The 50876-nt window shown below is 37.2% G+C and overlaps 3 protein-coding genes across 4 annotated transcripts; 2 read left to right on the top strand and 1 right to left on the bottom strand.

Moving 5' to 3' along the window:
• Nucleotides 1-12414: 12414 nt before the first annotated feature.
• LOC136239768 (kynureninase-like) lies at nt 12415-28516 on the bottom strand. The gene is made up of 13 exons (XM_066030507.1): nt 28258-28516; nt 27560-27668; nt 27207-27289; nt 26751-26890; nt 26164-26238; nt 25794-25875; nt 25676-25740; nt 24484-24659; nt 23357-23409; nt 13513-13598; nt 13199-13343; nt 12990-13105; nt 12415-12677 (listed from the first exon to the last, which is right to left on the bottom strand). The coding sequence occupies exons 1-13, from the start codon at nt 28442-28444 to the stop codon at nt 12564-12566; spliced, it is 1431 nt and encodes a 476-aa protein (XP_065886579.1). The 5' UTR covers nt 28445-28516; the 3' UTR covers nt 12415-12563.
• Nucleotides 28500-50518, top strand: LOC136239742 (kynureninase-like). 2 transcript variants are annotated; one of them, XM_066030478.1, is made up of 13 exons: nt 28500-28853; nt 33634-33742; nt 34358-34440; nt 34558-34697; nt 39022-39096; nt 39700-39781; nt 39826-39890; nt 40332-40507; nt 41367-41419; nt 42559-42644; nt 48639-48735; nt 48909-49018; nt 50208-50518. In XM_066030478.1, exons 1-13 carry the CDS (start codon nt 28544-28546, stop codon nt 50319-50321), a joined length of 1500 nt encoding a protein of 499 aa, XP_065886550.1. In that variant the 5' UTR covers nt 28500-28543; the 3' UTR covers nt 50322-50518. The 2 variants fall into 2 exon arrangements, with proteins under 2 accessions (XP_065886550.1, XP_065886544.1); XM_066030472.1 differs by having other exon boundaries at nt 48639-48774.
• On the top strand, nt 36774-37960 carry LOC136239834 (uncharacterized). The gene is made up of 2 exons (XM_066030587.1): nt 36774-37283; nt 37342-37960. Exons 1-2 carry the CDS (start codon nt 37211-37213, stop codon nt 37797-37799), a joined length of 531 nt encoding a protein of 176 aa, XP_065886659.1. The 5' UTR covers nt 36774-37210; the 3' UTR covers nt 37800-37960.
• Nucleotides 50519-50876: the final 358 nt, after the last annotated feature.

Below are 50876 nucleotides of genomic sequence, written 5' to 3'. Positions count from 1 at the left end.
TTTTAGAGAGTTCAGCAGTTTAGCTGCAAACAAATCGCCCTGTAGAGAATTCAGCTACAAACAAATCACCCTGTAGAAAGATCAGCTAGAAGAAATTACCTTGTAGAGAGTTCAGCTACAAACAAATCACCCTGTAGAGAGTTCAGCTACAAACAAGTCATCCAGTAGAGAGATCAGCTAGAAGGATCACCTTGCAGAGAGGTCAGCTACAAAGAAATCACCCCGCTTCATCTTTTCTTCTTCCTGTAGTAAAGAAAAAATGACAGGTTAAAAAGCCCTAAAGCCGGCCATAGGCCGGTTTTGGGGTATACATATACAAAAAGAAGTGAAATCTAATCCAAAACAGCCAAGCTGTAAATAAAGAGTGCGGCCCTGAGAAAGGCTATGGTGAAAAAAGATGTGAAATCCAAGGTGGCGGCCAAGAAATGGCTGTGATGGTAGGTTAATGGTAAAAATTTTAATAACAACAATTCAGGTGAATTTGGTGCCGCTTGGTCTTGGCACAAAATTCACCTGAATTGTCGTTAATAAAATTTGTACCATTAACCTACCATCACAGCCATTTCTTGGCCGCCACCTTGGATTTCACATCTTTTTTCACCATAGCCTTTCTCAGGGCCGCACTCTTTTTTTACAGCTTGGCTGTTTTGGATTAGATTTTATTGAAAGCAATATCAGTAATTAGAAGTAACAAAAAAATAGTCAATTTAGTCCAATCTTCTGCTAGCTACTGTATCTTCAGCCTGAGTCCTATCCTCTATTCACTGGCTATAGACAGACTGAATTCCTGTTAAAAAGGTCCTTTTATCCTATCTTTTGACCTGTCATATGACATCACTTTTGTAGATTCTAGGTCATTTTATAAGGTTTCATCTACACATGTTGATGACTCAGTTTCTGTAAACAATTTAATGTTACCCTTTTCTTCAAGCAGTTTTCAGGTAACTAACACTTGCTAAATTAGCTGTGATGCTAGCATTGCTAATGTAAATGTCAGTCATCTGTTAAATGCTGAGTTTCTCCTTACTTTGCTGCAGGTTATTGTACATATATAGGCCTAAGTCAAATATGCTCAAAATTTGGCCCAAATGCTTTCAGGAATTTCCCATAAGTTTCACCTATTGTGCTCTTTAGTGTTCCTATTATGCTTGCATTATGCTCCTGGGTTAGCAACATTTCTTACAATTACCTTGGAACATTCTAATCAGTGGATGCTCTATTAGAGTATTTCACTACAACGTGACTGTTCTATTAGAGAGTATTGATCTATGTACAATCTATTGAGTTTCCACTGACTACTCTATTAGGGAGTATCGATCTATTTTCATGGAATTAAGCTCCATAGTTTTAATATCCACCTAATAGATTATAATATGCTAGCATTATGCTGGCACAGCACTCCAGGCTATTATGCTTTTTATTATGCTGACATATTTGACGCAGGCCTAATTGTACACCATGCTATGCGTGGCATAACACTCAAAATTAAAACTTCCTACTGATAACAACTTATGCATGAGAGATGCAACACAAGATTACTTATTGGCAGTATACACAATTATGATCATATTTTAGACAATTGTATGCATAAAATCCTTTGATCTTTGGGAGATAATGAAGTCTTTAAAATCCACATCCACCAAGAGATCCCTAATTACTGATCATGCTATACTTCTCTCAAGAGGCATTGTGCAGTTACTTTCTTTATAGATAACGAAGTGGAAATTACAGTGGTAACCACTTAAGATGATGGCAATGTCATTGACACAATCATACTTACGAAAGGCACAAGTGACTCTTACCACATGATTCTGGATCCACTAGCATTGCAAGCATGAATCTAAATGAAGAGCATCTAAAGTACATCTTGAATGGTAGATGATGAAACAATCGAATCTCCCACTGTTGAACAGTTTTTAGTTAAAATACATGATCGATAATTATTGCTGTAACTATTGATTTTTGTAACTTACTCTGGGCTGGTCCCCTGGATGTATCAGTGATTCTGTCTGTCCAGTAATAATAATAATAATAATAAAAAAATTTAAAAAATGATGATCATAACATAGTCTATTAAATATATAATGCATCACCCACTTAAAGAGCTCATCTTCCTACATACAATATTTGTGACCGGATGTACCTTTTCCACAAATTTACATACCAGCAAACAATATGATGTAACATTTGACTCCTTACACTGCTTAACTTGCTCTTAGTATCAAAATGCAGCCAGATACTGTAGCTACACTCATGGAAAATTTCAGGCAATTATATGAATTGACCAAAAGGTTATGAAGCTTTAAAATTCAAAAAATGGGTCAAATTTTGTGTGTGAAAAAGGTACCTTTTCGCAAATCCGGTCACATATGATGGGCATCCCACCTCAACCGCAGATCAGACTAAACTCCAAACACTTGTGACAATTAAAACATTTATGGGAGGTAATGTATACCGTTAGTGAAACTCTGGATTTTGGTTCATGTAAGTAATTGAATAAAACCATTTTGAAGCCATTATTATCAAATACTATCTTGGTAGGGACTTATGAGAAGGATATAGGAGGCAGCCAGAATCTCAGTATTGTATTTTAATGAAATGATGGTGACGTGGACCCAAATCTAGGCAAGTACCTACAGCCAGGATTTAAAATTTTGTAATAAGTATTAGTCTCCTGAAATTAAATTTGGTAACAATGTTGACTGAGTCTGTATAAATGTTTTATTTGAGTACATGACTGCTCTGATAGACTAGCTGACTGCTCTATTAGAGTATCTCGACTAAAGAAAATGGGCACTCTAAAATTAAAGTGAAGGAACTTTATAGCCTCCATATTACATTGTGGTGAACTGAAATAAAAGTGCTAGCATGATTCAACCATACAGTAGTGTTTATCTTAATAGATTAAGATACTCTTTAATAGAACAGTCATGGTATAGGCTAGAATACTGATACATTAATCATTGATGAGACACTATCAGAGAGTGTTGTTTATCAGTGAGATAAGGATAAAAATCATTTTGAACAATGAACACATCAAATCCTAGGATTCGATGCGCTCCTGATATAGCAGAGATGGTGGATTGGGGTGTGTGCATCCCATCTCAAAAAGTTTTACTAAGTGCTAGCTAGGAAGCTACAGGTGTACTTGCATGTTAAGCATAGACAATGAACAAGGGAAAGGGTTAGTATCAATGAGAGATAATCAAAGTTATATTCAAGAGTAAGAATCTAATAGAACAGTCAACCACTCTAATAGATCATCCAAAACTTTTATTATAGGGAAAAAGTATGCTACAAACCCCTTCTTCTTGACATGCAGTGCACAGCATTTTCCCAAACGTTCTGCTATACCAATTGCAATATTAATGCTGTAAAGAGAACTCAATATAAACCTCCAAAGTGCATAATTAAACCTTGATCATCACTGCCTGTATATACTATAAACAGTGGCATATCTAGAGGTGGGCCTATTATATAGGAGCATCTTGACCTTAGTGAAAACTCTGGTGTCTGACCAGAAAAATTTGTATGCAAGACTGAGTTACTCTAATAGTGCAGCCAAATACTCCAATAGAACATTCCATCATTAAGGACTGGTATGTTAACTCAGCACTTGTTGACAGTTGTGGAGTTGCAACCAACTCTGACTCCTGTTAATATTATTATTATTATTGTACCAAGTTTCCTCATTGTTAGCCAGGTCCTGGTTCAACCAGTGAAGATTGTAGCCAAGATGTCAGTTGATATTAATGCAGTTATTATTATTTTTGAGTGACAACTTGTGGTATTCTTAGCATCAATCTTTCTTTACTAGGTAGATAACTCTTCATGATCAGTAACTACACATTCATATCGTATTGTATCAAAAGCACTGTGCCAGTAAATGTAGTTAGAAAACTAGTTATGTACATTAAAATAGGTATCTTACAATTGGAAATGTCCCAGACAATATTTGATTGAGATAGCAGGCAGTAGCCCTGTGCCCTATAGACCAAAAAATCCACTGACCATAATAAAAAGTTATTCCCCATTTATTTGAGTCCTGAATCGAAATACCATCAATGAAATCCTATGAGTGTTGCAGTGACAGTTTTCTTTTAGTGATACAATTGACCTGTTGTTTGTTGTGATGTGGACAATTTTGTGTAAAAATTGTTTATTGTAAGCAGTTGTACAAGTGCTAATGTGGACTTCAGCCATAGGTGGATCTAGGAGGGAGAGCTGGGGAGGAGGCAAGAAGTTTTAGAATAAAACACAGCGTTTATTCCACTAAGAAGAGGAGAATGGAACTCTAGTACACATGTTATATTCATTTGCATAACTTTGTTTGGTGTATATAGTTGGATAAATTAGACCTCTGAGTCCTAGATTTGAATTTGGAAGCATTTTTGATAGCTATTTAACTAATTATACTATGTTCAGCATATAAAAATTAGTAAGCTTGGCTATCTGACATAAAGCCTGTTTGATGGTAAATCCAAATAAGGTAGTATTGTCAATTGATGACATTAAAATTGTGACTGTTCTATTAGAATAGTGACTGCTCTATTAGACCATCTCAATCTTACCACGAAAATTCAAACTTATTTGCCTCAGTTTCTTCACAGCGTACAATCTATAACTGTAAAATGCATTTACAATTGTTGTTTCCTATTTGCCCACTGACTTTTTGCACTTCTAGAATCCTGTTTCTGGTGTCAATAAGGGAAAATGAAGGGTGGGGGGAAGCCCCCCTATGACTTCAGCACAAATAATCAACACATGTACACCAGTAAAATGTAAATTGTTGAGTTGCTGTAATAGACCAGAAATCATAATTTTGGGATCACATATGTAGTAAGATGTCTCCTGTCCAGAGGGACAGCATTGAAGGCTTGAGGTTTACTATACAGATATCGACAAAAGCTGCTACCTTTTTCCCACTATAGTAGCACTGTACTATTAAGACCTATTAGTCAGTCACTGCAAACTGAGATGGGTTGCCTGATTGCTAAAACAGCCTTTTGTTTGTACTGTACATAATATGAACCTTTACAAACAGATGAATAACAGAAATATAATGGGTCTTTGATAGTTTCTTCATGGTTTGTTAGCAGCAGTATTTTAACCAGTTTGTCTCTGTTTTCTAGATGATGATATTCACATGCTATTTCATAATTATGGCGATGATTGTTGATCATTGCTAATAGTGCCTTGTGTAGCTCCCTCAAAAGCCACACATCTGGTGATACACTTTGATGATGTGACAACTGTCACATGCTATGTAACTCCACTTGCCATTACAAGTCTTCTATTAGTGTGGGAGATGTTGCACATGCACTATATAAATAAGCAGGTTTGTTCAGTCAACATCACTTTTAACATTGTAGCAGTCAGTGTTGTGTACTGTTCACTATTGATGATAATGTTGGTAGTATATTTCATCACAACACTGATCCTCACTAAGGAACTGGTGATGGCTGATGATGACCAATGTACAGATTTTCAGTTCAAGTCTCCATTCCTTCCTGGGGAGTCCTGTGAGGGAATATACAACAAGAATCCAGAGAGCCACACTAAATCAGGATATTACTGGATCCTGAGTAGAGAATATTGTGGAATGACTTATACTGGATCATCTTGTGAGGACATCTACAACAATAATCCTGAAACTGGTGACAAGTCAGGATATTATCATACTAATGACAAATGGACGTACTGCAACATGAAAGATATCACAGTTTCTCCAACACTGACCACTACTACCTTACTCCCTGAAATTTCTCCTACAACTCCTGCTGCTGATGTTATCCCCACATGTGCTGGTGTGGGTGGAGGATGGAGAAGAGTTACTAAAATTGACATCAGTGCAGGAGATGACTGTCCCAGTGGATGGCGTAAAGAGACTTACTCTGGTGTTAGCTTCTGTCGTGTGGTCAGTGATGATTGGCGTACTTGCTCTTCTGCCAACTTTTCCACTAATGGAATACATTACCAGAGGGTGTGTGGTAGAGCAAGAGGATATCAGAAGGGAGAAACAGATGGCTTTAATGCATATCATAATCAAGGTCAAACAATTGATGGCTACTATGCTGATGGACTATTAATAACCTATGGAAATCCTCGTCAGCACATCTGGACTTATGTCTGTGGTGTGTTTGATGATAATGGAGCACCTTGTTGTAACTGTCCATGTTCTGTTGGTGGAGGACTGGCCCCTCCCTCCTTTGTGGGCACTAACTATTACTGCGAATCAGGAGCTATTACCACTTACAATATTTCAACCTATTACTTCAATGACCCATTGTGGGACGGATCTGATTGCTACAGCAGTACTAACTGTTGCACCAACCCTACTCAACCATGGTTCTACCGAGAATTGAGTGAGAGCACTACCAGTGATATAGAAGCTAGAATATGTAGACAGAGTGCTTTTGCAAATGGATCTCCTTTGATTGATCAACTGGAGCTCTACATTCAGTAAATTACTACATTTGCTAGTGTAATCATTGACATGTTATTTCTGTACTTAACATGCACTTGTATGTTTTCTTACAATCATATAACCCTAGCTTGTAGTTGAAACCTGTAGTAGACCAGTATGTATGTACCATGTAGAATTGTATTGATGATGTACACATGCTCAGAAGCTGATAAAACATGGACTAGTTGATCATGTGATCAATCGATGATTTGAGTTTGATGCATGTATCCATGTATACATACTGCAAATTCATATTCTGTGTAGCCAGCTATATAATATGTATTATGATAATAATGTTCATTTGCTCATCGGCAATCCTACCGGTTTACACGTTTGTAGGCCTTGTAGTTTTTGTGTATGTGGTTAACTGTTACTGTAACACTTGATAATATAAACAGACACATATTACCAATTATGATAATATTACAGCAGCACATGATAAAGTGGGCTAGCATCCTTTGCACCTTGTGGAGGTATGAGGAAAATGATTATAAACAATTGCATAACTGGACAATATGAATACAGTTAATGGGTACAAACCGAAGAAGGTGAATAAGGAGCATGATAAGCTAAACTAGTGGTTCCAACTATTATTCAATTACTTCAAACCTCAAGGGTTTTCAAAAGGAAGCCATAACAAGCCAAAGTATTTGCGTGCTATTTGTAAATTTTGAACAACTCATACACTATTGCACACTAACCATCACAATAATTAGGGACTCTCTCAGTAATGTAGTAATTGTTTACTTGGATCATAGTAAAAGTGTCTAAGGAAACCAGAGGCATTACAGTGCAGATGTACCTTAGTACTTTGTAGCTACAGTATATACAGTATTTCTAATACACTTATAACTGAGGCACATTGTATGTGGCCATTCCATTCATAACAAGTTGGGGCGAGCCCCAAAGGCTATTAACATGTAGACCAAACATTACAACCAATAACCCACCTGGTTATTAATTTCTTTAATATGCATCACAACCACTAAGCCATCAAAGTGCTAGCCATACAAACAATGTAAATCAACCATTAAGCCACTACTGCACTATTATATAGACAAGACCTATGCACAGTGCCTTCACTTATGTCTTATATATCACATAGTAATTTCAGTTGTGCCTAACCCTCAAATCAAAGAAGCATAATACTGATATATTGGCTTCCTGTTATGATTGCAAACTATTTGCAGTTGAGAATATGTCAGTATGTTGTAGAATGTGAAAAAGTCATCCGAGTCACTCATTCTTGCAAGCAAACATGCAACAAGACTAGATTCCTATAGAGTAGACTGGACATATGTTGTTGAGTTTATTATGTAAGGTACAATAGTACTTTGGTTCATTATGGCTTCTTTTCATATTAGCAGCTGGTGATGATGCACTGAGCAGCAGTGAAAAATAGGATGACGGCTATACACAGACTTGAGATTTAAAGTAATTGGACAATAGTTGAATCCTTATCATGCTCCTTCCTCACCTTCAGTGCTGTATACAAATGTTACCAGTCAGTATTTCAGGATCAAGACAAGCCAGAGTTATAGAGTATATAGCTAGTGACAAAGCCATGCAGTGTTTTGTCATTGACTCTTGAATAGTTGGGAAGCTAAAACATGAAATTGCAAGCCAAATCAAATAGCTAGCAACTGCCCTTTTTGAATATTTTATTGGCACCCAAAGAGTCTACACACATTTGTAACCCCAAAACAGGCTTAGTAGATTAGTAATGTAGAGAAGGTCAAACCAGCTTTCCCTAACAATAGAGATAAGAAACTGTAGCCCATGATATACAGTTTCACTATTTGTATTTTAGTGTTTCACCTTAACTTTTCCTATATGTCTAGATCACAGTATAGCCAGCTGTAATGCTATTACCAAATTTTCATCATTTGGAAGCCTTTGAAAATCTGCACAGATGTAAACTCATATCATCATAATAATTGTCTACCCACTAGTTGATCTAATTCACATAGTCTTTGATTTCTTTACTACAAACAAGTGAATATCATTATCATATGAGATCAGTGTACCCTGTACCTGAGCAAGGAGACTGATGGGGATGGAGGTCACACAGTTCACACATAGAGCTATGAGAATATCTGTGATGGATTAGTATTGCTTGCTGTGCACATATAAGAAAATAGGGATGAAGGCTACTAAAGTGTACACCAAATATTATAAGCCAACTAAGCACTAATCAAGCAACATTACTTCATTATCATATACCATTTAGCTGACCACGAAGTACTACAAGTCTTACACCTTTTATATCTGGCCATGGCATAAGCCAGCCTGTCAAACATATCATACAGTACTGTATATTAGGGATCATGGAGGTTTGGGTTTTCTGGCCAAAAACTATCACCCAAAATGCAGCTTCGCAATACCATCTTGGAACGTTGACAGTATTAAACCAAGCACAAAAGTGCTTTCAGTACATCCCTAAAATTATTCGTTCAATGAAATTTTCTACTGACTATCTGCTTGCCTTATGCCTTCAGACAAACATAACTCGATGATGGCTAAGGCTATGGGCTTGATTTTTACCCTGTTCAGCGTTTCTTCAACCTGACAGGTGCCTTTTGGTATACTGCAGCGCATGCATCATGGATTTGCCTTTGTCTTCCTTTGTATCCCATTTCTTTTTGCTGACACCAAGGTGTCAATTCATGGTAGTGCAATGGTTTCCGTGTGTTTGTAAACAGGAATTGTCTGTGTTTTCTGTAGTGCTTGCATGGTAGATGCTTCTCCTACTGTTTTTCATTTATAATACTGTGAAACAAGCTGAACATAGCTGATAGAGAAACACAATGGTCACTTTTGAGTGAGTGATTGATAATTGGGGTGTGTGTTCAGTCGAAAACATTACCTCTGATGTCATCCTTTCAGTTGATGCAGTATGCACAGGTTCACCAATCATGATAATGTTACAAAAAAGTGAACAAACAGGTATACGGAACTTTAAGTTTGATGAGGGATCATAGGGAAACAAGGGAGGTCACCTATACAGACATTTCGGTCTACCTATACCATGACTAAATTAGGAATTAAAAGTCCACTAGTCAGTATATCTGCACCTCCCTTGTTTCCCTACTTTTTTTCTATGATCCCTAATCGAACTTAAAATTCTTTACACATGTAATATTACAATGCATAACATTATATATAACATGTGTACAGCTATAAATGATGCTGCTATTATGCCAAGTTTGTCACTATTATAACCAGATGTTTATCAAGTGAATGCATAGCATTGTAGGGTGTTTAGATAGCTATTAAAATTACTTTTTAAAAAAAATTACAATTAGTCTACTTGCTATCAGTAATCATGCAGAGAACATCTACAGGTGTGTGGGATTTGGTGTCACACATTGTGGGACTGAAGGGAGTTAGGACAGATGGTTGACAAGACACTGTGTCCTTCCACTGTAGTAATGCACTGTTACTTTAAACACAGAGCACTTAATTATACAGTACAACATTCTAACACCCTTTTCATATGATCTGGGTTAACGCATTCATATGAGCTTGGCTGAACCTCAAAGTCATATATCACAAGCGAGTTCAAGCAATAGGGTTCAACCTGGGCTGAACTCAGGTCTGCAAAGTAAAAGCAAGTTGTGGTTTTTGGTGAATACATAAAGTGCTTAGAAGACAATTATCACTCAATGAATACCATCATCTGATGATTGAAAGTGGGTTGTGAGGTTACTCAACCTGGGTTGAACTCACTTTTGAGTGTCCATTGGAAAATATGCCATCAAATAAGTGCCAATAAGGTATGAAATCATGTACTCTGTACCTGAGAAAGGAGGAATTCTATAGAAGGCTCAAGTAAATCACACATAATAAAGGACACAATACAGATCTCTTCCCCTGAAGCTGGCAATATACTGTAGTACAATAATAGTAGGTTTAATACATGGACGATGGTACAAGCAATATAGCAGTGCTAATCACACTATCACCATGTAGAGATCATATTATTATTCCACAGTAAATTGCTCAAATACCATGTCTGAAGTAAAACTGTTTCAATTCCCACATACAGTCCAATTAAATTGATCACAATAGCAATATAATATAATTATATACAATTACAGTGCTTCCTCTATTATCCGACTCATTGGGCCCCGAGGGTGTTGAGATAATCGAAAAGTTTGATATATACAGAGCCCTGTACAAATACTCTAACAGAACACACACTTTGGACAAAATACTCTAATAGAACAGTCACCTCCATAGTTTGGATAATCAATGGCCGGATAATTGAGGGACTACTGTATTCTGATGCATATGGTATCAAATTGCATAGCAGAGGAGGTTGGTCAATGTACTACTATGTGTGATTAAACAATAAAACATGGCACCTGAAATGATATAACGAAGTCCTTTCTCCCTTGTCGCTTTCATGAGAACTAGCATAAATATTTTGTTTCTGGTTATAAAAGCCACACAGTGTTGGGCAGTTGAAATAAGGGCTCTGGGAACCACAAATTTATCAATATAAATTCACACATTAGAATACTTTATATCTACTTAGGTGTTGGGCTGAATGGGTTGAAGTTTCTTTTGAGATCATGAGATGTTTGATGATGCGTGACCAACCTCCTCTGGTTACATAGCCTGATACTGCTTGGAAAAATAAAATTGATACAGAGCTGCCTAGACTTCAGAGGGCAGGCTACTAATCATACATCAAATTGCATTCATACTTCCTTCAACACAACATTATGATAAACACTTCTATACATATTAAGTATTGATGTACTTGCATGCAGATCGGACTGGTAGTATATAAGACCTGGGGCTCCTGTTAAAATTTTGATAAAATATTTTTTCTTGTTGACAACTGTAAAAGCTTTTTTGGAGTGACCACTTATAAATGGTTTGTGGGATGACAAATCGTTCCACTAGGTACAACAGTCTTAGATCATTCTTGAAAGCTCAAACCAAGCACATTAGCTGGTGAGATAGTCTATGATGAGTAGATGTAGTTATTCAGAACAGACACAGTTACATGGTTTCAGATTTCTATAATATGCACAAATTTTAAAACTTTCTGATAAGTAATTGCTGATTTTGAGGTTGCTTGACTGTCCTCCTCGAAAATTTTCATTTTTAAAGTTTAGATTTAACTTCATGCTATACAATAGGTAAGCAATAAATGGGTGATACTCAAAATAAATTTGTTAATGCACAAAAATTATGCACCTCTGGAAAAAATTTGTACGTACGTGGTAGGACATTTGGGTATTTAAATTAAAGTCAGTTAGAATTATTTTAGTATTCACTAACTACTCCTACTAAACCTCACATGGCCATAGACAAATACAACTACTCAAATTTCCCCGATGACATATGTGGTCCAACAATTTATCAACATGAAATGATTCTCACCTATAGTATGTTCATGTTGTGCCGAATCCTCAAAAAACATTTAATAACTCATGGATGATGCAATTACACACGATCTTGAAATTTGGCTAATTTGTAGTACTACTTAACCCACTAAAAATATTTTTGTTCAAATGTTTGACATAATATATCAAAATATTCACAATACATTTCCTATGGGGAAGCCATATAAGTATAGTGTCCATTACAGCCCTCTCCTGAACTTGTGATGGAGCCAAACCGTACGTGTCTGTTGTTGACACCTTTGCTGTTACCACTAATCATCTGGTGGTTGGCTGAATCTAGAGAAAAAAATCCACTTTTAATTTTTACAGTGGCTGTTTTTCAGGATTCACAGCTCAACGTGAACATACTTTAGTACGATATACTTTAATATGATCACAAAGTAGGGTTTACTAAGGTTTGTGCCAATGAATACATAGCAGCTTAGACTCAAGTAGCAAGTCTCCTTTGTTCTTTTTTATCAGGTCATAAATCCAATAAAACTTAACAAAGGGGCTGGCTACGCAAGTACATGTGTACATATCTAAATGTTCTGTAAACTAATATAAATACATTATATCTCTTCTAGAACCATATATGTGCATGCAATAAAATAAAGTGTGTCAATAAAAATACTTTTACAAAAATAAGTTAATTTGTTGGAGGCATTGTAGTTAGTGCAAATGTCTAGGCTACTCCATCACTGGATATCACCCAACACATCCAGTAAGGTGTTGTAGACATGTAGTACATCACTGAATGTGTTGTAGAGTGGGGTGGGTGTGGTCCTGACTATCCCTCGATGACATTGCATCTGTTAATGAAATGTGATGCCAGCTATGTCTTTCTATCAATAGTTACATGTGTGTAGTTGTGTGTGTATGGTACATGAGGTGATTTATATAGTAGAGATAGATAGCAATCTTCAAGACTGGGATGCCAACACAAAAATTGTGTTAGCTTCTACCTTGAAGCTAACTCGCCACACAGTTTAAGGCAGAGTAACCTGTAGACACTGGAGTTTTGATAAACAACCTTTCGTTTGATGTTATACATATGTACTAAATACATATACATATAGTTTTAGTGCGTGCGCTAGTGTGCACACACAACACATGTCACTTACTGCTATTCCTCTTTCCAACATTTTCTTACAAATTTCATCTCCAGAACATGAGAATCTCACAGCCAGGCAACAGCCACGTTGCTCTGGGTCACTAGGTGTAACCACATGAACTGTTGCTATGGAAGGAAATATATTTAAATTACATTAACAGTCCCAACACATCAACCATAATTCTAGCAGCTGAACCAGTCAGACATATACACACACACCAGTAGTTTTCTTCTTCTTGGCTTGTGGTTCCTGATCACCTTCTTGTTGTTGCTCTGGTGACAAGTTCTTTAATAACAGTTCATAGTAGCCAGTCAGGAGACGAGATTTCTTCCTAAAAGTCTTCATGTCAAATTGCTTGAAGATCTATAACAAAATTAGCAATGCATTAGTAAAGACACAGACCTAACACACACATTTCACATATAGACATGTGCACACAAACTATACTATTTAGTGTACAATATAAACACAGATACGTATGATGAGGAAGAAACATCATTTAGAAGTCCCTCATATTCACATGGTAACTCACATTCAGAGAAGCAATTAGTGTCACAGTCTCTAGTGTTGGGGTAGTTGTCATAGTGAACCCAGCTGCTCCTGGTTGTAGATCCAGACCTACACACAACAACATCAAATGGTCACCAGATCTCATATGTGGTTTAAAGCAGTACAGAGGTTTGTGGAATGTTTGCAACAAAACCGTAAAGCACCAACCAAAAAATGTGATCCATAGACTTTGAAACACATCACCACAACTTTGGTAAGTCACGTTTCTGGTAACTTCCTGTATTACAAAGATTCTGCAATCCTCTGTACCAGCAGGAACTTGTGAATTTATGCAAACACGAACATCTGTTACAATTTTCCTGGTTTGTGTATTTCATGTTGTACCTTTATCATTTATTACTTAATTGTGCTCATATCTACTACAGTAGTTACAATTAGGCAGTGGACTTGGTCATCCTAGCCTAACTGCAGTACATCCTCCTTGGCTACATTGGTGACTTTGATGATCCTTACGACAATCTATATTGGTGAACCTGTGAGCCATTCTCCAGACACCTACGGCATTGCTGCGCTATCTAGCTTTAGGACACAAACAGTCACCCTCAACCGCTTAACTCTACCAGCAACCCTTCCAGTTTCATGGTGGCCCTCTGTCATCATTCGCTTCAAGCTAACTCACTTGTTTACACTGCATTACACAAACTAACTCACTGCTCACTCACCTGCTTGCACTACCATCATGGAAACTTGTTACCGATTGTCACTGCTGTCACCAAAACCACTCACCAGCAACCTGCTTTGACCACAACCCATAGAGTGTCATAAGAAGCTTCATCATCACTCGTCAGCAGTAACCACCACTCTCACCAGTAGCCTGATGCAACTGGCTGACCTACCTTCTACATTCCAACAATAATGCTGATATTCTCCACCAACTAACCATACACCACTACAACTTAGCGACATGCAAATCTCAGAACCTTCAGCATTCATCAATATCACTCCACTGACACTTGTGTGTAGTGCTGCAGCTCCTTCCCAGTACTCCCATAACACCATGTAATCTCACCACTGGCATGAGTTCATCATTCACTTAGGGGGGAGTATTGTAGCACCACCACAAAGCCATGCAGTCAAGAACTTGTTGAATTATATCTTTATGCCGACACTAACATCTGCTTGTATGCTGTTTGTGTGTTTCATGTTTATTTCTACAGTTGTGATCATATCTACAACACACATCCAACACACATCACAATTTTGTTATTGCCATGCACCAAAGGAAGCCACTTAATTATCAGTTTTGTTACACTTGTGTGCTCTAATAGACAAACATAATTAATTATGACTGTCAGCATGAAGAAATGGAGGACAAAGGTAAATCCATGATTCATGCATTGTACGTACTGTGGTATGCCAAAAGGTACGTCTCCAGACAAAGTGACGTTGAACAGTGAAACAGTCAAGCCTTATCGAGTTATCCTTGCCAGGCAGTTAGTCAGTAGAAAATTCTATTGAATAAAATTTTAACATTTCATAATGGAGACATTGAGGATTGTACTGAAGGCACTTTTGGGCTTGGTTGTACCTAACCAATACTCAAGATGGTATTCTGAAGCTGGTTTTTGGGTGATATTTTTGGCCAGAAAAACCCGAACCTCCATGATCCCTAATATATAGTACTTCCATACTGTATGATAATCTATGCAAACATAGAAGGGAGTGGTTGTTGTGTTTTATGAGAAATGATAAATAAAAATTGAAGAAAGAAACAAAATACATGCTGATAATGGTCGCAACACTGTCGAGATCATGACAAAGGATGCATACTAATAACCAAGAGTTCGGTACTATGGGTGGCCTATAATATTCTGAACTCTTTAACACTGCAGTCAAATTACATGATAATTTGTGTACTACGTTCTGTTAAGTGGTACATTGTCCATTTGTCTTTACTTTAAAAGAAAATTTCCTGACTACAGTAATCTATATAGTATATTAAAAATTTACCATTGTTCTTCTCTTGTTTCACTACTTTTTATCATTTAGATTCCTACTTTATTTTTAAATTTATAATTTTTAATATACTAGTTTGTTTAGTTTTTTGTTAAGGCATACAGCTAGCTATAAACATGTGACTGTTCTATTAGGGTGACTGCTGTGTTAGAGTATCTCGAGGCAGCCTGCAAGATGTCCGCTTGCCAAAAAGGGGCGTGATTTCGACCAATTATAGATTATGTCGAGTCAGCCTTCCAAATTTAAGGTGTGTGGTCACTGAAATACAGCTAGTGCAAAAGTGGTGTCATCGTGGTTTCAATCGATAGATCGATAATGCATAGAATGAAGAATGGGATTGATCTTGTGACCTATCGTGAAGCTATCTAGTACCAGTACCTCCATAGAGTACCCTCTGTCATAGATTATATCAGTAAGGAATATAGTCTAAGCGTCTTAAATAATCTTGTGGCGTCTATTATGCTGTTTAAAGAAAGTGTTGATACGGAAAATTAACACCTCGATATGGTTTCGTTGGATGAAGAAGACAAGCAGCCTGATTGAAGATAAAAGAAAAGACAAGGCGCAGAGGGCACACACTCGTCGGAACCTCAAAAGGCACATCCCACTGGTGAGTTTGTTATTTGTGGCGTAAAATGGTGGCCGTGCGCTGCTTCGTTTGGGCTCTAGGCTTGCGACTGTGGTCAGTGAGTGAGGCAGTGAAGAGAAAGTTCGAGTTTTGGCGATTTAAAAAAAATTAATATCCGGCCACCTGTAAGCGTTTTGTTGTATTTCATACTGTTTTATGTACTATATGGACTAGTACTATTCCATAAAGGTGATTTGCATCTCGTAAGATATCTCTAGGATGATTTTTAAAGGCGGAATTTTGGCGGCGCGCGAAATTTTCACTTGGATTCCTACTTAAACAGTACTGACCGTACCGTTTGATACATCTTTTTATTTCAACATACATAACCCGTAAACCCGCATAGAACTTTTGGGGAATGCATGCTTACACATTACAGCATACATGGCAGTTTTAAATGGGGTAGCTTGACTCCTTCAGTCTAAAACTAAATGTTGGTTGAAAGTCTGTTCACTGGGCTACTTGGAAAAGTTTAAATGAACACTGTAACCACAAAGGCTTACTTGTTATGAAGCGTTGAAGGATAGTGTTGTTGCAAGTTGATAGAAGCAACAACTACTGAGTTGTGGATCATTTTATAAAGGGTTTGCATGCTTCTTTACCAAAAGGCAGCTTAAATGGCAAGTTTTGGTATGACAGTTTAGGGTTAGGGTAAAACCCTAGGTACCATTTTAATCTTTATTATGAGTAGAATAGCATAGATTGCATAGCCATAGGCAGTACGCTTCAAAATTTAGGCTACTATTTGGTGATAATGTGTTTTTCATCAGCGCCCGCATGTATTTTTACTGCTGCAAGTATTTCCCCATTATTAAAGATTTAACCATTATTTCACCAAATATTGAACATGAGCAATTCAATTTTCAAGATTGCTGCACAGTAGCTATCTTGCATTGTATACAAGAAAATGTGAAGATTAGACTGCAGTGATGCTTACTGATCCTCGAGTGGAACAGTTAACATGTGACAAAGGACGATGGGATATGGTTGCCAAACTGGCTGTGTTGAGTTAAGCTAAGTTAGCAAATTGTCTGTTATGTAGAGAGTATCAGGCCCTGGAGAGTAGAAATAAGAAAATAAGTCTATAGCTAGCTATACATTGTGGTAAGTACTGGGAAGAATGGGTAATGGTAATGACACACCCGCCCTATATATTCGGAAGTTTCTGATGAAACATGATATCACCAAATAGTGGCCTTACAGTGCTTCGTTTAAGTAATGTGTATTCAATCCAGTTTCTGGACTACGTCGGTTTAAGGGATAAAGTATTACTAAATGAACATGGCATAACTATTACTAAGAGTACATAATGTTTAAGAGGAAATAGTCACTGCATACATGCTGGCAGCATTTAGTCTTCAAATGAGCTGCTATAGTCGTCGTTTGCTTCACAAGTTTTAAAACAAGTTTCTACGTTGTCCTTAATCTTCACAGATATCCCAGACTGATTTTTCCCTTCACTCAGCATTACCAGTTGTTGGCGACTTTCACTCCAGTCTGGAATTCCAATCAAAATAAATACAGCCTTGTAAAACATTATCAAATCTGGATCATCTTGATCCATTAGTGCTGCAGCTGGTTGGTTGTATTCTGGCTCTTGACACCAGGTAATATCCTCTCTTCTATACGTAAGAGCATTTTCACCAAATAGTTTCAGATGAAGGTCTTCAAAATCGTTAAATTCCATGCTACCACCTTCCTGAAAATCCACAGGATATCTCAGTGCAAATTCATCCCAGAATAATGACTTGACATGAACATGCAGACCTAAACACTTTGCACTGTTAAATACAATATAGTCAGTACCCTTTAATTGTAAAATGGGTGAATCAGAGATAGCTCGAAATTTCTCTTTCTTATCATGGCCTGTGATTCTAGCTTCTTCTAAATATTCATTTTGGTCTACACATGATACCCTAACAAATTTTTTAAGAGGACACTTTTGTAGCTTGTTTATAATCTGTGCCTTGTCTACAGTAAAGTTAACATTAACAAACAAATCTGTCCACTGAAAATCAAAGGTGTAAGAATAATGTGTGTTAAAGCCCAGTACACCTCCATTACTCATAAACATGGGATTACTGAGTGCTGCTTGAAGTGTTCTGAAGAAAGGATTATTCATCATGTCGATTGTAGATCTATTGACAATGGTACTGTAGTATAGATTGTATGTCAGAGTTACTTGATATCCTTCAGTGACTGGAAGAACTTCGTGTTCAACATCACTGAAGAAAGCAGCCCAACATAGGCTGTTCAATGGATCAGAGGGAGGAGAAGACCAATCATACTTTACTTGTTTCTTTTGGTGATACACAATCAGCTCTCCACCGAGTTGGTAAACATACCATAAGACTACCAAACGTCTGCCCTGACTGAGGTGTGTCAACATGAGACTTTAAAAAGCCACCGGGTGCATAGACATTCAACCCGTACAGTTCTGCTTGTAAACTAACACAATTTGGGTGGATTAGTCCAATTTCTCCAATAATTGGAGTGTCACAGAGTTGAAATGTTGTTGTAAAATCTTTTGGCTCTAATTTAAAGCCATTACAATAGCTTTTGTCAATCACACTCTCCTCTTTGTATCCAAAACTAGTAACACCACATGCATCAAGTAGTTTACTCTGGAGGTAATTTCAATTTTTCACCACAACTAAATCTGCTAGTGATACTATCAGCCATGTGACCAAGATTTGATATTATTGAATTCTCAGCTATTACTTTCAGTGGCACCAACTCCCTCCACCTTCGATGACGGTGCCACATCTCTGCTTGTTAAGACTTCAGAATTGTCAATTGAAATATGCAACAAGACAACCTGTTTTATAGGATGCTAAGAGTTGGGCCTGTTTCAACAGGAATGTGATGTGTTTATTGTCAGTAGTGCATTTGTGCTTTTCATGACACAGTCAGCAAATTCCATGTCAAACATGTTAGAACAAGACATACAATATTATAGGTAGAGAAAGAGAAACTTTTGTATCAAACATTCCTACATTTTTTATTTTCATATTGTTAGAACTTTTCCCACACATGACACAAGACTACTGCTAGGTATCGATTTTTATTTTATCCTTGTACTATTCAGTAAAAGCCGTTCTTCCATAGATGAGCAGTTACAAAAACCAAACAAACACACACGAACAATAACAAGTACATAAAGGTAACATACACATTCACAAAGTTACAAAGGATAAACATGAACTTTACAAACTATATGTCATTCAGGGGATGGTCATGAAGCAGCGATGAAAAAGCGTGCATTGAACCAGAAATCCAGGAGAGTGCATGCATATATTATCATTTCTAACCCATGTCAGGGGCAGATCCAAGAGAGAGGTCTCTGAGCTGGGTGGAGGGTAAACCCTCTAAGTTCACATATGCAACTCAGCACATCCCGGCCTACAGCTTTTTTGCATAGCTGCAGCATGCACAATGCATTCTTCATGGACTTACCAGTGTCCTCCTTTGTGTCCCATTCATCTTTGCTGACAGCGAAAAGTGTCAATTAGGCGGTACTGCATGATGGCTTCCCTTCATAATGGAAATCATCCATATTTTTCATAGTGGCTACTTTGATTGCAGAGGTGTTTTCAAACAGTTCTTGGTTCGTAATGCTGTGTAACAGGTTGAACATAGCTGACAACGAAGCATAATGGATACTTCGCTTTTCAGACTATAACTGATCGTTAGGGTGTGAGGCACCATTTCTTTCTTTTGATGTGGTATGCGTGGGTTCACCAGTCATACTAATTTTACAAAAAAAGTAACAAACAAGTACACAGAACTTTCAACTAGAGTAGGGACTATAGCACAGTTATAAAAAGTATTGAAACAAGCTGGAGTAGTGCACGATATTAAATCACAGTAAAACAATAAGAAGTGTTATATCCCTACTACCATAACGGAAATGCACAGTAGGGATATAATTCTTATTGTTTTACTGTGATTTAATATTGTGCACTACTCCAGCTTGTTTCAGCAATGTGCTATGGCCCCTACTCTAGTCAGAAAATTTCTAATTATTTTGTGTACTTGTCTAGCTATAACTAGCTGGAAACCTATACACTGCTGTTTGTACAGCTTATTGCTATACTATGCTATTGTAGACTTATAGCTTACAACTTCCTGGCACACAGTAGATATGACGAATGATGGAGCACTTGTTAATGACACTTCTTCCTGACCAAGTTGAAGAACTACTGAAGTAACTAATTCCTGTGTCACTCCGTAATTCATACTGCTGAGTGTTGGGACTGGAGTTCAGTTCATTCTGTATCTTCTGGGTGAGGTCTCCTATCATGTACCCATATAGAAAAAATGTCGGGTGGAGTCAGGTACGTTACCACAAAGAAAAGTACCAGCAGTAAAACACTACTTTATATAGAAGAATATACAAATCAGACATACCTACAGTATACAACAATATCAGTGACTACAAATGCCATTGCTCCCTTGTAGTTGCTAGCTCTTCCACTCACAATAAGCGGATGTCTTCCACCATTTGCTGAACATCAACCTGAGCTATCATCACATGATGCTATCTCACGGTTAATTAGAATAGTTCAGGACTGTTCTATTAGTGTATATCAAAAGTACATAATAACAAAATAAGAGCAAAAGTTCGTAATACTTGTATGGGGGAACTGCCAGTATGGCCTGTACAAACACACTATTACAAGTTCACTTTTGATCATATATACACCTCTAGCCTGATTCTATTGATGACAGAGAACTGTTCATAGGTGATGATTGGCATTGATAAGGTCAAGCCTTTCTTCTAAAAGATGCCTGAAGCGTTACTTGCAACTGTGTGTTTGCTGAATGTACTCCAGTTAGACACTCTCCCCATACAAATATTAAGAGTATTATGTACTCTTGAGTATATCAATCTTTCGCAATCTGTTGCTTTCCTCTGTGCACATTCTGTCTTAGATTTCCTGTTCGAGGTTCAACCTAAAGGGGTAGAGTCTCTAGACCCCAACCCCCCCTCACCCCTGCATGTAAGCCTGCTTATTTTACCTAGCTAAATAACAAAGCTTCAGCTGACTAGTATAGCTTATTGCAGTGGCAGCCTTGACGTTAACAGACTTTGCTTCCTAGCCTACTGCATCACAACTTTCACAAGCCAATATACTTACTGCACATTGTATAAACATTGTATATCCACTATAATGTCAATCTACTTGTGGACCACACCCGCTCATTCCAGTAGCTACGCTTATGAGGCTACGTCAAAATCAACTACATTACAACTAATGTCCACTATGCACATCTCATGGCATGGTAGATCATGCGTCTCAGCTTGTTACAGAAGTCCTGGCTGCACTTAAACCAGTCTTCAATTGTCACTATTGTTGTACTATATCACCTGTCAATTGTTAGACTATTTACTCGCTCAATAATTTACATGAATACACAAGTGCGGTATGAGTGTAAGGGTGCAAGACAGCCATAAAAGTGCTTGAGGGATTCGTCTTGCGAACATATATACTGTACTACACCTGTACTCGACATTTGCAATTTTCTTTCGAGTGTTCAGTGAGACCAGTGCAATGCTGCATTTGAGCAGTACTCCATGTTTGTACTTAAATAAGTAAACAAGTTGATTCTGTGCTATTTCTAAAAAAAACCAGGAACCCAGTAAATACTATCCCTTGAATTTATTAATTATTTATACGTATATTAACACACAGCCTGCTATTAATTATTTCTTACCTTGTTTTGTAACGATACAGTACATTAACATTAAATGCACTTTGTAATTCACCAATTATTTTGTAATTCATCAATTACGTTGCTATGCATCATTAAGGAAGCAAAACTCTAACAAACCACAAATTACACACAGAAATATCTTTTATAATTTGTCTAATGTTATTATATGTAAATTCTCTATACAAAGCCTTACGCCTGCTCTTAATTTTTGTTTGCATACAAATGGGATACCCCCCCCCCCCCCCCCCCCTGACTTGAGAATATACATCCTTCCTGGTAGCTTACAAGGCCGGTTTTGTTGTTTTTCAGTCGTTATATGCCTGTTACAGCAAGTAGGCTAGCCCCTAATAAACTGTTTCACCTGGTTTCAATTACCAACCACCACAGCCCCTTCAAGTAAACACGACAAAAAACAAAAAGTTAAGCTTTAATATAGCATGCCTTTATGCATTCAATCATAGATAATAGAGTACTTAAAAGGGATAGGAAACGCAATAACGTGGCGTCACAAAATACGTACATTTCTATTGGAATTCCGTGTATTACGTCACGAACATACTCGTTACGCTTGCTGCGCTTGTATCAAAGAGAAACAAATTGTTGTAACGACAGGATTTTGCAACCAACAACTATGAAAACTTCGCTACAATGAACTCAAATAAGTAATCGAGGGAACTAGGATGGTACCAACCCTCAAGGAAGTTGTGTGCAAAATTAAAGGAGATTGAAAGTGAAAAAAAAACGGCCCAAAAATTACTTTAAACTACTTTACTTTCTTCGTAAATATATTCTATCCTTTTAACTGTGGTAAACCTATTCCTTACCATTTAACAGAGGGAACCAGAGGAAATACCAGAGCAAAACAGGAACTGTTGCTTGAAGAAACGACTAAGTATCTTCCATTTTTAACCAAAAGTTTAAACCACCTTGCAGTACAACGCAACGGTAAAAGACTGTGTTTGTGACATGCCTAGCTTACCACAAGATTCGAAAGTGGAACCGGCTATAAAAGAAGCGGTATGGATAAGGCATGAAGATACTATGAACGAAAGTATGACAACGTGTAACAATCATGGTTAATGCGATACGCTTTGTTACAAAATCTACGGTCTGAATTCTCTCGCCAAAATCTCTCACAAAGGCCTAAGTACTTGCTGTAGTCTGTTGGATTACTATTTATGCTGCTTAGAACACTAATTCCCATGCTTGAACACAAAACTGTCTTGTCTTTTCAAGTCACGCATAATGGAAATCAAACAGGAAATCGCTTGCGTTTCCTATCCCTTTTACTCTATTATTTATGATTCAATGAAGGTTTATCTTCTGTATCTCAAAGCCTGTTTGCTCACGTGAGTGTTGGACAGACATGTAGAGGCCAAACCAATTTCAGGATAGTTCACAACCAGTCTTTGTGGGTGCGTGCCTGGTTTAAAAACACACTTGGAGAAAACTACGTATACACTGTATATTAAGCTACATACACACTGTATATTAATAGGCTTACAGTTATCCATAACAAATCTTGTTTCTCTTTTATGTGCCCACCACCCAACCATCCTAAATGAAAGATGGATTAACACATGTGACCTGACCATATACATATGCACACTTGTAGCATAAGAATACGATCATATACACACTAAGAAATTATTTTTAATTACACCAGTAGCATAGCTACAGTATGATATTCGTGACTGGATCACTGAAAACCCGACACAATCCTGCATTTTTCAAATTCCCGTTTATTAAACATTTATAATCTACTCAGCCAAGTGTACCCTCTGGCATAGTTTCAGTCTCATATGCCAATAACTTTTTGAATTAAAGCCCTACAAAGTAGCAACAACAACAGAAAAATTGATTTGTACAGCAGGTATAGGAAAAATAAATTACAGGTGCTTACTAAAATGGTTGTAACTTACAAACGGAATGACATACAGAGTTGAAATTTGCACCATTGTGTTCACCCTGAATAGGGAAATAGATTGTTGGGTAAGGTTTTCATTTAATCACATTTCTTTAGTGCATATTTGTGAAGAAAGATTGATCATGTACGGTTGCTTCAATGTGACATAAATATCCATAATTTGTGTGTCTTTGAGTCTACTGCAATGAAACAAAAGATTTTCAAACTCCTTTTGAGTAGGTGAATAAGATGATATAAAGTTTCTTATTGGTAGTCTCTTCCTTCGCTAAGAAAGGTGTTCAAAAGTTTTTCAATGATATGCAAATATTTCACCCAGTCCCATTGTATTCAATGCTCTATACGTAAACTTAGGTTTAAGCGATTGTGTCTGGTTTTCACAGATCCAGTCACATACATGGCTGCGACTGTTTTATTAGAGTATCTCGATCTCCCTGCGTGTCTTGAGTTAGCTATGTAAATATTAATGGACATGGTTGTCATATCTTGTTTTCCTCAAGAAGGTATGTGTAAGCTTCAAGACACATCAGAATGGCATGGAGATACAATTCATCATTTACATAAAATATATTTGGTATTTATAAATCTGACGTGTCAACGTTGACATTTCTTTTAGATCACCTTAATGGATAACAACATGTGATTGATTATGAAGCCAAATCCCTTATCCCCCAATTAGCATATGATACCTATTTCAAATAACACACCTTGGAAGATCAAAGTTGTACGCATGCTTTTCATGTAGGAAGAATCCAGATATTCCAGCTGGACTGGCACACACGTACTTGTAGTTACACCAAATAGCAAAGTCCACTCCCCAGTCAGATAAGTGTAGTTCAATATTTCCTATGGCATGAGCCAGGTCTGTGCCCATGTAGCAACCCTGTAAGAAAGTGTGCAAGTAAATTGGAAATAGTGTACATTTACAGCACGTTCTTGTTTGTCCACTTTGACACAATAAGTGGTTGCATAATTAGAACAATTCAACGTATGAACGCCAACATACGCAGCAGCAAAAGAAACAAATTCTTAAAGTGAGCAAGTTGCTTAAAATGCCCTTTAAAAGCGAATCAATGATCAGTCTCACAAAAGCTTGCGGGGAGACTCACTGCTGTTGGACTACCTGTAGCTGCATTGACAATTTACAAGAAAGTTTGGAACACCACTTTGCAAATTCTCATAGAAATTGTACCCTAATAATGATGTATACTTTTGTAATTCTGAACACAGTGAAATGTGAATTAAAAGTTGACAAAATACAAATTCTCTTCTGCAACATTTCTCAAATACTGATCAACTGACAGTTAAATAAAGCAAGTGTAAACTGTAGATCTGCCACTATGAATTAGGACTGGGAGATTATATCGATTGTGGTATTAATCGTGATTGTCTCTGAACATCGTGATGTTGATATGTGGTATAAATAATCATGATGTTGTGACATGCCATACAAGTGTGCATTAGTATATATATTCAAAATGGTGGCACATACTGTTGTGGAAGAACACGATCTAGAAAACAATCCTGATATAGTTCAGTTTTGAACAAATTTTACTACATACTGTAGCTTAAAGCTCACCTGTTAGAAACTGTTGAATTCTAAGGGTATATACTATTATTTATTAGTATTAAACTGTAACTGCCTATGGCCTTAATTGTGTCAAACAACAGGTTATACACAATTTCACCTTGTATTAAATATAACTCATATAAAGTAGTGCATGCTCAATGATGATGTATGTGAGTTATAACATCGTGATAGTTACCACAATCGTGATATGTTGTATCCTATAATCGTGAAAGTAGCAAATGTCACAATCGCTCAGCCCTACTATGAATTAGTTACTTATTGTCAATAACACATCACACGCTATACACATACAGTTTAATTACACACACCTTAGCATGGGCAGCTTCAGTGATTGTTTTGATGTCAAATGCCTGACCAGTGAGAAACTGAATCCCTGTAGAAAGACATGATCGATCTAGTCATACTATTCAGATATCAACACCTTACCTGGGATATAGACCAAAGCAATTGAGTCACCTTCTTCCATAATTTTAGCCACTATGTCTTCTGTTCTGAGAGTTTCTTCACCCTAATAGAAGCACATGTAACTTCCTTCACATAGAATAGCTAAACAGTGCAAACAAGTTCCAGCTGTGCACATCTGGAGGATTTATATTGTATTGTGACAACCGTAACAGAAATATTTGTCTTTGAAAAAGAGTATCAAACAAGGGACCCTTGAGTGTGAAGATAATAGAGTTATTATACCATCACAGATATGCAGACAGACAGACAGACAGATGTACATACATATGCAGGCACATGCACACATGTACGTACACACACATATACTGTACAACATCTACATGTAACACACTTCACGAGGTTTTACTATCACTACAGACGTTGCTGGATCATATCCATGTAACTGAATTTGAGACTGGACGGAATACTAAAGTGATGAAAATCAAACACAGTATAATTGTGGCCACACATGCATCACTTACATACAACACAACACAGAGTAATACATATGTACTAAAGCAGTGTTAGCCTGTACTTAGCCAACACCTGAAACAAACCAGCTGCATGAAACACAGCTATAGCTATTCAGTGAACCAGCACTGGGATGCCTGTGCATCCTCACCGATTTGATTTTCATCTTCAGGACTAGTAACTCACACAGGCTAGGAGAACTGTCCCAAATTTCATAGATGGAGGCCACAGAACCTAAACTTCGACAACAACCCAAACACTGCTCATGAGACAAGGACATGTTGGGCATTTGCTTTCTTAGTTGTAAACAGTTCTTGTACAGCTAGGGAAGTCTACACCAACAACAACTAGTCAACATGAGTATCAAACCCGGAACCTTGGCTGGTGTTCTAACTTAACTACAGGTTTGTCTAGCTCACTAACACACATCCACATACATGTACACATGCACGCACGCACTACACATACAAAGTCAGAAGGGAACACTCCATCTTCAATGAGGATCTTGTGTCTAGTAGCAGTTGGTTGATAGAAGGCAGTCAGTCCAATATGAATATTAATGGTTAGTCCATTCATTATGGCCACTTCTAGAGATGGGTTCTTAGCTCCTGACAAAATAATTAATATAGCAGTTAATATACAACACTAACAGTTCAACACTACCTGAATTAAAGACATACAGTGTAGTTAATATCATTATTGAATGTAATAAGTATCTGAACAGCACACATTGTATGTAATGTGGTGCAACTCTGCACAATAGTGGGAATCGTATATTATTCAAGTATAGTGTAAAGAGATATTCCTAATATAGAAATCACTACTATTGTTGAATTGGAGCCTAGGCAGATATGAGATATCCAATATATTTACGGTAGTGCACAATCAAGGGTATCCTGTTTATATTACACACTACACACTTACCAACTAGAATTCCACTTTGCTCCAATACAGTATCCTCAATTGGTACCCATGGCCTCTCTCCTGTATTACGACCATACTGGCCCCTGTAATAGTTGTGCCAAGGTGAATATATTATTAGTGGATTATCGTGCCTATTATAACTTTCAGCAAGGAAAGGTACATGACTACGTGTCAGTATATGGAGTTACGTAGCAGTAAGCCCTTTGCCCTTTTTAATTAATACTGTATTATTAACTGTAGGTTAATGGCTTAAGGCAGGCTCCACTGTGCTGTGATTTGTTTGAATTTGGAAATGGAGAATCAGTTAATCCCAGCCACTACAGTATTAGCAACAGATAAATGCACATACGTACCTCTTACGCCATTTCTCCATCTCTGCATCTACCAGTTCCTTGGTTTCTATTGGCTGTAATCCGAGTGACTGTCCTGCAAAGTAGACGCATTCCTTGTTGGGATCCACACCTGTATGGTGAGGTCATGCAATAATTTACACTTACACATATTAGAAATACCATTCGCTGCCACAAAAATCCATTGGTAAATATGGATTATCAGTCTGAACTAAAGAATACACAAAGGTTTTGGTATTGACGGTCTGGTTGTTCACTTTACCTCTAAGAGAGGACAACCCCTTTATTGTAAACTGGTCCCAAAGTATCCTTCACTTTGGTACCAACCAAGTGTCAATATTAGCATAATTATGTTGTAAAGGATACTTTGAATGAGTGTCTAACCCTACAAGTGTCCACAATATTCTTGTTTGAAGTAAGGCCTTTCTTTACAAGGGGTACATTCTTGCAAGTCACTGTACAACTACACAGCCAAGGGTTTTCAGGTTTGACCATTGAGACTGATTTATTCAATATGTTCGTGCACTGAAAACATGACTGATCCGAATATACACTGTGACTGGAGACAATAGTACAGTGACAATGGGAGCGCCAACCATGAATGTATAAACCCACAATCGAATACAACGATTCCGTATGACTGATTTGCAACATTCATACTAGCACATTACCAAAACAAGCTATACTGCAAGTGTACACACCTTTTGCTGGCCCGTCCACTTCTTTAGATTCTTCTAACAGCTCGCACACACGAGGGATGTGGAACTGTTTTCTAATGTGACCCATCTCATCATTATCGTCCAGGTACTTAGCAAATTCCTGGTCAGTAACTTGAAGACCTTTCTCCTTAGCCAGGCGGAGCAACTGTTCTGCTGGATGTCCTTCCATTGTTCGCAGTTTGGTCACTGATTAATTAGGCTAGTCACGTGAGAGCACAAGCAAAGGCGCGAACTTTCGCGCCTCTAAAAATCTACTATCGCATTAAATATGTTCACGTTTAATTGTAGAAGGATAATCTCTAGCGAATGTTTGGCTTTGTTCATCCGGGCACCAAGGCTACTGCTTGCTCGGACTACTACGCTTACCTATGTAGGCACGCCGACTAGTTATGCCATACAGCATCCAGCGGAGCAGTTGCTTCGTCTGGCTAAGGAGAAGGGTCTTCAAGTTACTGACAAGGAATTCGCCAAGTACTTGGACGATAATGATGAGATGAATCACATTAGGAAACAATTCCACGTCCCTCGTGTGTGGGAGCTGTTAGAAGAATCCGAAACAGTTGACGGACCAGCAATAGGTACGTATATTCTGTGAGTGACTAGTCTAGTGTATACATACACCTTGTCATAGTTGGAGCCTTGGTGTGTTATAGCTTCAGTCATTAAGCCACTTCCTTATTTGACTGCCAGTTGATTTATATCAAGGGGTCCAGTGGTACTCCTGTTCTCTGATATTAAATGGCATCATTGTTACAATGATCACTACTGTGTTGTGATCATCGTAGCAATGATGCTTGTCTTGACTAAGTGAAAATGTTTTTCTTGGCCACTTCTTGGTAGAATTCTCTCACTAGTGCCACACGTGTTACTTGTAATTATGATGAATCTATATCCTCTGTTAAGGACTTTTACTTAACTAGTATAGTTATATAGAAAATGACAGACTACTCTATTAGAGAGTTTAAAAATGGCTTTGTCATTAATCACAAATAGTTGTATTAGTTAGATAATAGCAGCCAGACTAAATGACAGTTTTAACCATATGAATATAATGTACACTTGTATGGATTAGTTATATAAGTTACTAAACAAGATTCATAGTTGTAATGAATTCATTACCCCATACATTACTGCTAATAATACTCTAAACGGAAGTTCATTAATTTTAATGGCCTTAGAATGATGTAATAACTAGATGCTGTGGATGCCCGTAAAAGTATATTGAAGTCATTGGGATAGTCAGTGGTTAAATCTCAGCTAGTTACAAAGTATACAGTTCTCTGTGCATATAATGAAACTACATTAATTACTCTTTCAGTTTGTGGTTTTCTGCTGTGAATAGAGTAAAGTATGAGCGAGTTGTAGAGTCACAAAGTTAAAGATTTTGCTGTGCAATACTATTCATGGTTGATACTTGTGAGTGCATGCTTAATTTGATTAACAAAGGTTAGTAGTAGAGTAGTTCGTTAATTGCATTAAAGATAAAGGCAGCACATCAACTTGACCAAGTGATCAAGTTAACACCACCTTTAGCCAGCCAGCAACCACTATCCAGGTGATCCTAACACTTGTTTTGTGTTGTTATTTACATAAAAACAATGGAAACAGGCACCTGTTTACCTGCATAAACAACCTTTTGCCAGGTGTTGTCAAATCGCTACACCTACAAGCAGCAGACAACCACCAAAAGGTGTAGAAACTCTTTAGTGTCTATGTAGCAAAGGTTTTGGTGTCTGTGGTCGTCCATTTCCCCCAATGGTTTCTATTTTCATGGCTAACCACAGTATCCAGTGTTGTGTGGTAACAAATATCACAGCTCATAAACTACAATACTTTCACTTTGTCTATATTATTCTTTAAAGGATTGCTGTGCTCTGTAACAAACGTAAATCTAAAAATAGGTGACTGCTTTATTAGAATATCTCAAAATAATTGTACTCATATTATATCAGCAGTAATTATACTGTACTTATAATCACTTTATTTGTTTTGATGTATTGAGTGGTTAGATGGCTGTTTATCTAGCTAATGAAATCCCTACAATTGTAAACTATATTCATACCGCTACTGGTGACACGACTGACACGTTTGACTTCTAAGACGTGACTCATTATTAAAAGCAGTTTATTGGTGTATATGACACTGTGCTAAGCTTTTCTGGTTAAAAGTAGTGCTGAAACGATTATTCTTCGGTTATTTGACTATTCAGTCAGCATGACACTATTCGATTCTTTAACACGCTATTCAAATAATCGTTTTCACTTTGTACACTGTATTCAGATGGAAAAGCCAACCTTGACATTTAAGATTATGAATGAAGTGATGTATTTATGCTGTAAAAAATTCTATTTAGAAAAGATAGAAATAGCTCTTAGGCTTTACCTTGCTCCCTAACAAAAGGTTTCAGTACTTATTCAATAGAAGTATAAGCTTAGAGAATAGTTGAATACTGGTATATTGATGAATACCCGTATAGGATTGCTTTTAACCCAGCCTTTGGTGTTTAATTATCCAATTTGTCGATGGTTTAGCAGACACACCCTGAACAAAAACTTGAGGTTGTCACATTATAACACATGCCTACTCGTACTGAACTATATATATATATATTTAGCTTTTGGGATGATACCGCTTCTTACTAGGCTCAAGAAATGATTCAATAGTTACAATAACAAGCTAACTATATACTGATATACCGCGATATTTTCCTGTCACTAATACCGTGTATTCAAATTTCAATACCACCAAGCTCTAGTTACAAGTATAGTTTTATGCTGCACTGTCCACAGAAATCATTATTATGAACAGATATAAACGTAGCTTATAGCATATACAGTGCATAGTTCAGTGATGGAACAGTGTCATAGATTTTCTTAGCCAAGGGTTGGGGGGGACACTGGTTTTAAGGGATCTACGCTTACAAATAAAGTTAACCTTTTTGATCAATGTTTTGTGCTCAAACTGTTCTATTGATTATTTTGCAACAATTACAAATGGATTTCTAGGTATCTTATTTGTTTTTCTTTTCTTCATTAAATTTGTGCAAAATTTGGTTGGTCGGAATAGGTATGACCTTATGCTTTTGAACAGTGCTCAATAATCAAGCCTAGTATATACTATAAAAATGCTTGAGAGCTGACTATTTTATTAGAGTATATGTGACCGTCTCAGCAAAAACCTAACATGTTCGCATAAGCATGTGTATTGAGAATAATAAAATTAAGGTAGTGCTGAAGTAATTATGTGAAGCCATACGATGCCCATTTGTCACGATTAAAATTAGCCCACACACTTAATTAGCTATTTTAGGGTGGTGGAGAACTCTGCTTGTGAACCATGTAGTCTACGTTTAAAGGGTTCTTATGACAGTCTGTAGTGTTGTAGCTTAGCATGCCAAGTTCGTGGCTATTAAACTCTGAACTTACGAGCTGATTTTAAAAATAACTCACCCCAGAAACAACCTAGCACTAAGCCACCTTGGCTCTTATGGTTTCTCACCTTGTAGAACAACTCTATGGGATCCTTTTTAACAATAACAACGCGGAAACTGGTTAAAATGCAAACCCGCATTTTCCAACAAGTGATATCACGTCCGTCAACAGTGAATTGTGAAAAATCGTTCCATAGCCCTGTAAAGAAACACTTCACCAGTGTCTCTGCCAAATTTTGAAGGTCTATGGTACATAAATATGGAGTTATTTCACGAATTGTAAGACAGTGTAACTGGCCTGTAAAGCAGTAATCACGTGATAACAGTTGGTGTTGTTCACCGTGAAGTTACCAGAGTTTTGACAAGGTGATGAAGTTAGTACGTGAATATCGTTACTTGTATCAGCAATAGTAGCCTGACAGTCTGATAGAGTTGGTTCTTTCAATATTTCGAAGCGCTTTGGTTTGTTCTAACATGATGTCCCATTAGTCTTGTAAGGCTTCATTTGATTACTTCAGCGCCACCTTAAAAACAAAGAATTATGCATGCTGCAAAGAAAAACATGTAAGTTTTTTATCGGGGCATTACTCAGAGAAGGAAGATTCAAATTGATTATCATCTTATTTGCCTGCTCATGGAGAGTTAGAAAATCTTTGTTTCATTTCTGTAGCCCCAGTGGTATATGTGTAATGTACATTTGTTTACAATGTAGTAAACACAAACAAGATCGTCATCATTTCTTCTACTAAACCGCCTTCATACCCACATGTGCAAGTGTCTACAGGGCTAACACTATACCTTGGCTGATGTGCTAATCGACGGTGAACATTTTATGCCAAATTGCAATGTTGCAGACTAATGCTAATGGAAGTTGTGGCTGCGAATGTAAGCACCTGTAGTTTATTTTCAGTATAGTCGCTGTACAAATCAATTATTTTACTCTTCCTACTGTCTAGCACTATAATTCCAAAACTACTCACCATAGAAGGCTGAAACTTTGGTGATCTGTTCCTTGGACACTGCAGATAATGCTGAGAAGATAAAATATTTTGGAAATTGTGTGAACAAGTTGGGACGGTCGCATATTAGTATTTCCTGACTGCTAGAATAAGTGACTACTCTATTGAAGTATCTTGATCTAATTTCTACAAAAGCACGAATAACCAGCGCCAAGAAACAGTTTAATTAGTTATATTGCATTTTTTCAGCAGTTTTTGTAAAATAATATGAAGTGTGGTCATTAATTGCTTTCTTCCTGGTGTACGCATTGCAAATTTTAATTAACTTGTTGAAAATTGTTCCTATTATGGTGGTGTTATGTTTGATAACCTATTATGTTTTAAATTATGCTGTCCTGCCGTACATGTACTATACTTCTCATCCGAATCATTTAATCCTATATAGTTTTTATGTATCTAAGAAGTGCTAAAGGCTGGAATAATAGGACCAAGAAACTTGGACAAATTTTTACTTTCTTAGTCATAATTATTTATTACTATGTGTATGTGATTAGGGTTTTTACCCCGTGGGCAAAACCAGCCAAGCTGACTGCCCAATACCTAGTTTAGTAGTACTGTACGGTCATACAATTGACCAGTCACATTATGTATAGTATATATTTGTGATCAGTTGTGATTGTGTGTGTGCATTAGGCATGTATTTGCCAATAAGAAATTCAATATTGACTGGGCCTAGCTATAAAGTGATCCTATAAGTCCTGAATTATGCGTATCAAAGAAATTTACATTTTATCCAAATTCTGTATCAGTTGTCAGAACCTACAAAAAATCTACTTACCAGTACCACCGATATTAGACCAATTTCTGATTGACAGTATATCACTGATTCAATACAGTATTATAGCTAGTGAGCAAATTCAGCATAGTTTATTGCAGTTTCACATGTCATATATGTATGTATATATGTAGGAGTGGATCCTAATAAGGAATGTGTTTACTTTGCGGGACAGTCAATTGGCTTACAGCCAGTTGGAGCCAAGCAACTGGTGGACGAGGAGATGGAGAAATGGCGTAAGAGGTAATACTAATTGGGTGCACACATTTATAAAAGATTTGTAGTTTGTGAGTATGTTTATTCAGGGATGTGTTCTGAGAAACTTTCAGGGGCCTCAGAAGGCCCCCTTAAGTTTCTTGAAACATTGGGAATCAAATTACAGAACAAAGATCCATTGTGGACCACATGCAAGTGGTTTACATGGTTGTTGAATTTTGGAATTGTCAGGTGAAAATGATTAAGTACTCTAATAATAGATTAGTCAGTCAGTAAATGAGTCAGTCAGTAACACATAATCCAGACACTTATTAATGTCTCAGAGTATCCCTTAATCAGTACATAAATTAGCCTTGACACTCTGATAATCCACTATTGGTATATTGGACCTTATTAATATGGACACTTTAGTATACCTAGACACTTGAGGTCCCTAATTATCTCTTAGCACATACAACCTCTGAACTGTCCTTGGCACCTTGATGAATACTATTGGTGGATCCCAAGATATTTCACATTGTACATCATAGAAAGAAAAATTATGAAACAAAGAGCTAGTGTATTGATACCTACATTTCAGAATGGGTCATTCACCAGTGAGTGGCTTCTTCTGTAGTTCCATATCTAGTATCATCAATATAGGGGACTGTATGGCCGTGAAACAGGAGAGAGGCCATGGATATCCATTGAGGATACTGTAGTAGAGCAGAGTGCACTTCTAATAGGTGAGTACCGAGTGCTCTATTTCTGTGATGGAGCTTAATTCTCTAATAAAGTAGTCAGCTTACTGTGTCTTTTGTCCAGATAGAACTATTTATTATTTATATTAATTATTTTATCAGGTGCTAAAAATCCATCACTAGAAGTAGTCATAATGAATGGACTATCGATGAATATTCATATTGGACTGACTGCCTTCTACCAACCTACCACTAGTAGACACAAGATCCTCATTGAAGATGGAATCTTTCCTTCTGACTATGTATGTAGTGTGTGTGTGTGGGTGCGTGCGTGCGTGTGTACGTGTGTGTGTGAAGTGAGGTAGCATAGCCAAGTGGCTTGAGCATTGGCTTGGTAGTTGAAAGGTTTCAAGTTTTATGCCAATTTTGGTGTTGTAGTCATTTCCTTTAGCAAGAAACTTTACTCATGTTGCTCCAGTCTACCCAGCTGTTTAAATTGGAACCTGGTGGCCTAGTGTCAACTGGGGAGGCAGCCCACCCAGCTGTAACATCAATGGGTACCTGGGAAACAAATGCCCAACTGTTCTTATCTCACTTAGTGGGTTCTGCGACCTCTCCCCATGAGACCTGGACAGTTCTCCTATGGGTTACTATCCCTGCCCCAGGAGGATTTGTCTGCACAAGGCCCAAGCGTTTGAGTGGTTTACAGGCATCCCAGTGCTGGTTCACTGGGTAGCAATAGTTGTGTTTTGCATGGCTGCTGTAGGCTTTGCTTTGTGTGTGTGTGTGTGAAGAAAGTTTACTCACATTGCTCCAGTCTACCCAGCTGAATATTGAGTACCTGGTGGCCTGCTGTCAACTGGGAAGCAGCCCAACCCAGCTGTAACATCAATGGGTAATTAATAGGTACTGTTGTAGGTGAATATATGGTAGACTGTACTGTAACTATATTGAAGTAACATTATGAGTCTATGACAAACACAGTTGTGGTACATCAGAACATGGCTGCAGAAAGGAGATATCAGCACTAAATTCATGTAATGACATCTTCATATCCTTCCAGTCTGGGTTGTTTGGATGTACAACACAAGACCATAGCTGGTTAGTAGAATTGCTAGGGACACTATAGGGATGGTCTCCAAGATCTTAAACATTTCTCCAAGTTCTTTGTACATTTAGCAAGTTTGCAGATTCAAAAGCTGAGCTGTGGCCTCCACATGTTTGTTTTGTTATCGATGACTTTCACACTTTTGAAACGATTGGCTCTGAGATGGCAACACTTTCTGACTTAACAACTGTAAAGTCTCCTTCATTAGTTATGGAGGTTGTGAAGCTGGTAGTACATCTGAAATACACTTCATATTGAAACTTGAGATACAACTATGGTGGATATACAGGGGATTGGCCAATAGTTTATTATTTTATGATACACAAACTTACATGTAGACAACATCATTTCTACAAGTGTTAATAGGTAGTTGTAGTCATGGACAATACAATGTAACATGATAACTTCACTTCGATGTTAAAAGTTTCAAATAGACAGTCACACACACTTTCACCTTTGAAGGGAAGCATAAGATGTTTTCGTGTCAGGTTGTTTCCTATGGAGTTATATTATGTACAAGTACACAGAAAACTTTGGAATTTTCAACTAGAGTAGGGACCATAGCACATCGATAAAAAGTACTGAAACAAGCTGGAGTAGTGCACGATATTAAATCACAGTAAAACAATAAGACAATAAGAAGTGTTATATCCCTACTGTGCATTTCCATTATGGTACATATCTTGAGCACAGTTATTGAGTTACGCTTGTCTGAAGGCATCAGTCAGTCAGTTGCTCAGTCAGTTAGTAGAAAATTTCATTTAAAAAATTTTGTTTTTTAAATCCGTAGAAACTTGTTGGAAGCATTTCGGGTCAATCTGAAAGCTTGTTTGGGCATAGTTTTACCTAACCAATATTGCCTCATCGTTGTCAGGGAAAATTGAGGCTGGTTTTGGGTGATGTTATCTTGTGGGCCATGCCTACTCCTTTGTGGTCCCTCTATACAGTACTATTGTACTGTATGATGACACTAGATTTAGGTCATTGTTTAGGTGTCCAGGTTATGCAGGTGAGCTCATCTCACATAGTGTCCACATAATAACTAACATTGTGTATGTTATAGACAATGCTCCACAAGTATCATTAGTGCGTAATAATTATAAGAAGTAAAAATAATAGTACTGGGTGTAAGCCTTGCAAACTTTGATAATGCATAAGCAATGTAGTCACCACATTACAGCAAAAACACTATTGTTTGTTTCACTATAATATGTACATGTCAGGAAAAACACCCATCTGTAATTCTCATACAGATTGAAAGTGTTTTGGTCTAAAAATTGGAAACTACCACCAGCTAAGTTCTGGACTCGGTGTCTGACATGGAGACACATTTAGCGTTGGACCAGTATATCTCTCTTTAATGTACATTTATGTAGACCTGTTCACTAAATTTATTTTTGGATATAAGGAGCAGTACAAACTGATCTGTTTACTACAAATATTGCTTCTCTAAAAACATCATGTCGTCTAAGAGTTAAAAGTGTGTAAATTTCTTTTTGAAACTTTTATCATCAAAGCAAGTTATCATGTTATATATGGTATGTTTTGACTTTGTTTATCACTGGTGCTACATGGTAACACTTGTAGAAGTGATGTTGTAAACAGAGGGACAAGTTCAGTTGAACTATAAATATCAAGTTATTGGACAGTGTACCCACCACAGTTGTCCATCAAGGTACAAGAAGATTGGCAAGTTGTGATCTCAATATGAAGTGTGACGGGATTATCAGTTGCTGTGCTCTAGCCATTGTACTTCTCTCAGTTGTGACTTCTACAAACGGTACAAGTGTACTACATGTATACAAGTACACTATAGTGTTACTATTGTACTATTTCAGGTGCACTACCAGCTTCACTTGATGTGAAGACCTCCATAACTACTAAAGGAGACTTTGGAGTTGTTAACGAGTCAGAAAGTGTCGCCATCTTAGCCATCTTCAGAGCCAATCGTTATACCATCAAGAGAAGTGTGAAACTCATCGATGATGTACTCTATGTGGAGACCAGAGGAACAGCCTTCAGATCTGTCAACTTGCTTAATGAACTGCAGTATGGTCTACTTCGTAATGTAAGTGGCTATGAAGGCATCAGACGGTTCAAAGAACTTGGAGAAAAGTTCCCTATCTTGGAGACCATCCCCAGTGTCTATACCAATTCTGCTAACCTGCCATGGTCTTGTGTCGTACACCCAACCAACCCAGACTGGAAGGATATGAAGATGTCATTACATGGATTTGGTGCTGATATCTCCTTTCTGCAGCCATGTTCTGATGTACCAGGACTGTGCCTTCCATAGCACTCCTACCAGCTGATTGCTGAGTGACTATTTTGACTGTTCTAGTTATATATATTTGTGTACACATTTATCATACATGTACAAGTGGTTTATTCACTGAATCTACCTTGTGTATATGTACACCTGGATGTATCTGGTATGCATGTAGTAGAATAATACAGTAGTAGTCGAGTTTGGGAGATATAACTATCGTGTCAATACAGCTAATCTATGGAACACCCAACCTGGGAATTGCATGTATTTGCTGTTAGGCTACTCCACTAAACCTGAAATTGTGCATGTGTATAGGGCTGTATATGAATGATTATGGCAAAGATAGTGATTTTGTCATTATCAAGATATGTCAGTACAATAGTAGATCACTGTTACCAACACACTTCAGTAGTAGTGAATATATAATAGTTTGAAATGTTTACCATGGATGACACACACTAAGACAAATGTCTTAGAACAACCATCATGGCTTTGTTTATAGCCACACAGATACCAGCAAAACAAGTGGCCAAATATTCTTTAATGTTTTCAGTACAACTATAGCAATAGAAGCCATAGAGGGATACTGTGTTCTAAAGTCTGATCATGACACTAGCTGTAGGACATGGACTATCAGTACACCCATCAATACCTATACAGCAAAAGGATGGTAAACCATATCATACACTTATCTTGTATTATATATTATTATCATTTTATGGAAGATGGACAGTACTGTCTTTGTTAGAGGTGCTGGGGTCATTGTGGAACTTCTGGTTCCACAACATTGAGACCTGGACAATCCTGCGGGTTTCTATTTCTGCGCTAGGAAGATTTCCTGCACAAGACCCAAGTGCCTGAGTAGTGCACAGACAACCCAGTGCTGGCAGGAATAGCTGTGTTTCACATGGCTTTGCTGTGTATCTGTCTTTGTGTCTGTCTGTCTGTCTGTATCTCCAGTCTACCCCACATTTAAGTGGGACAAGGTGGTCTAGTGTGAACTGGGGCTCAGCTGTAACATCAATGGTGACCCAGGGAAGCAATTACCAACTGTCCATGTCTAACTAACATAATGGATGAAGATCCAGGTGGGACTTCAGGTGCCCACACCTTCACCTACGAGACTTGGTATAGCGTTCTGTGGGTTACTAGTCCTGTGGTTTGTGTGTGCATGCGTGTGTGTGTGTGTGTGTGCGTGCGTGCGTGCGTGCGTGTACATAATGTGTACATTTCCTAATCATCACTTTAGTATGCTGTCCAGTCTCAGATTCAGTTACATGGACATGATCCAGCACAATCTCTGATTATAGTCAAGCCTCGTGAGGTATGCTATAGTGTGTTGTACTCATAAAAGTGTGTCCTTGTATGGAAACTGTATGATAAGAATGTATATAGTGATGTATTGCTAACATTTTTGGGTAAGTGACTTTACTCAGATACAGCAACAAAACTGTCTTGATCATTTTCAGAATGTTATAATGTGATGTTGCTTGAATACAACATAACACACCTTGATAGTCAACTCATCGATTTTTGGCACCAATAAGTGTTGTGGAGTTGTTGTGATTAAAGCTTAATATCTTGTAAACAATGTATCCTATTAGTAAACTGTTTGGACCATAGGAAAAAATCTTTAACTTCTTTGGAATTGTCAGACAATGGAGTACAGTGGAGCCTTGATTATATTAACTGAGCACAATATTATCCGAACACCAAGTTGACTGCTCAATTAGGGCATTTTGTCAACAAGGTATGCTTTATTAGAGTAGTTGAGCAAAGCTCAGTATATAATTGTATGGAAGTTTGATTTTACATACTATTTGATTTATATGAACACCTTTTCCCCCCAATTAGTTTGATAATTGAGGTCCACTGTAATAGATTCTATAACTCATGCTTCGTTGTACCACACATGTGCTTCTATTAGGGTGAAGAGACTCTCAGAACAGAAGACATAGTGGCTAAAATTATGGAGGAAGGTGACTCTATTGCTTTGGTCTATATCCCAGGTGAGATGTTGATATTTAATGAAATACTACAAATTAATATGTAGGTATTCAGTTCATCACTGGACAGGCATTTGATATGAAAACAATTACAGAAGCTGCCCACTCTAAGGTAAGCGTGTTATTAAGCACAATGTGCATTGTACATTTGGAGGACAGATAATTTCATGTTACTAGTGCAACCGAAAGCTAATATATTTTTAGAAGGCCACCTCTATTTTATATAATTAATTCAGTGTAGCTGATTTACAAATCCTACTGTATACTTCATCTAAACTGTAATTATATTGCTCAACATCTAATCATGTTAAAAGACAATCGTGGCTTACGTAAAGCAGCTAACATTACTAGCTATTGTTTTAAGATAATTGTTCCTGAAATTACTCTAATGGAATGCATTCTTAATATAAAGTGTTCTACACACTTTCATTTACAATCTTGATGTGTTTGTTCTATTAGAGTGTTTTGTCAACATCTCTAATATACTCTCTGTTACATAATGGGTTCCAGTGTGTATAAAATGAATTTATGCTGTTGATGTTTTCTCATTCAGGGCTGCTATATTGGCACAGACCTGGCTCATGCCATAGGAAATGTTGAACTACACTTAACTGACTGGGGAGTTGACTTTGCTATTTGGTGTAACTACAAGTATGTGTGTGCCAGTCCTGGAGGTGTGTCCGGATTCTACGTTCACCAAAAGCATGCTTACAACTTTGATCTTCCAAGGTGTGTAATTGCTTGTACAGTGCGTACTTCTGTGGTCATCTGAATATGTGACCAAATTTGTGAAAGAGGCCTTCCACACACGTCCTATTTACCAACTTTGACAACTCCTATTTCAGAATGGAAAAGGCCATCAACTTGAAGTTTGGTGGGTATAAGGCTGTTCTAACAAATCTGGTCACAAGCTTTCCAAAATGGTATTGAAATTGTATTCAGTAAAGCTAACATGATTACTCTGCTTTAATTATTTAGTGTGTACTGCCTAGGGCTGAGCGATACTACCGTTTTAGCGATATATCGCGATATTTTGAAAGTATCGATATCGCGATATTTTGTTATTATTACTATCATGATACCATGCCTGTACATTACTGTCATTAAAAAGCCATTTGTTATGCTGTACCAGGCTCAAGAATCCTTGTAAGTCATAACCTGGTTACCCCTGCAGAGAGGTGTGAACACCATAACATAACTTCAAAGCATGTGTTACAATAACTGTTACCTGTAAACAAGGTTGACAGTGGCTAGTTTGATGCTACTTTGAAGACTTCCTGCAGGAACACTGAGGAATACACTATGTAGCACCAGCTATGATTGACATATTTGTAAGTATCGTCAACTATTCAGTATCGTGAATAGTGGCTTTAGTATCGATCGTGATACTAAAATGGCAGTATCGCTCAGCCCTAGTACTGCCTTGTTTGGAATAATCCCAAGTGGTTCAGTGTGATTTATTTCAAGCTGTACCATGTTGTACTGAACCTTAAGAGAGACTTGTAACTTACATTCTGTGACCTGTTTAGGAATATACAATGCTAACATAATTATTATGATGTGTGCTTGTTCCTACTGTATTTTTTAGGATGGTTGGGTGGTGGGCACATAAAAGAGAAACAAGATTTAATTTGGATAATTGTAAGTGTAAATGACTGACTAGCATATTGTTTGTACGAGTGTCCATGTGTATGGTATCAGTGAAAATTCAAGGTTGAAATTAGGGCTGCAGTGATTCTAGTATCAATATCTGCTCTGTTTTCGAGGTAAGGGGTCATCCATTATTTTCAGCCTTTACGCAAGAGTACAAAGAGTATGCTAGGGGGAGGGGGTTAAGTCACACGTACACTTATAAAATGATGAATAATCGTTGTGTATATACTGTACATAGTATCAACATTTATACAGTATGCTTTGTGAAGGAGGGAGGGGGTTAGAAAAAAGAGTACTCTTTGTACGTTTGCATAAAGACTGAAAATTATGGATGGTCCCTAATGGAATTGACCATTATATTGCTGCAGATGCTAATTCTTATCATGTGTGAGTGTAATATAAGACGACTGCTTTTATTATTGTTTATTTCACTGGTGCAGTGGATGCCTGAAAGCATCAAACATAGATCTAATACACCTGTAACTATTCCAGCAAAATTACTGATCTATCCTAAAACTTCACTCAAAATACACATTCGACAAAAGCAATGATATACTCCATTAGAACAGTCAATAACTCTAATAGACTAACGTCATGATTGTGTGATTTTTGCTGTTTTTGTGAGCACCACAACATACATTTCTTCTGAAGCCATAGTAGCAAACAAGAATACTCGACTAGTTGCTGAACTGGTTTGCATTTCTGTGACTTCTTTCTTCAAATAGGTAAACCTTGGTTTCATCGCTACTTTATCATATACAACTAACATGTAAAAACTTCTGCAAAAATGCATCAAGCAAATTATATGTACAGTTTTACTAACAAATGTGTGCAGCTATACTAATGAAGTAGATACTTCAAGGTACATCAATGCTTGTGCTTGCAGATACTTCCCCGGTAAATACTTGGTACTTGCAGTATCGGTAAAAAGTTGAATCAGTCACTATTTAAATGCTTTTGTGTTAGTTTAATCCCAGATGAGTAAATATGTATTGCCTATAAAGCTGAGGTATATACTGTAGGCTCTGTTCAATTATCTAAGAATACATTACCAGTTGACCAAATACTTTAATAGAACATCCACTTCTGTTGTTAGTTGACTCTCCATGGTGTCTTCTTCTGTGTAGGTCTAGATCTGCGGCCAGGAGCAGGTGGATTTGCTATAACAACTCTTCCAGCACTAGAAACAGTTACACTAATTGCTGCCCTAAAGGTTAGTGTTAATGAATATATATGTACCTGCTACGAAGACTCTAAATAAGGGCATGATTTGTTGCTGTTGCATGATTTATTGGAACTTCTCATTCAGTAATGTTACTGGACTCTACCATACCACACTATTTAAATGGACTTCACCAATCACAATGAACCTTGGCTAAAGGTATGTAGAATCAAGTTCCTTCAGTATGATTCAAAACACTTCAAATTTTGAATCTTTATTTAGAAGAGTTTTCTGCTGCCTGACTGACTGACTGACTGACTTACTCACTAATGCCTTCAGACAAGTGTAACTCAATAACGGCTAAGGCTATGGCTTTGATTTTTAGCTACTCAATTTGTGACAGGTGCCTTTTGGTATACCGCAGTATGTACAATGCACACATCATGGACTTACCCATGTCCTTCTTTGTATCTTATTTATTTTTGTTGACAGTGCAAGGTGTCAATTTGTGGTAGCTTGGCTTCCTTTATGTTTATAGTGGAAATTCTCTGTATTTCCATAGTGAATGCAGAGGAGCTTCACTTCATTCGTAGTACTGTGTAACAGGCTGAACATACGTGAAGTGGAATGGCTACTTTCACTTTTCAGTAAGTGATAGTTGGGGTACATATTCAGATAAAAGCAATAAGTCTAGTGTCATTCTTTCAGTATATGAGCTGGTTCACCAGTCATTACAAAAAGTAAACAAATTAGTAGAAGGTAAACTTGGGATTTTAAGTTGGATTAGGAGCATAGCCATAAAAAGTAGTGAAACAATGGAGGTCACTTACACTTGCAGATGTCTTAGTGGACCTTCAATCCCTTAGACTGAAATAAGGATTGACTTTCCACTAGTATATATGCTAGTATAGTCGACTATCTGCTTGGATAATGTCACTCTAATATTCACCTTGGATTTCACACGTTTTTATGAGAGAGACAGTTAGACAGTACTTCACAATTGTTTCATTCTCACATGGCTCAATACAATGGTCTTGACACTTTTACATCCTGATAGTTTGTTCAGGTTTTGCTTCCTTACCAATGCAAAGCAATGAAATTTACAAATTAACTAATTCATGAAATATGGGATACTTTAAATTCCAATATTTATTGGCCAGCTGGACAAGTAATGATAACATAGCATTTGTTCAAATTAAATATTGTACATGGTTGAATACTTGCTTATTTCGACAGTGCAAACTGCAAGGACACCTGTTTTTTAAATGTATCACAGCATCAACTTGTTACAACAACAATACCTTAAGAGGACACAATAAATTAACTTTACTAAGTATTACAACCACTTGCCTGCTCTAAGCAATCTGTACAGGAATCTGATTACATAATGTGGTTAACCAACTAATCCTCCACAGTTTACACATGGTAACTGTATTGGCACATGGTTTAGGTAATTAGCCACATAAAGTGTTGTTGATTAGATGATGTCATAGATCAATACAAACCCACAAGTCATTGTTACAAAGCATGCTATAAAATGATACTGTGTGTCTACTGTATCTATGTGAGTGCCTCTGGAGACATGAAATTTCTTTAACAATTTTTGGAAAGTCTACTCACTTTCAAAGAGGGGACTTAAGTTAACAATTTTTAAAGATACAAACTGTGTAATATGACCAGTTCCTGAAGGTGTTCTAGTTTCCATAGTGATTAATAAAGAAAAAGTACCTGTAAGCTAGCATCCTCACAGGTTGTATTGTATTTAGAAAATGTGCATCTGTGTGGCTGGAGTAAAAATATCGCTGATAAAGTCTAGCATTCTAATCATGGAGTCATGTAGGTGGTACAAAATGACCAGTAAATTGAGTGGAACCTGTAGCTTGTAGGTGGCTGATTCTTATCTGATCCTTTCATGGTATTGTCTCTTTACTACATGAGAGATTGTTTTCCTATGTATTTGGTTGCTGCGTAACTCCCATGTCATGCATGCAATGGCACAGGAAATAATTCTGAAAATATCCTGCTGTCATCTTCAAGGAGTAAATATGTAATACCTGCTGTTTAATCCAAGAAAGTTATGCAGGTCAGCCAGGTGTTCAGGTAGTACTGAGTTACGGACTGGTCCCCACTGTTACCAAAGTAATACAATAATTCCTGTACAGGGAAAATGGCACATAGAATGACTTTGACTTGAACATCACAACACACTTACTGTCTGAGCTGTCTTACAGTGTAATCTATTTATTGAAGTTCAGAAAAAACTTCCTATTCTAACAAAGTTATGTAGTGTTACAGGCCCGTAGCCAGGGGGGGTTCGGGGGGTTCTGAAGAACCGCCCTCTTGGAAAAAAGGTCCACAATTTCAGTAAAAGGTCCACAATTTTAGCAAAAAGGTCCACAATTTTAGTATACAAGTCCAAATTTTCAGGAGCAAAAGTCCATTAGCTACAGTTTACTAGATACCACTATAATAAGAAGCTAAAATAAGTGCTCCGAGTAACTCATTCAGTGCTTGCATTAAATGCAATGCAAGATCGAGATACTCTAATAGAGCAGTCAACCACTCTAATAGAACAATCACTCTAATAGAACAGTCACAATTACATTTTCTTTTAAAAGCTACTTAATTTACATGTAGATTGTCTAAACCGAGCTTTCATTAAAATATAAGATTTTGGTGGACAAGCCCCTCCATGCAGAGCCCACGAATAGCATCCATGCTTCAACTCCATGCAATGTGTAAATTTCATTGTTTAAGACACCCTTTGTTCTGCTACACTGCCCCTGTTGATCATGGCAGGGTGCTCAATCTTTCCCATTCTTATTCATTGTGACATTCCAATATATTATATTTAGACACATGTATGTGCAGATGGTATAATTACAGTAGCAGTAGAGATACTTTTCCAGATATCATTCATACAGCTGGTCTTCAGTTTACCTAATTTTTATTGACTGAAATGCCACTAAATTCAACCTTTTAGTATGTTTTCAAAAAATTTTCTGGGGGGGCATGCCCCCAGACCCCCCTAGATTGGGTGTGCTTCGCACACCCAGTCTCAGTACCTTTATTAATCATCATGCAAGTAAAGGTCCACTTTTGGTCAAAAAGAACCCCCCTTTCAAAATTCCTGGCTACGGGCCTGTGTTATAATAGTAGACTGGCATAGCACATAAATATGATTATTTTGTGTACTTTGTGAGAAAACCATCAAAATTGCTACATGGCCTGTGCTCCCAATGACTCTTTATATACGTAGTGCCATTGACCTTTGGTAATGTTTGTGGCCATAATATCATTATTTTTGTGTTAATCTCTCTGAGGTTTTATTTAGGTCTTGTTGAAAGAAACAACTCGGCTTTTTATTTGGTGATTTTATTTCAAAATTATAAATTGTTTGCATTTTGTAATGGAATTCTATAAAGTTACCTGCCCATTGGTATTTTACTCTAGGGCAGATAAATTCAAAGTTTTTTATGTTATGATTTGATCATAACTTTGGACTAGAGTACGATTTATTGATTTCAAACAAAAGTCAAGTTGTTCTTAGATTAATGTCTTTAATTTATATAATATTTTAACAGTATAAATTAAGGAGATACTGTAGACTCTGGTTATTAGGCACATGCGCTTATAATTTTTCGAGGAATTATTTGTGAAATTTACTATGCTTTTGGGGCAAGCCTGAGCAAGCCCCAGTATTGTCAAGTGGCCATGGTACGTATGTCGTGTGAACAAAAATTCCCTAAAGAAACCTGAAAGCCCCACACTTGGTAGTTGAAATGGTACGTATGTCGCGTGCACAAAAATTTCCTATACAAATCGGAAAGTCTCCACACTTGGTAGTGGTCCCAGAGCTACCTCACATGCACAGTAGCACCCGCACGCACATGGAAAGAGATGAGAGATTAAGGAGAAGAAGAGAACGTGATAGAGAAAGAAAAGCCCAAGAACCACGAAATGAAAGAGATGCAAGGTTTATCACTAAGGCCATGACAAATTAATCTAATGTTTCACGGTGGTGGGTCAGTGCTTTGCCAAACTTGAAAACAAAATAAAAATCACATGATCTGATTGGCTAAAAAGAGTGATAAAAGACTCTAAACATATTAATAATGAATCAGTGATTGGCGTAGTGGTTGGTAGCGATGGAGAACTTAAAGAATAAAAGTGAGGAAAATGGAAGTCTGAGACGGAAGTCCCTCTTTGCTGCATTTTTAGCACTGTCATCCGTAAGATTGATATACCTCTAATAGAGCAGTCACATTTACTGAGTCATATTAAAATTGATGATCCAAATGTAATACAAAGAATTCAGCATTTTCACAGAACTCTTTCTGACTTATACAATGTATTCTGTGATGTGTGTAAGGAGCATTTTCCTACAATTAACTCTAATGACTAGGGATATGTCATCATTGTCGTGCTGATTCACTATTGCTAAAGCTGTTTTCTCAGGAAAATAACATGGACCCTGGTTCAGTCCCTATTGAACTCTGTGATTATTTCATAAATTTATTATTTCAGTTTTAGCAGGAAAGTCTTGTTTTATTCAATATTGTCACAATGACACATCGAATTAATTACATTCATATACAACCTTAGATTCTTAAATAAAATTCCTAACCTACTCTAGGCATTTATACATGAACCACTGTCATAATATAATAATCTTTTCATGCATGGGTTGTCTCAGGCTGAAGAAATGCTGATGTCCAGAGTACTTCCAATAATGTCCATTTATCATCTTCCTCATGATCAATACGGCTATAGTGGACACATACTTAATACACCTCAGGATGTTACATCATTTATTAACAGCTTGCCAAGGTGTCCAGCTACTTTAGCTGTAATTATAGTTAGGAGAGAAGGAGTAGCACAATCTCACAGAGATTTTAGAGTCCGCAGATTAGTAGTGCTTACAGCACTACAGTGGTTAATTACAAACAACACTTATTACCATGATGTGACCATTAATCATGATGCATTGACGCTATTACCAGACGACAGTGACCTCACCAATCTCATTCCTGTACATATATCTTCTGATCAACTGCAAGAAATTCCGCTACAACAGGATAATGATCCTCACATGTACAGAACCCAGCCTGAGCATCAAACCTGCAACCTTTTGATTAGCACGTTCTTAATTTCATATAGCCACATATTAAGTATGCACACAAAACGCACAGTTTACCTTCAGTTGATAACTGCTATTTTAGAAATATTTGATATTTGATGTATTAACAAAATCACTAATTTTTGTATACCATTAGCTATTTTCACCAGTGTAATTATGAGATCACTAACATTGCTAAGTTTACTCAACTTAAGCTATATGCAATCAAACATCAAATAAGACATAGCTCAGGCTCGCCCGCACATGCTTTAGCATCTGTCTAGTTAAGCTCATGTGCTTATAAATTACGGTAAGGAATTTCTGCTAGGAGGGCATTAGTTGTGCCCACTACAGTTGTCAAGCGATTTGAACACCAGTATATAGTTTGCTTCAGTCGTGGAAACGGAAATCTTTAGAATTCAGGTAGCTACAGCTATCGTTGTTACAGATGGCAGTATCTGCTAGACACAGGCCTGGTGAGGCATCGAGTGTGCTGTGACATGTCTGATTCATTCTGACAATTTTTGTTGCAATTCTATGTAGTACGAGGTTGCAGAGACGATTTCAACCATATGCGCTTAACAATCAGGTGTCTAGCACAAGTCTACCATATGCGCTTAAGAAGCAATATGCGCCTAATAACCGGAGTCTACAGTAAAGGTAAAAGTGATGAATATTCTGACTGCTAAGGTCACCAAAAGTCAAATCTGCTATGGCACTATATCAAAAAATTGAATGTACAATTGATATAAAGTTTTATGCTTTTCTCACAAATGACCCACTCTACTACAATACACCTTCAATAGTGCACAAACTTCCAAAAAATGGAGACCTCCGTGGAAATGCCACGGAAGCATTTCTGTATGTGTTAAGTGTAATTATAGTAATAATTGCAATTTTCATCTCTGCAACTGACTTCTATACAGATCTTCAAACAATTTGACATGAAGACGTTTAGGAAGAAATCTCATCTCCTTACTGGTTACTGTGAACTGTTATTAAAGAACTTGTCACCAGAACAAGGTAATCAGGAACCACTAGCCAAGAGAAAGAAAACTGATGGTGTGTGTTGCATGTTTTTGTCCCTATTTACGATAATATATGTTTACAGTATGTCAGATCATTTGCTCATCCACTATAACTAACAGACTGTGGTCACATGTACTATAATTGTATTGCATTCTGTATACCAACAGTTCACATAGTAACACCTAGTGACCCGGAGCAACGTGGCTGCTGCCTGGGTGTGAGGTTCTCATGTTCTGGAGATGAAGTATGTAAGAAAATGTTGGAAAGAGGAATAGCAGTAAGTGACATGTGCACGCAGTAGAAATAATGTTCACACTATATATACATAATCTGATTCAACATGTTAAGAAATGCTTACCATATGTAACACGTTCGCACCTCAGATCAAACAAATTGCAGAGGGTACATACCTCTTTACAGGGAGACAACTGTATATTGGTGTACTTTGTGTTTGCAATGCATCCCAGGAAAGTGTTGCACTTCAAAAGAGCAAGCCACTTCAAGCTGCTTCAATGTGGCTATAATACAGCCCGTTTCATTTTATAAATATTCAGGCAAAAATTGTTTGTGGGAGTTACTGTAGTAAATGCTCATGTGATCACTGCCATGAGTTTCAAGTTCTGGTACAAGAAGTGCTGAGACGCATTATTTGCTATCCTTGCCATTCTTGTAGTTGAGAAGTAATAGTTTAAGGTGAGAACTGGTGTTATGACGTATTCACAAATGTTTTTGATTGTGGGCTACACCCACATTACAGATAATACGAAATAATCACTCTAGAATAAAGCTTACCTCCCTAAGTCTTTAAGAATACATGACAATACTGTTTAACGGATAACAGTCTTTAAACATTGGTACTTTCACATACATTTCCAATTTCCATGACTCTGTCCATTCATATGAACACCTGCTGCTGATCTATAATGCCTGCTATGGAAGTGTTACATATATTTATTAGCTGTATCATAGGCACTTGGATCTCATGTTGTATGTATGCCCTCAGTCCTTAGGTCTGCATCCTTCAGGCTTTGGGGTCAGGAAAATCCCTTTGGCCCATGTTACAATGGTTACATAATTATAAATTATACTTCATTTTAGAAATATTTGTGAGGAACGTAAATAATATTATGTACTTTCTTCCTATTTGTTTTTTGTTTTTTTCTCGTGCACTATACTGTATATTGCGTGGTGTACTGTTACATATTATCATACAGGTAGGCAGTGACAATGAAGGGACCCCCCCACTTTTATTGTTGTTTTATGCTTGTAGCAATATTGATATATATACTAAAAGTACACTCAAGCTCTCTACAATGTACTTCCAATAGAAACATAGTGTTAATAGTCTAAATTGCTAGACATTTTGGGGCATGCCTTCAAACACGCCAGAATGAAATCTATGTCTGTTGTATGCATCAAACTCTACTTATAATCTACAGTTACATGTGTGTTTTTCTCAATAACAGTTGCAATGTTTTCGAAGGATAGTCAGGATCACTCCATCACCACTCTACAACATGTTTAGTGAAGTGCTACATTTCTATACTACTTTAGTGGAAGTGTTGAATGACATTGAGTAGTAATGCACTTCTTGGCTATAACTGCTTCACTATATACAATATCAGAGAATTGCTTGTTGTCAGATGTGTATAGTTTGTTGTGTTATAATATAGTCATGTTTGTAAAATACCAACAAGAACTTTAACAATGAGTATCATGTGTATGCAGTATGCACAAAGAGCAATGATGTTGTGTTGACTACTGATTGTTTTGCAGCATCTAATGTGTTTAGGTGAATGCCTGTTACATGAATTTTCATTGCATTTTGCTAGTAGGAATGACATGACAATTATGATGTCATTACCACATAACGTGTTACATGATGCAATATATATATATAGACCAGTGCCAAATTATGGCATGGAAAACACTTTGTTTAATTATTGGCTGTGATCAGGACCACGGTATAGTGTGTCATGTGGCCCAAGAAGCTGGCGTACTGCAATGTGGGTGTACTGACAGAAACAGAATGTGATTTTCACATCCCTTAACATGCTGTAGAGATGACCACTAGGTATGGGAATCCACATACCAAGTTTGAAGGAAATTATCTTAGCCATTTCCAAGATTTGAAT

This window comes from Dysidea avara, chromosome 1 (genome assembly GCF_963678975.1).
Source record: "Dysidea avara chromosome 1, odDysAvar1.4, whole genome shotgun sequence".
NCBI lineage: Eukaryota > Metazoa > Porifera > Demospongiae > Dictyoceratida > Dysideidae > Dysidea > Dysidea avara.
Note: the sequence above shows the minus strand (reverse complement) of the source record. Positions and strands in the feature narration are given on the sequence as shown.

What these genes read in the sequence shown, in the direction of transcription:
- LOC136239768 (XM_066030507.1), bottom strand. Translation starts at nt 28,444, where the DNA reads ATGGAAGGACATCCAGCAGAACAGTTGCTCCGCCTGGCTAAGGAGAAA. An exon ending in AGTGGACGGGCCAGCAAAAG is followed by an intron (nt 27,669 to 28,257) that starts GTGTGTACACTT and finishes CTCACCATACAG; the next exon opens with GTGTGGATCCCAACAAGGAA. An exon ending in CACTAATTGCTTCTCTGAAT is followed by an intron (nt 13,344 to 13,512) that starts GTGAGTTACCAT and finishes ATTTTGTTATAG; the next exon opens with ATCTTCAAGCAATTTGACAT.
- LOC136239742 (XM_066030472.1), top strand. Translation starts at nt 28,544, where the DNA reads ATGTTCACGTTTAATTGTAGAAGGATAATCTCTAGCGAATGTTTGGCT. An exon ending in AGTTGACGGACCAGCAATAG is followed by an intron (nt 28,854 to 33,633) that starts GTACGTATATTC and finishes GTATATATGTAG; the next exon opens with GAGTGGATCCTAATAAGGAA. An exon ending in GAATCTTTCCTTCTGACTAT is followed by an intron (nt 34,698 to 39,021) that starts GTATGTAGTGTG and finishes TCATCACTTTAG; the next exon opens with TATGCTGTCCAGTCTCAGAT.
- LOC136239834 (XM_066030587.1), top strand. Translation starts at nt 37,211, where the DNA reads ATGAAGTGTGACGGGATTATCAGTTGCTGTGCTCTAGCCATTGTACTT. An exon ending in AGTTGTGACTTCTACAAACG is followed by an intron (nt 37,284 to 37,341) that starts GTACAAGTGTAC and finishes GTACTATTTCAG; the next exon opens with GTGCACTACCAGCTTCACTT.